The 72,089-nt window shown below is 42.7% G+C and overlaps 1 long non-coding RNA gene across 1 annotated transcript; it reads right to left on the minus strand.

Annotated features, from left to right (window-relative positions):
- Positions 1–11,198: 11,198 nt before the first annotated feature.
- LOC144584138 (uncharacterized) lies at positions 11,199–21,030 on the minus strand. The gene is made up of 3 exons (XR_013538214.1): positions 15,643–21,030; positions 12,067–13,934; positions 11,199–11,970 (listed from the first exon to the last, which is right to left on the minus strand). It is a non-coding gene; the product is annotated as an uncharacterized LOC144584138 (long non-coding RNA).
- Between the last annotated feature and the right edge of the window lie 51,059 nt (positions 21,031–72,089).

Raw genomic sequence — 72,089 nt, forward strand, 5'->3', positions numbered from 1 at the left:
CACTTATAGAATAATGCTCACAGACCTGATTTCGCCACCTTCTACATGCCTCTTCTCTTCCCTTTCTCTTAATCTATTAGCCAGTGGTAGGAGACATTCATTTCTGTGTTCCTAACTTCAAGTTCATCCTAGCAACCTGTTCTCCTCATTACATAGGGCCTGTTGTTGATGACCCTAAACATCAGCTTACACATAAGCTAATGCAACACATCTCTGCTTGAATAGATAAGACTTTCAAATAGATGGGTTCAAGACCAGCCACAAAGCATATGCAAATCTTGGGCCACAAAGAGTAGAATGAAACAAGTGTCAGGAAATGAAACAAAGGAAGAACTAATTACAACAAGGAGTACTTGAAAGGTAATCATACAAAGGAGTAACAGAATCTGCTCTCGATTATCCCAGAGTACAGGACATGCAACAATGGGCTCAAGATGAATATCAGGAAAAACGTCTTAACTGTTAGAGCAGTACAAAAATGGAACCAATTACCTTGGGAGGTGGTGAACCCTGCTCCAACACTGCAGGTATTCAAGAGAAAACTGGACAACCCTCTGTCAGATCTGCTTTGATTTGGATTACTGCCTTGAGCAGAGGGTTGAACTCAGTGGCTTTATAGGCCCCTTCCAACTCAATAATTCTATGATTCTATAGAGGCTGTATTTATGCTCCACCTTCTCTGAGCACTAAAGAGCTCATGTATGTCACAGTAGCTTAATCGCTTAATAACCGCTCTTCAGAGTCTATCATGTCTCCATAGCACAGGGGCATGTGAGCAAAAGCAAAAAGGTGATAGCTTCTAAACTACCAGCAGTGAATTACATAAGTGGCATATGTTAGTGGAGTTGGTGGGATAGGTTGTCGGTTTAGGTACCTGGCTATAGAGTCAGAGGATGGGAGTTTGATTCTCCACTGTGTCTCCTGGGAGAAGAGCCAGCCTGTGGAGACGTGGACAAGCTTCAGAGTCCCAGGATTTGTCCAGCTGTTTAATTTATTTTCCAGTTGTTTTTTTCTTATATTAAGACTTTGTTTCTGTTGTTTTTCAAAATATTCTCCATTTCACCACCTTAAGTAGTTTTTCTCTACTTGTACTGATATAATCATTTGGGCTTCTTTTTTTCCTCTTCTACTACCTGCTGTATTTGCAGTAATCCACGGCCTCTGATTTTTCATTGTAAATATAATCTGTCCACATTGCTTTTTGGCTGTTGTGTGTGATGCATGTTCATTAGTTTCCACGTTTTGATCCAATTCTTTTAATTTGTTTTGAGTCCAATCTTTTATTCCATCTGGTTATTTAATTACTGGAACTGCCCATTATTTATTTATTTATTTATTTATTTATTTATTTATTTATTTATTTATTTATTTATTTATTTATTTATTTATTTATTTATTTATTTATTTATTTATTTATTTATGCATTCATTCATGCATTCATGCATTCATTTATTTACTACTACTACTACTACTACTACTACTACTACTACTACTACTACTACTACTACTACTACTACTACTATTACATGGACAATGTTTTTCTCCCTCCATTTCCCTCCCATGCTGTGTTTCTTCTGTTCTGCATAATACAAGGTGTAAGCCAACACAAATTTTATATACGAGTTGCCATCAGTGTGTTTTTATTTATAACAGATATGATAATCAGTTAAGCAATTTCACGTATTCCATCCGTTTTGTGATTTAACCTTCGAAAAGAAAAGATGATATAGTTTACCATATTTCTGGGCTGCTTGTTATGTGTGGCTGCCTCTGAAGTGTTTTGTATGGCATGGGCAAAATGTGTTTTATGAGATAAGATTCTGGTTGTAGTTGCCCTTGACCCTTCCGAATAAATGAATGTAAATGGACAATTAAATGGGATGTGCCGTGTATCACAAAAGGAATGGCTGAGCATTTGAGATGGGCATACGCCTTAGAGAAACATCAGCAGTAGTAGTGTCAATATGTAAATTCTGATTGGAACAAGCATTCAATGGAAGCAGTGTAGATGCTCAAGTGCACCTCTGCAAAATTTAACCAAAAATCTGCACGTGTACAAACTCAGAAATCTGTCCAACATTGTAGGGATAGCTCAGTGACTTAGGTTGGAAGTTCAATTCCACACTGTGCCTCCTTTCCAGGGGTTGGACTAGATGGTCTACAACAGTGATGGAGAACCTATGGCACACATGCCACAGCTGGCACGCAGAGTCAGGATCACTACCCTACGGCAGCCAAACCTGAGGAGGCAGCTGCCGCCGAGGTGCTAGTGCCCTGACAGGCAGCAGGTCAGGATCCGGAACAGCTGGTGCTGGCACTGGTGGGCTGGCCAAGCTATAGGCAGTGGCAGGGTTGGGCACAATTGGAGGTGGATCCGGAGTGGGTCTGGAGGCATCTCCATGCCCAGGATTCCCCCTTCTGCCTCCACTTCCACTTCCGCTGCCGCCACTTCTGCCCGCCACCTGCTGGGTGGTTGTTGTTGTTGTTGTTGTTGTTGTTGTTGTTGTTGTTGTTGTTGTTGTTGTTGTTGTTGTTGTTGTTGTTGTTGTTGTTGTTGTTGTTGTTTTCAGTTTGGGCACCCAGAATCAAAAAGGTTCACCATCGCTGGTCTACAGAGTCCATTCCACCTCTGTAGCATCAAGATCATTATTACTATTATTGGACTCAAGCTCCCAGTGTATTCAGTATATGGTCACGCTGGTTCTGTGCTTCTAGAAGCTCTAGTATTAAATTTATTTTTTTTGAATGTTTCCCTTCTTCAGTCCAAAGGAGGAGCTGTGGTCAGTGTGGGCTCACAGTATGTTTCAATAAAAGATCTTAGAGGGGAATTAAAAGATTTAGACCATCATCTGGGAATAGCGATCGAATTTCTTCTAAGCAAGAGTAAATACCGATAAACCACAACAAATGACAACATTTTTTTCTCTCCTTCCCGTGTTGTCCTTTAAAATAAATAGCTGCAAGCGATCACGTCGATTCTGACTTACAGTATCTCTTTCCAGGGTTTTCTAGGTATAGAGTGTTCAGAAGTGGCCTACCGTTCCTGTCTTCTGGTCACCTTGGGACTGTGCAGCTTGCCCAAGATTATAGTTTGGCTGTTCTCCCAGGTCGCTCTCAAGAAATTGAACTCCCAGCCTTGAGTCCCTAGTTGTAGAAGAACCCACCCTTCTCCTCCCACTGTTCTAGGATCAGAGAGGGGGGGGAAAAAAGGAATAATGTTTGGAATGCTGAAGAAAATCCTAGACGTTCTGAATTCTTTGTTCAATCTACTGCACGTCTGAACTGCTAACAATGTCATTCTGGTCTCCCAAACTTTGTTGCCACGCAAGGGTTGCGTAGCGCAAACTTTTCCCACATTCAGACCTGATGCTTCTATGTCATTTTTCATTATTTTCCTAACTCCATTTTCCTGTTTTGACACTTTCTTGGCACTTTCCGAAGTGCTTAAATAGCACATCAGCATGAAGGATGTGCCTTAAGCTGCCACCAGTTTAAATAAACCCTTATTTACCATTTGATGTCTGGCTGTGCCAGCTTTTAGTCCCTAAATGATTCCTGCAGATGCATTGTTTTTCAGCCAGATGGAGATAGCTCGTCCACTTAGTGTTTTTTTTTTTTTTTTTTACCTCCAACTCATTTACATCCCTACCCTTTCTTCAGACAGTGGTAGATTGGGTTCCTCTGCCCAGGGAAGTGGCAGATGAGATTGCTTGCTTCATCCTTCTCCAAAATGGTGGACCTCTCCTTCTGTTTCTGGATATCAGCTCCTTCAGGTCTGGTCAGCATGGACCAATGTTCACAGATAATGGAGATTGTAGTGCAGAATGTTGGAATTCCTGCGTATTGTGCCTTTAATTGGTTTGGATGGGAAGGATTTGGGGGGTTAATGTCAACCACATAGTAGCAGCCAATTGTTCTTTCTCTATTTCAGATTGCTTATCTCACCTTTTTACTCATAGTTCTGAGTTAAAGTCAGGCCTTGATCCCATAGACAATATGAAATGCTGTTGCACCACGTTCTTTTTTTTTAAAAAAAGCTTTATTTTAAGGTATCTCCATGACGTAAATGCAAGCCTGGATTACTTTGCTAGGGAATTATATTTTTTTTATGGTTGGAAAGCAACCTAAAATATTGTTCTGCTAGAGGGTTGTTTAAAATAGCACACATGAAACTTGATTTATTTTGCTCATTTCTGCATATTTACACCTCTCTGTCACTGCAAATTGAGCCTTTGGGTAGCCAATGGAGGTGGTGAAAGAAGCAGAAGAAAGGAAGGAGGGAGGGATGGGTACAGGAGAGGGAAGGTCTGCTGGTCAAGCTGTTTATTTTAGCTCCATGAGTCATGTTGAATCCGCTCGTTGAGAGAAAGGTGGCCTATAAATGAGACAAATAAAAAATAAAAAATAGTTGACTGGAAACAGTAGGCATCGCTGCTGACATCACAGTCAAATATAAAATGAAGGATGCAGTTTCAGCTGAGGAATCCACTGTATCTATTGCACAGATCACATTCACTCATTCACTGCCCCAATAATGTTGTGTATGGGCTACATCCTAGACTCTAGGAATTAAACAGCTGTTACTTTAAGACTCTTATGTATTAAACTATTCCAGGAACGAAACTCCTACTGCTGACCTATACTTTTGCATCTCATAGACTAGCCTGCCAAGTGTGAGATCAAGCATTGAAACCAGGATTTGATGCAATTAACATTCTTACACTTAATAACTTGTGTCAATAATGCCCTTGTCACCTTGCAGATTCATTTCCTGTGCCTATCCTGTATATAACCTGTGGCTTCACTTCCCTCTAAAATGTCTGAAGAAGTAGATGTATCCATGAAAGCTCACAACAAAATATTACAGTCTTTGAGGCATCACAACATTTTGTGGGGTGTTGGGATATTCACTAAAAAAATGCAGCCAGGTGCAGTCACACTCAATAAGCTGGGATTTCTTTTCTGACCAAGAGATTGAGATCAAGATAATTTTGAAAAAACAAAGTAAGTGATGCCTGTAGCTTTTAAGCCTGCATTATAGCCATCTCTAGCTGGTCTTATCATCTCTCACTTTCCTGAACACACAATTATTTTTTGTTAAAGCCTAAAGCATTTAATAAGATAACAAGCATGACTAAATTGATGTGTTAGCCCAGGGATTTCCTGTTCGTGAACCAAGGCTGTTGAATGGAACATTAGTAAAGAATTGTTAAGGGCCTTTAGAGAACACATAGATTATGTCTATAGACTGAACAAATTCAACAGCACATACTTATTGATGCAGATCTGTGCAGGTGGTTGGGTTTTTGGGGGTTTTTTTTAAAAAAGAAAATTGAAGAATTTGCTGTGAGCTATAAACAGCATCAACTGAAGTATCAAATACCACTGCTTTTTGTTTCAAATATCATAACAACTGTTAGGCAAAGTGCAGCTAATAAAATGAGCCTTGGTTTGTGCATGCATCGATGTCTTGTCCATGTGAAAGAGTCACTCACTTAAAGGTTTAGCATCATGGACAGAACTTTCCTATCCCTGCATCTCCTAACGAGATGTACTGGTCTGAAAGCAGTCCTCCTGTTTAGATTATTATAACTGTGTGGTCAAGTCAATTCTGACTGATGATGACCCTTTTCAGGTTTCCTAGGTAAAGAGTACTCAAAAATAGTTTATCATTCTTTGCTGAATGGAAAGTGGAGTACCACAGGACATGAAGAATGCAAACATCATCACATTGTATACAAACAAAGGCAAAAGGGGCGACTGCAATAATTACCGTGGCATCTCTCTTCTCAGCGTTGTAGGGAAGCTGCTTGCTTGTGTTGTGCTGAAGAGGCTCCAGGTGCTTGCAGACAGAGTCTATCCAGAATCACGGTGTGGATTTTGAGTGAACAGATCCACCACTGACATGGTATTCTCCCTCAGACAGTTGCAGGAGAAATGAAGGGAACAACGATAGCCACTCTTTGTGGCCTTCATAGATCTCGCAAAGGCCTTTGAGTTGGTTAGCAGGGATGGCCTTTTTAAAATACTTCCCAAGATTGGATGTCCACCTCAACTCCTTAACATCATCAGGTCCTTTCACGAAGAAATGAAGGGCACTGTAGTATTTGATAACTCAACATCAGATCCTTTCACATCCAAAGTGGAGTGAAACAGGGCTGTGTCCTCATGCTGACCCTGTTTGGGATCTTTTTTGCTGTCATGCTGAAGCACGCCTTTGGAACTGCAACAGAAGGTGTCTATTTCCGGACTAGATCAGATGGAAAGCTCTTCAATCTCTCTAGATTGAGAGCGAAGACCAAAGTCTAGCTGAAATGCATGTGGAACTTCTTCACCAATGATGCAGCTGTTTTTGCCCATTCTGCGAAAGACCTCCAACAACACATGAATTGTTTTAACAAGGCCTGCCAAGATTTTGGATTAACAATCAGCCTGAAGAAAACACAAGTCATGGGCCAGGGCATGGACTCACCTCCCTCTATTGCCATCTCTGCACAAGAATTGGAGGTTGTTCATGATTTTGTGTACCTTGGCTCAACTATCTCTGACACTCTCTCTCTCTCTAGATGTCAAACTGGATAATGCATTGGCAAAGCAGCTACCATGTTCTCTAGACTTACAAAGAGAGTATGGCTCAATAAGAAGCTGATGGCATACACCAAGATCCAGGTCTATAGAGCTTGTGTCCTGAGCACACTCCTGTACTGCACTGAGCCCTGGACCCTTTGTGCATGGCAGGAGAGGAAGCTGAACATGTTCCATATGCTTGTCTCTGACACATTTTGGTATCATCTGGCAGGATAAAGTTCCAAATAGAGTAGTCCTGGAATGAGCTGGAATTCTTAGCATGTATACATTACTGAAACAGCGGCGTTTATATTGGCTTGGGCATATCGAGAGAATGGATGATGGCCAGATTCCAAAAGATCTCCTGTATGGAGAATTAGTGTAGGGAAAACACCTTGGAGGGAGACCACAGCTGCGATACAAGGACATCTGAAAGCAGGATCTGAAGGCCTTAGGAATGGACCTCAACAGATGGGAAACCTTGACATCTGAGTGTTCAGCCTAAAGGTAGGCAGTGCATCATGGCCTCTCCCAATTTGAAGACACCCTTGTCCACCAGGCCAAGGCAAAGAGATATTCCCGAAACCAGCAAAACCAGGGAGCTGGACAGGGGACAGATTGTATTTGTCTTCAGGGTGGAAGGGATGGCCAATCTCGAATTGGCCTTCTCAGCCACACTAGATGCTGTTCCAAGACCTCTATTCAGAGCACATTACCATAGTCTCTTGAGACTGAAGGATGCCTAACCTAGGCAAAGAGTACTCAGAAGTAGTTTACCATTCTGTTAATGTTTGTAACCCATAAAAGCGAAAGGAAGATTTATACAGAGGGATGTGGTCTGAGGGGCCATTTTAAGAACCACCTACCTTAATTTTGTGGTGCTTTGCCTGGAAGGGCATTAATGGATTGATCTGGAGTGGAAGTTTTTCCTGGATTACCCAAAATAGCATCATCTACAGGCTGCATCCTTCGTTCATATGTTGTATCTGCATGATTTAAATAAGCTGAATAAACTCTCTTATTCCTTGTGGTTCCAAATTTGAAAACAGCTGCCAAATTGAGCTTGGTCCTTTCACAGCTGCTGCATTGGGCAAAATCGTGCCAAACCCAAAACATCCAATTTTTATAGGTGTTTCTTAGGGTCACATACTGTATATACACACATCCATGCACCCACATGTCTACAAAGTCCTAGCTATCAAATATGGGCAATGGCTAGTATTCACTTCACTCGTGGTATGCGGCATGCATCACATAATAATATAATGTCAAACCAGCTTCACTATCAAATTCCACACACACACACAACTGAAATGAAATAAATGACAGTGCGATTCATTTCATGTTTCAGCGCTGAGTGTTGTAATTCTTCCTGGGACTTTTATGAACTCTACCCTCAACAGGATATTAATGGAAGGCATAATGCTACATTACAGCAACACTACACTGTATTATTTATCTAACAAGAAATATGTCTCAAATATTCATAAATTTAACTTGTCCTAATTAAGAGGGTAACAATTATTTTAATGGGGCATCATTAAAGAGTCGTACATAAACATCATCTTGTGTGTATTTCTAAACAGTGAAGCAATTCTGGTGTCTCACATCTGGGGAAGGTGGAGGGTGAGCAGTCAGTGATAACTTCGTAAATCAGATGGACAATGTGAACCGTCATAGGTTGGACTCTAGATCCTTGTTCATTTACACAGACATTTTCATCAATATTGGGACGTGGTGGCGCTGTGGGCTAAACCGCAGAAGCCTGTGCTGCAGGGTAAGAAGACCAAGCAGTCGTAAGATTGAATCCACGCGATGGAGTGAGCGCCCGTCGCTTGTCCCAGCTCCCGCCAACCTAGCGGTTCGAAAGCATGCAAATGCGAGTAGATAAATAGGGACCACCTCAGTGGGAAGTTAACAGCGTTCCGTGTCTAAGTCGCGCTGGCCATGTGACCACGGAAGATTGTCTTGGGACAAAACGCTGGCTCTATGGCTTGGAAACAGGGATGAGCACCGCCCTCTAGAGTCGAACACGACTGGAGAAAAATTGTCAAGGGGAACCTTTACCTTTACCTTTTCATCAATAACACACACTCGAAATGTTTCTGTTAGTCAGGGATGGACGAGTTTTCTAAGGCACAGCAAAAATCTTGTCTACCCCTTCTTTCAATGGCTCAGCCCACCCGTTCACCCTCTGTGTCCAGTGCAAGTCTTGCTGGCCAATTTGGGACCAAATAGAAATTATGGCCTTGTGTTATGGAAGTGCATTTTGAACAAAAGGCAGGCAGGAAATCTTTGTATGTCCTACTGTCAGGATCTGGCCCACACTGATCTGACAGCTGCAGTATTGGGGCCAGCCTGACCCAGAAATGTCCTGGTGTTTGCAGGGTCAGGCCCTGGCCTGTGTAGCAGCTGCTGGACCACTGATGAGGCTCAGCTGGAAAACTGGAGGGAAGGTCTACTGAAGGAGTGGTTCTCCCTCCCAGAACTGGCCTTAGCAACAAAGGTTTTTGGCTGTACTGTAGTGTGCTTGCTTCTTTGCTGCCCTGAACTCCAGAGTCCCTAGTTAAAACCCATCACCACTTGCCTCTTTATTCATGGTTGGGAGGGCGAAGAGCTTTTCCCCCACCCCAAGCCTCTGTATTTTGCACAAAATGCCTCTACTGTGCCTGCCCATCCAAAAGCAAAGCACACATGCACAAGAGGCACAGAAAGACGGGGTGATAACGCAAAAGAGATGGGAGCAACCCATCCAGTGTGTCAGATCCTTAAACAATGTGGTAATCACCGGAGCTTCCAGTAATTTACCCATATGTTTGCACACACACAGACAAATAACAATTTTGAGCAAAATACTAATTAGACCTAGGATATTTATAGTTGAATTCCTTGAGATACAAAAATGAATATAGGCGCCACAGTTGCCTGGGAGGTCCAGTTCCTCCCTGCAATCCAGGTGGTCCAATTACTGGTTGCCATGTGGTGCACATGTCCGGTATGGTTCCCGTCATGACACGCATGGAAGTAGCCTGTCCAGCGCTTCCCTGCCTCCCTGAACAGCCAATTGCTCAACAGCTGAGCAGGGAGACTCAGCATCCCACCACCTTGCCAGAGTGGTTGGCTGTGTGAGGAGGCAGGGAAACGCTGGACGGGCTGCTTCTGCAATGGGAACCCTATTGGCCATGTGCACTGTGCAGCAACCAATAATTGGACCTACGAATTCAGCATGGAGGGACTGGGCATTCCAGGCACCGATGGTGCCAATGTTCATACTCGTATCCCAAAGGATACAAATCTCCCATGTTTAGTATCAGTATTCTACACCTTCATTGCAAGTGAGAAGCGTGTCACAGCCCCTTATCTTCGTGCGCAAGGACAAGATAAGCAAAGATGGCATCTCAAGGCTAGATGGAGAATTGCCAGAAGGCAATGTTTTTTTGGGGAGGGGTCACACTGGCAACAGAAAATTTGCCAGGAGCTTCCTTCTCACATACATGCAAACAGCCTCACGGCTCCATACAACAAGAAAGGAAGACTTAATTTTCCCCTCAGCAGAAAATAATGAGACCTCGCCTTGCTTGCTGCTCTACCGAACTGCAGGGACCTGTTTCTCCCTTTCAGGAGAAAGCTTTGTGCATCTAAAGAGGGCAGGGGGGGGTTCTAAAAGCAAACAAAATGCTACAATTTCAGGGCCTGTGTTGACAGCTGAACACAGATGAGTCTCCAATAATAACACATCGTTATGCCCTTTTTGCTTGGGTTTTCCTGACCGTCCTCCCCAACCTTGGCCATGGAGGGATATGTTATGCCCTCCCTACTCTTTTAGCTGCCCTTTCTTCCATTTCATTACCTATGATGGGATTATTAATGCCTTTTTCCCCCCTTTCAGGCTTCCATAGAGGTGGCTTCTGAGGTGAGAGATGAATTGCAAAGAGGTTTGATGGGGGGACCTGCATTTCATGTGATCAAAGAAGTACAATTTAAGTACTTTTAAATTAGGGGGTGGGATGAGAAAGCCAAGGTTTCATTAGCCTTTCACAAATTCATTTCTCTACAGCCTTGTAATCTATGTGTGTGAGAGAGAGAAACAACTGTAGCAGGCAATTACAAAGTGTGTTGCCAAGCTGGGCTACAAATGGCCCACCTTTTCCACTTCTTTTGAGCTTGAAGAGTGGATGGCTACTCCGTCTTCTTCATCCATAGCTTCTTGTCCACAGGAACCATCTTTTCAGCTGAGCAGGTGCCATAAAGCCAACACTGGCTCAGTCCATTCAACCATTCCTTGGAGCAGTGTTCCTCAACCTTGGGCCTCCAGATGTTCTTGGACAACAACTCCCAGAAGCCTTCATGACCACCTTTGCTGGACAGGATTTCTGGGAGTTGAAGCCCAAGAACATCTGGAGGCCCAAGGTTGGAGAACACTGCCTTGGAGGACTGAGGCACATGCAAAGGGCTCTTGAACCCTCTCCACTCTGGCGTTGCACAGCTGAGGTTTGGACAGCTCTCTTCTTGTGCATAGCTTGACAGGAGAGCCTCCTCAAGAGATATTGTCAAAGGACATGTGATTCCTCCCATGTTCCAAAGCATGGATGCCACACTGGCTGTGGGATTCTGTAAACAACAATCTAAAACTTGGCACCTTTTCCATTTTCTGACTCCACTGTGCAGGGGTCTTTTACCCATTGAGGGTTGTGGGGCATTTTAGGGGATAAAGGGCCAGCCATGTGCTATATTCCACTCTGGAAACTGGCTGAAGAGGTCAAGTGGACCGTGGCAGGCATACATCTTACTATAGGAGAGGAATTATTAAGAATATCAAGGCAAAAGTCGCTTTCAAGGATTCTGACAATCAAAGGCGAAAGAATGCTGTGCATTCAGATCAAGTGGATAAAGGTTGTTTTCTTTTAAATCAAAGAAAAGGGGGGAAGCACTCTGAACAAGCTCGAAAACAGGATAGCTGACCTTCTTAGCTTATTTATTTCAAAAATGTCTCCAGTGCAGAATGTGTTTGTCATCCTAAAAAGCTCCTTGACCCTCTGCCTGATGAAAGCTAATAGCAGGTATACTTTGGAGCGAAATGTAGAGAGAATCCTGCAGCATGGTGTAAGTCTATCTGGCCACCTGAGGTCACAGAGTCATTGACCGTGGTTGGGTTTTAAGCAGTGCCTGCTTGCTTGTTATGAACGCTAATGATGGTGGAAGCTGCCTGTGATGAGCTGAGGGTCACCGTAGGGCATAGGTGCGTCATTCCACAGCAGTTGTTCTGGCTGGGGTCATGTGCCGCTTTGCTTAAAGATGCACACAAGGTCACCCGAGGCAGAAATTCATCCCCACTCCAGAGGCTCCTTAGCATGAAAACGGATCAGGTCTACCAATGGAAAACATAACACGGCGCTTGGTAGTCTAGAAGAGGGATAGACAACAGTGTAAAAGAAAATTCAGACAAGTGCAGAGACTTTTGCTCAGGAGAAGAATATCAGAGATTTTTAAAAATCATACCTTTTTTGATAGCCAGAGAATGCTGGCTTGGGGGAAGCTGGAATTTGGAGACTTCAAAATGTAACTTTTCCAAGCTCTGGATTCCCTGTGGCCACTACCTACTCAATTTCATTGAACAAGCTTGACAGCTTCTCTGGCTTCCTTGACCTCAAGATGGTATTTCAATGAGCTTAGCAACACTTGATGTTTAATTCCCTTCTCTTGCAGTCCATCATTCGTTTAACACCAACAGAGTCCTGGATGTAGAGCAGTGGTTCCCAACCTTGGGTAGCCCAGATGTTCTTGGAGTGCAATTCCTAGAAGTGTTCGCCACCAACTGTGCATCCCGGGGATTCTGGGAATTGCAGTCCTAGAACACATAGGTTACCCAAAGTTGGGAACCATTGAATTAGAGGTCTTCCAGATGCATAATAACTATGCGAGAAAGAAAGTCGTCTCAGTGATTCCTTCACCCGACAGCTGCAAAAATCTCACTAACAATGACTGCTGTCTGTTGATGTGCAGCCCCGTACCAGATGAAACCATGGCTGGAAACAGCCAGACTCCCCCTTATCTTTTAAAATGTCAGCATCACTTTAACTCTGTCCTCAGCCTGACTGAGGAAAAGCTGCTTTTCTCTCCGGTAATGTGAAGCAAAAAGTTTGCATCCAGCAGAGAGTGATTAAGGATGAGAGATGGATCGCTCTCCTCCGCCCGCTTGTCCACAGCTCTGTCAGGTCCTCTCAACGTCTGGAAACCCCAGGCAGCCAAAAGGTCCCAGCACAAAAGGGAGAGAGGAAAGAGGAGCCAGGATTATTGACAGATCAAATCAGGCCCTGGGCTGAAATGAAGTCTTGTTTCAGGCTTGATCAAGTGCAAATTGCTCCAAGGGTGAGCTTTCCTCTTCACTCTGAGAAGATACGGATGAGTTGATGCGGCTGACAGGAAGGTAGAGGATTCCAAACTGGCTGTTTCTCAAATGTCCCTATGAGCATGAAAGTTCTCCTCTGTGTGGGGATCCCAATATCCAAGAGAAGCTTTTCCTCCATGGAAGCCATGGGCTTCTTCAGTAGACCCTGGACAGAAGGTGAAGCCCAGGTAGCTCTGTTTGTCAAGATAGAGGAATGGCGAGAGGCTTGAGGGAATGATGAGCGTAAGGAATATTCAATAAGTTCATCCTTCTCGTGGGTTTGGACTCTCTCAGCTCAACTAATTTTGAAGATGAATTATCTCCAGGCAGCACCAAGACAAAGGCAGTGGTCTCCCCCCACCCCCTTTCTTCATGGACTAGATGACAGCCAATAAACCAAAACTGAATACAGAGATCCTACTGCTAGGGGGATCATCAGACCAGGCAGAGGGAAACCTACCTGACCTTGATGGAGTTACACTCCCCCTGAAGGATGAGGTCTGCAGCCTGAGGTACTCCTGAACCCAGCATTTTCTGTGGAGGCTCAGATATCATCCATGGCCAGGAATGCTTTTTATCAGCACTCTTTGGTTGTCCAGTTGCACCCCTACAAGAAATGCCTAGTAAAAATTGTCCATGCATTGATAATCTCAAAAAATAGATTACTGTGGTGCTCTCTATGTAGGGCTGCCCTTGGAATCAGTACAGAAACGTCAGCAGGTCCACAATGTGGCAGCTAGGCAGATTTCTAAGATTCTGATTTCTGTCATTCAAGGACGAGATCAGCTCAGATTTCCTTCCCTTGTGGGAACAGTAAGTGACTTGCCTTTAACGTTCCACCAGCATCATCCATCTGAGTCAGTCATTCTGTCGCTGCTGTTGCTGCTGCATGGCTACTGCTGTTCCTTTCTCCTTAAAGAATTGTTGCTCGAATTGCCACAATGTGCTGTTGAGTTGGCAGCATTTTCATCTAAGGATCCTGCTGGGCATAAGAAGCAGGATGTGGAATTATTAAAAATCTAAGCCCAAATGCTTAAGAAACAGAAGCCAATAAAATAAGATAAATGTTGGTCCATTAAGTCCAATATACTCTGTTCTGACAGGCAGCATCTCATGGGGGTTTCAACCAGGAGGACTCGTTTCTACTTGGAACTCCTTGGTGGAACCCCAAAGATGTACAAGCCAGGCCTGGCCCGGCTTTGCTTCCACAATCCAATGTGGTTTCTCTGCTCAGAGTGATAGGATCACTATACTCTTCACCTTCCAGGAACTCCTCTTCGAGGCTTTGCTCCTGGTTAGCAAGGCTTCCATCCTGGTGTATCTTCTTCAGCCATCTGGCTGGTTCTGCCGTTGCTCTGCTCACCCTCCCTCTGTGACCACAGGCTCAGAAAAAGCCCCTGGGAGAAGAGAGCAGTGAGCCTTCCTCTCCCCTCCTCTCTCTTTTTCAACCAAAAAACAAATTGCATTGAAATGTGGGAATGATTCAAGCCTTTTCGGCTGACATTTAGTATCTGAAGCCCAGCTGTTTGTCTGATAACTGTCAGCCAGGGAGATATCCGGGGTGCCCGCCTGCTGTTGGTTTTTGCTGATAATGGAACAAAGCAACCACAGATCTGAAATGCTGGCTGGTCTCCCCTTGAGATGAGACAGATATTTCACCATGCTTTTTATAGTGCATATATTCAACTGGTTAAGCCTCTGGCTGGCACGAATTTGTAACAAGAGGAATAAGAGTCCTGAACGTCCATGCCACCAATATGCCCCCATCTCTGAAGACCTTTTGTAACAACAACAACAACAACATGAACAACAACTACAAAAACAAAAACAACAAGAACAAGAACAAGAACAAGAACAAGAACAACAAGAACAAGAACAAGAACAAGAACAAGAACAAGAACAACAACAACAACAACAACAACAACAACAACAACAACAACAATGGAAGGAAGGAAGGAAGGAAGGAATGGAATGGAATGGAATGGAATGGAATGGAAGGAAGGAAGGAAGGAAGGAAGGAAGGAAGGAAGGAAGGAAGGAAGGAATGGAATGGAATGGAATGGAATGGAATGGAATGGAATGGAATGGAAGGAAGGAAGGAAGGAAGAATGGAATGGAATGGAATGGAATGGAATGGAATGGAATGGAATGGAAGGAAGGAAGGAAGGAAGGAAGGAAGGAAGGGAGGGAGGGAGGGAGGGAGGGCCCCATCAGATCCCTAAACCACTGAGCTATCCAACAAAGCTCTCTCAAAGATTTTTCTTTGTTTATATGTTACAAAGGTATTCCTCCTTTTCCCCAAAGCATTCAAGGCTGTCTCACTCCCCCACCTTCTCTACACAAGAACCCTGTGTGGTAGGGCAGACAGTCAAAGAGTAATTGGCCCCAGGACACAAATTGAGTTTCATGGCCCCCTGAGGATTTGAAGCCAGGTCTTCTGAGCCCCTAGCCCAAGACTTTAACTGAGATGCCAGACTATCTTGATATTTTTTACAATGTCAAGGTTCCTATCACAAAACATGAATCAATGTTGAAATAATTCCATGGAGGTTCACATCATAGAAAACCATAACTGCCGACAGAAAGAAACAGGAGCAAGCAGGAGGAAATACCTCTCGTCACTAACCACAAGCATTTACAAAAGTTACTCTTCTTTTTCTTTGACTGCAACTCCTGGGCTTATTTACCCAGCTCTCTCCCATCCAAACTGAATACAGGATAGGATGCAGTTTACATCTGTATATTCCTTTGCTTTTGATGTGCCTTGTGGGGGAAAAAAAAGAAAAATGTGATCTATGGCCTACATGGATACGAACAATGAGAGAACACAACTTTTACTTCTAGCACGGGCACAAGCAGGCTTTAGTCAATGAGTACATTCATCTGCTAAGGGTTCCATTAGGAAAATGCAGAAAAATGCACATATTTTCTTCCTGCAAAAATGAACAGAAAAATAAATCCATAGAGAAATGGGTTGGAATGGAAGTGCAAAAAGAAGAATGTTCATGGAAACAAAGTGGACAGATCTGTCCATACATGACTAAGCCATTCTTGAGAGAGGTTCTATCTTGGCAAATATGGCCAAGGAATCAAGATCAGTAGAATTCCTCTTGAACCTTGCTTTAATCTCCTTCCCCTAAAGCTCCAGAACTGTAATTTAAGCACCCCATTCTCCTAGCCCTCAGTGATCCTCCAATCAAGTTAAATTTCCCAGGCTGATGAATCCGTCATAACTAGAGAAGCTTCCATTTTGCACTAGAGGACAAGATAGCCTTCTCAGGAGCCTCAGCCTCTGATCGATGAATCTGATCCATGCTTGATCTTCCAGATTTCTTTGTTACTATAGTTCTCAGCATTTAGCAAACCATTATCAGGCTCAGAAAGTATCCAGAGATAAGAGTGTCTGCCGGGATAACCTGGGTTAGAACAGGATCACATCTCTCTGTCAGGATAAAAGAAACCCTGGCGTAGGAAGAACAGACTCATTATTCCCTGGAGGGATATTATTCTCTAGCAATGGCCATTCTTTAGAATTGCCATTAGGAAACATTCTTTTTACTATTATTTTTCCTTTTATTTTTCTACCAAAAAAGGGGGGGGGGGGTTGATGCTGTTGCCTAGCAACACTCCTTCACAGGAACATTGCTGAGATCCTAGTGCAATATGATCTGAAAAGTTATGGAGGTTTCTTTTCTCTTCCTATCTTCTTTTTGCTCCGGAGGTTGTTTCAACGTAAGCATCTTAGGTATCCAGATAAGAGAGACAGTTTCCTTGTACTTGTAGACTCCCTCGATTTCAAGTTTTTTTTTTTTCAGATCTCTTTCTGAGGCAATGTACCCTCATCATAGCTGGTTGAGTAGCTCGGTGGCTTAGATATCAGGCTGCAGAGCCAGACGTTGGGAGTTTGATTCTCCGTTGGGTGTCCTGGAAAAAGACCCATCCTATGTGGCCTTGGGACAGCCATTCTCCGTCTCATGATCTGCCCAAAGTTTCATCATTTTTGCTTCCAGAGAAAGTTCAGGCTTAAAAACATGTCGGTTTAATTCAATCAACTTGAAAGCTACGTTAAAACATCCTTTAAAAGAAGTAGAGCACCCACCCATTACCAGCCTAAGCTTTTCTTGAAAGGGAGTTCCAAAATGCAGGAGAACCACCATAAAGAAGACAGACCTCTCCCAGTGGTCACATCTCCACCAAAACTCAGTTGCTCCTCAGAAGACATTTTTCCTGCTACTGTTGTGTGCAACAGTGGTGTTGTCATAGTTCCCACTGTATGACATCACTGGTGGTGAGTGACACCATTCCTACTCTCTATACATCTGATTAAGGAAATCAGCCCCAAGTGCTCGCTGGAAGGACAGATCCTGAAGCTGAGGCTCCAAGACTTTGGCCATCTCATGAGAAGAGAAGACTCCCTGGAAAAGACCCTGATGTTGGGAAAGGGTGAAGGCAAGAGGAGAAGGGGAAAACTGAGGATGAGATGATTGGACAGTGTCATTGAAGCAAACAACATGAATCTGACCATACTCCTGGAGGCAGTGGAAGACAGGAGGGCCTGGCGTGCTCTGGTCCATGGGGTCACAAAGAGAAAGAAAATAAGGTATTTGCTTCTTCTCTATGTCTTGGGATGGGGAGAGAGAGCTTCCCGTTCCTTGTCCCTTCTGTCACCATGATTGAGTGCTGACGCCACCCTTGTCTACATTGGTTGAAAGCCAGAGGATCAATCTTCCTTCCACTGAGGGGAACTGCTGAATCTTGAAGAAGGGGCGGACAGTTTTGTGATTGCAGCCTGCCAGGTTGATTTGGAAGAGCCACCTTCCATCATCTCCTGAAACAGAAACAATCTGCTTTGTATGCAAAGAAGCAACAGGTTTCTCCGTTCTTCATCCCTACAATTAAAGGTTTCTAGTTAATGCAATCCTTGGTAACAGTGGCTTTTTTCTTCTTCTTTTTTCCTTTTTTTCTCCATTACTAGCACTTATTAGTAGTTACAACTCTGAACACACTCCACCTTTTCTGATAACAGAAGCTAAGCAGGGTCAGGCTTGGATGGGTGATCAGAGGGGAATACCAAGGATCTCCTGATAGGGCTAGGAAAGGATACTGCCTGAAACTATGAAGAGCTACTGAATAAGTGTTGACAATACTGAACTAGATGGATCTTGAGTCTGAATCAAACAGCTTCCTAACCTCATAGTTTTCTATTTTATACAGATAGATAATGACTGGAACTCTGTGTGTCAACAGAAAACAAATGGCATGGGGCACTGAATTTACTTTCTGGGGAATCTCAGCTTCCTTTTGCAGAGAAAGTAAGTTTCTAGTCCTTAACAGCGACAGAAATACGCTTGAAAATCATGATAAAACAAACAAATAGAATCTCCCAATGGAAATAACAATCGAGAATTGTAATCTCACATGTACAAATGAGGTCCAAGCTGCATCATTTATACAAAATCTTAGTGTAGGTTTTGGACTATCCAAATACAGTAGCTAGCAGATGTGTTACGCACAGCCCTAAAAGCTGTGACTTTTTAGGGATTTTTTGTGAATATACTGGCTGGGATTTGTAGCCCCCCAAAGTACCTTTTTGAGACATACATGGATTCTCCCAGTTTTTACAGTACTATGATGATTATTCTTCCTGCACTCCATCTGCAAACAAACCACAAATATTCAAATGGGATATTTTCTGAGCTAGGAAAACTGTGATCCCTTCATTAAATGGACCTTTGCCTCTGAATACTCTACAACAAGCAGCCTAAACAATTCCAGTTTCAGTTCAAAGAAATTAATTGGTGATACTTAGGTGAAATTAAGAATGAATGTTCAAGTGATGGCTGCATTTTAACCTTGGAATAATATTGAGACAAAGTAAACACCAGAGAAATTACAGTAGAGCAGGCACATACAATGCTGTTTGGGGAGAGGGGGAAGGATTATATATTGAAATGGGAGCAAACGCTGCATAAATCTACATGCCATTAATGGGGAATGTTTCCTGAAAGTACCACCCAGGCTGAATATTAAGTGCAATAAACATTAAACACAACAAAAGGGCTACTTGATTGGGAAGAAATATATCACAGGAAAGACAAAGGGGAAATGCATCAGCTATTTCTCAAAAATAGGCTTTTCTGTATTCTTTTGCCGGATAACATAAATACGCATTTTCAGATGTACATTAGAAAGGAAGATACAGGACTAGCCTGGCTGGCTCAAAATGAGGACCAAGGGATGGTGTTGTAAATAAGAGAAGATCAGGCTGCAGTTGATGCGAGATGAGACTTTAATGATGCCAAGGACCGCCAACATTTTCAGATCACAGCCCAGAGCTTGAGGATGGAGTGGGGAAATGCCTTTTGGACTACAGTTCCCAGAATCTTCCATCCAAGTGAGTCTGGACATTGTAGTCCAAAAAGAGTTAATTTGGTGTCCCCAATAGGCTTTTGCATAAACAAGAATAGAACTTCCCCCCTCCACTGTTGAATCCTTTTAATGCAAGGCATCTGTCTGTGTGTGTGTGTGTGTGTGTGTGCGCGCACACACACACACACACAGAGAGAGAGAGAGAGAGAGAGAGAGAGAGAGAGAGATTTCTCTTCCCCCTTTCCCTGTGTGGAAAACCCACACAGTGGCCTAGGGGGCCAAGAGCAAGCTTTGAATGTCGGGAGTTCCCCTTCTAGGGCCAAACTTCATCTCACCTCTTAATTAAAATTATACAATTTCTGAGCTGTGTCCTCCTTATTTAATGACATAGGTCTGTGCAAATATTTCAGAGGAGGAGTTGCAGCTCCATGCATGCCTGTGGATTCTGCCAACCAGAGCACAGGGGGAAAAATATTTTCGTCTATAAATCCCAAAATCTAGGGATGCTGTCTTTGGAAATGTGTTGCAATCCTATATATGACTTTAGCCCTTCTCTGTTTACTAAACTTTGCTTCCAGGGAATTGTGGGCTAAGTGACGTCCCTAGAAATCCTTCTGCCTGTCCTTCTGTGCCGTTTAAGCCCTGTAGAGAAGTATTCTAATAACAGGAGCAAGATTTGGGGGGAAATTGTACATTGCATGGGAAAATGGTTCAAACACAACACACACTCATGCTGAGTTTGGAGAGGTTACTTTAGGGCAGCTGCAACTTGAAATCCTCCAGCAACATGGCCAGTGGTCATGTAGACCGGAGGGACTCTGGATATTGCCATTTTTGGGGGGAAAAAATGGAACTTTTCCAAGCTTGGCACACAACCATGAGCAGCCCCTCTGCACCTGCACGAGGACCAACTGCTCAGATCGGTAGCAGATTGTTATGTCATGCTTTGGACATCAAAAGAAACGGCTTCAAATCAGAGTGGGATTGATATGCGAGATGGCTTGACACTGTACCAAAAGCCAGGCTCAAAGTCAAACGGCCGCGAGACACCAGCAGTGGCTTGTAGAGGTGGAAGAGTCTCTGTGCTATGAATTCTTGTGGTTTTTTTCTCATGACTGCCTAACTATTTAAGAACAATTACTCCTTACACAGTGGCTCTCCTCTGTGATGAGCCAAAGCATTCTGAACGCAAGTGTTACCCATTTTGGAGCACCTCATCAGGTTCATCTAGATTATCATCTTCATATATAAGCATTTGATCTTTATTAAATTCATTGAACACATGTCCTGTCTGCTTCATCAGGGCTCCAAAGTCAGATATCCTAATGCAAATATAAAAATCATCCATACTAATAGCAGTCTTAATTCTCCTGAGTCCTGATTGTGATGTAGCCATCTATGCACATAAAAGAAGTAGACAGACACTTGGACAAAACTTGAGGTTGGCTGAGATAAATCATCCCACCCTGCCCCCACCAAAAAAAAAACCTGACCCAGTGAGAAGAATCAGCATCCTCCTTAGAAATGGAAGGCTAACTGACAACTGAAGGGTTGGAGAATCTTGGGGGAAAGGGTGGTTCCATTGTGTTGCAGCATTTTGCATTAAATGAAAGTGTGTATTAAAATGAACAGTGGATGAAAGTGGAGATAATCACCTGGCAGCTCTACTTTGATGGTCTTCCTGCCTTGAGCAGGGGGTTGGACTGGATGGCCTTGTAGGCCCTTTCCAAATTCACTCTTCTATGAGATGTAAATCAGTGCCCTCCTGATTGACATATACAGTGGTGCCCTGCATAGTGAGGTTAATCCATTCTGGATTAACCTTCGCTATGGGGAAACATCGCTATATGGAACGGAAAAGCCCATTCCAAATGGGCTCAAACTCACCGTTCTCTGATGTTTCCCCCATCCGGCCGCCATTTTGCGCCCTCGGTAAGCGAGGGCAGGGCGCGAAAACACTGTGCTCGGCCATTTCGGGCGTCCAGCGGCCATTTTGGAACTGCCGAACAGCTGATTTTTAAAAATCACTATGCGAAGATCGGTAAGCGAAACGCTTACTGATCGTCGCAACGTGATTTTTGCCCATTGGAACCGTCGGTATGCCTTCGCATAAGCTATCCAAAAAAACGGATCGCTATGAGTAATCTCATACCCTAACAGCACCCTCAAGATATTCCAGTTGATGAACCAGTGCTGCATGGTCTTGATGTCCCTTCACACAGACTGAGCCAGACTCAGGTTACAAATGTACCCAAATTATCCACATTAAACCAACGGGCTGGGTTTTATCGTACTGGCATTTGTCCTCGCTGTTCTTCTTTGCCTGATTGCTACCTTCTAAACAAGCTTTCCCCGCTCTGTTTTATATTTTTGGTCTGTTTTCCACACCTTTTGTCTGGTCGCTGTATGAATGTGAATGGCTCTGGGATGAATCATGGCAGCATCTTTTAAATGTCACTGCCAACCATATACAGGGCTATGAGGATGGGAGGTAATGAAGTTTTGCCTTCCTCTTGGGTGAACCTCTGGAGTTCGTCCTCATTTCAGGTGTACAAGGCTTTTTACTCCTGCTAGAAATCTGTAGTTTTGCAACTGAGGGGCAAAAAAGCCAAAATTAAAAGATTGAAGATCCAGCTGACTAGCAAGATCAACTGCATGGTGGATACTCCAACAGTTTCCAGTGTGCAGCTGGCCTGCATATAGCTTGGCTAGGAGTAATAGGATGGTAAGAGTGGGTTAAGTGTGGCCAGTTCTCCCTTCCTAGAATGGGCACAGTTCTCTGTTTAAAGGACTGTCAGAGAATATTCCACCTTTTGAAGATCTTGTCCTGATAAATCCAAGTTTGATTGAAAGAGCAGAAGAACCAGAAGAAGGGAGATCAGCAACCTCAGTGTTACCCATAATCCACAGTGACGGGCCCCTGGGCAGCAGACTTAGCAAGTATACAAGTCACCTGCTCACAAGCTTACCTGTTGGGGTGGGATGCTCTGCACTTCCTGTTCAAATTATGCAAATCATGCCCAATTTGCAAATAGGTGACCTCTTTTGTCCTCTTTTCAAGGGGTGTGTGTCCCTCTTTTGGGTGAAGTGTAAGTGGCCACCCTATACCCTGCAGGGACTTGCCACCAGTTCCAGGTTCCTCTCTTCAAAGAAAGAACTGACTTCAAAATCGGGAGCCAGTGGGGAAGAGAGGATGCTGCTGATGGACCAAGAGGTAGAGGATGCCCATTCAGTGTCACCATTGTAGCATCTTTAGGAGACCTGTTAAGATGACTAGGGAGCTGGAAAATGATTTTGCTGGGTGCAATTCGCTCAATGAAAGCAGGATTTGCAAAGGAATGTTCCACAAGACCAAACGCCCCTCACCAGAATATGCAAAATCTGCAAAGCTTAACCAGTCTACTCAAGAGTGCATCATTTAAAATGTAAATGGCTAAAGTGTGTATAACTGAAAAAAAAAATGTGCACATGCACTTCCACCAACAGGGAAAAGTTGTATAAATTAGGCAAATACATAACCTTTGCGGGGGAACCCACAAAATCCTGCCATTTAACACAAAAGAAGGACAGAAAGAAAAGGCAGGGGGAATTAGCAGAAACCCGGCAAAATGGAAGTTGAGGTTTTGAGTTCCCTTGCTGTAGTGGATAGAGTGATGGACTAGGACTCTGGAGAGCAGGGTTCAAATCCCCACTTGGTCATGGAAGTGGAACTGGTAAACTGGTAAATCCCACTTAACTTGAAAACCCAAAGGTTGCTAAAAGTTGGTTCCAACTTGACAGCACAGAACACACACACAAGAAGATTGGAAAGAAGTACTTTATTCTTAGAGGCCAAGAAACAAAGCCCTGGAATATTTTTGTTTAAAATTATTTATTTTTTCCTGTGAGGCGGTTCTTAGACAGCATGCAGTGTCCCATTTGTAATCAAAGCTGTTCTGCAGATTTTATTGCATTTGATCCCTGACCCCTTCTGAGCCTCCCAAATGCTCACAGCCCCCCCACCCCAGGCTACAGATTTATGTTTTCATCTTTGCTCTGTATTTCTCCTGCCTGCCTCTCGGAGGGGAAAGACAGGATTTGCCACAGCATCCAAGGACTTTAGCATCTGGTTTTATTTCACAGCCACCTTCCTCCTGCACAGTTGCATTATTCATCAGCAAGCATGTTTTGTTCGTCATGTGCAAGTGATGGGCCTGCAGTGTGAGGTATCCGATAATGAAACTATCACACTTATGATTGCTTCCAGCAACAGAAGCGATGGGGTCAGGCCAAACTCTAACACAAGTTAGCGACAAACTCCTCAACAGGAAGGAGATCTCTCTCTCTCTCTCTCTCTCTCTCTCTCTCTCTCTCTCTCTCTCTCTCTCTCTCTCTCTCTCTCTCTCTCTCTCTCTCTCTCTCTGCTTAGAAAGGGGGTTTAGCAAACATGGATAGTGGAGAGAAAGGGAACCTTGTTCTTCCTTTGGATGTGTGAAAAGACATGTTGGAAGGCTGGTTAGGCTGCTCCATCCAGTCACTCAAATTTCTGAGCTTGGTCCTGCCCTGTTGCTGTACCCTCCCAGCATCCCAATTTAGAAGGCACTGTATTGACAACAGTGATTTTGCTTTGAAGCCGTTGCCCTTTATTTATTCAGGACTGGATCCAATCGTCAATACCAGCTAGAGATCTGCAGATCTGTGGTTTTGTGGGATTCTGGACATTGTGGCTCGAAACCACAGATCTCAGGTAGTGTGCACCCTTGGAAAGCATGGAACCTCTTAAGTCAACACTTGTGTAAGTCCTACTGATTTGGGGAGGTTTCCTTTGCTCCACCTGACAGGTCCAACATCTTGGAGAATACCAGAGCTGGTAGCCACCACTGTTCTTCAAGGTGCCGGACCTGTTTTGGGAAGAGGTTTCAAGTGCCTTGCAGAGCTCCTGTAAAGTTCTGACTTCATTCCAGAGAGGACTCATTGCCCTGCTGGCACTGATCCTCTAGATGGGATGGAAAATGGGATCTACTGTACCTCTCCTTTTTCATGGAGTATTCCCTCCACAAAACAACATTGGCATATACCATGGCATCCCAATGTTTTCTATATTGCTATTCAATATATATATTTTTGCAGACATAGGTTGAGATGATTCCCGCCCTCCTACAAAGACAACTGCAACATGAGCTTGGCCACCACAGTAGATGGGAGGTGAAGTTCATGAGGTTTATGCAGGAGGTGATGGAGAGGACCTCCAACAAATAGCTCTTCCTGAACTGGCAGTACCAGGATGGATAGACCAATTTCTCAATATAAAGCCACTTCACATGATAGATCGCGCTGTCTTCCGCCTTTGCGTTATGCACAGGGCTAGAGCCACCTGCCTGTCCCACATTTTATAACCTTCGCTTTTGTTCATTCTGTCCCGTTTCTGCATCAGTTGATGTGCTGGTTTTTTTTTTCAAAGTTCGCTGAAAATTCCTATCTCTCTTCCTATGGTGTTCCTCCTAATATTTGTTGATTTTAATGCAATTTCTTGAGTTTTAGGCATTTTTTTAATCTGTTCTCAGTTTTGTGAATTTTTGTGATTTTTTAAAAATAAAGTCTCATCATGCAAAGTTCAGAAACATTTGAAAACTGAAGGGCAAGTGCCTTTTAGTTTACGTATTAATATGAGAAATCTCCATTAGGTTCCTTTTCAGAGAAAGGTAAACCAAGCCAATTCTATCCCATCTTTAGTATATGCATTTCTGGATCACCCTGGATTTGTCATCCTGAAGGTGAATATTTGTCCCTACTGTCTTTCAAGCATGCTTTAATCAGATAGAATACAGAGCAAATGAACAGGCTATGTGGGGTATCTGGAATAGCAATTATAATTTACTTAACATACAATTACTCTATCAAATTATTTTCCTTTTAAATATATGTGTATCTGCACTACATATTAAAAATGAAACATTGCTAAATAAAGAGTTGGCAGCTATTTGGAAAATCTTTTTTTTTTCAGATCTTGCATTTCTTTTCTTTAAAAAAAGAAGAAAGGAAAAAAATCATTTTGAGACATAGTTATAATTGATTAAACAGGAAATTAATCCATGAGTATATTGTATTAAGTATGAATGGATTTAATTTCTCCTGTCACAGGTTTTATGAGTTTGAAATATGACAGCATTAAAGATGTCAAGGAAAGTAACCTAGACAATGGGATAGTTTTTTTTAAAAAAAAAGATATAAAGGAAGATAGAAACCATAGTAATGATATTAGCAGTCTTCTTATAGATGAAGAAAGGTGAGACGGAGGATACAGTGTCCCATGTCACCTTCAAAATACAATGCAACATCAGGAAGCCCAAATTAAAAAAGGCTACTGAGCACTAATTGGTTTCCTCTCACCTTGATACTTTTTTTAAAAAAACAACAACACAAAAACACAAAACAGTGTTTCCTTACTGAAGTCATTCAGCCTTCATTTGCCCTCCTGGTAAATTAAATCCACTGACCACACTCTCTTCCAGCAATGGTCCCATCAAGGCAAGGCAGAGACAGAGAAGCAAAGAATTTAGGAAGTGTGGAAAGGTTGTGCATTGCAAAGCCACAGATTATTTTGAGAGGGGAAGATTGGATTGGTGTGTATCAGAATATAGGGTTGGAGAATCTCAGATATTGTGGTGGGATTTTGGTAATTTCCTTTTTTTAAAGTTAGGTAAAAATAAAGCAGCAGCAGCATCAATGGCAGCAGAAGAATTTGTGTGTAAGAGAGAAGTAGCCCAGTTTCTCAGCATCCATCCCCTTCACAGTAACTAACACTTTGCATGTTTAAAAAATCACTCTAAAAGCATCCAAGTACAAAAAAAAATCTTTACATACAGACAATCTTCAGTTATACTCAGGAGTATAAAAGAGAGGGAAAAGAAATAAACCGCAGTCTCGAATGTATGGGAGACTTATTCTACCATGCAGCCATGTGGTTGGAGGTCAGAAAAGAAGAGAGCAAACAAGTAACAGAAGTGAGGCAAACAAACAGGTGGAGAGCAAGGGAAAGCCAGTGGCAGGGAAAAGATCTTGGCTAATTGGTTAGTGGCAAAAGACAGTCAACTTACAATGTGAAAGCTTCCTTCTCCCACTAAGCCCCTATGTTAGGCTGCATGCAAGATTGTTTTCTCGAATATATATCTTCAGAGTGGAATAGCATATTGTGATGCCAGAGGTTTTTTCCTAAAGTCAGTTGCCATTTTGAATAGCATAGCATGACACAGATAACTCACTTATATATTTATAAGGCTCTACTTACCATAAAGTGAATGTACAGAAGCCAGATTCCATTCTGGGAGAGCAAGCATGCATATCTGTTATGTAAAAATAAGAATAATAAAAAAAAAGAAATGCAAAGAGTCTTTGGACGTATTGAAGACTAATATGTCTTCTTTGGAGTGACCTCCGATAGATTGTAGCCAACCACTTCAGATATAGATGAGACATGGGCTGCAGATCATGAAAACTTATGCCAAATTAAATTTGTTCAGGTGTCCCAAAGATCTTTTTTTGTGCAGAGTCCAGGCATACACAGTTCCCTCCTCTACCCTCTCTCATAGGGTTTGATGTTTTCTTGTTCTTGAGATGAATTCAAACATATAATCCCCTTCCCATTGATGTTCTAAGATGGTATTTTCCTTGGAACTCTGGACTACATGATTTGTCTGCATCTGCACATCACTTCTGAGTGGCTCACACTACTCAGCAATAGGTAATGGATGCAGGGTTGCTGTTTTTTAATTGAATAGCCATCCTGAGATGTTGACGCAGCAGGAGACAGGCCGGTTGGCATTCCCGGTCAGTTTATCTCCATCGAGGGCCATCAGCTTGACAGCGTTTCGCTCTTATCTCAAGAGGCAGATCTCTCGTTTCTTTGCAGTGGTGCTGATGCCCCATCTCTCAGCAACTTGGCCTGTGGAACTGTGACAGGAGGTAATAAAAGGCCTCATGCTACCTGTACAAGATGAGCTATGGGATTCAGAAGCAGAGGAGACAGGCCACATCCTGTAGTGATTCATTCCTCTCTTTGGAATCTAGACATTAAAAATAATGGTTGGGTGTCTCAGATTGAGTAGAGCTATCATTGCATCTGTAGGAATGAAATACCCACCCCAAAAAAAGAGGAGAAAAAGATGCTTCTCCCCAAGTGAGGTTATGTAAACTTGAGAAATAGACTGGTCTATGAAGAAGCAATGGGCAAGGGGACAAAACGTAACTTCCTGTTCAGCTCTCAGAGTAGATTGAAAACTCTGGTGTAATTCAGAAAAGTTCCAGATTAGTTCTGTATCTAAAATAAAAAACATGTATCAATACTTGTTTTGGCATGTATTTTCCAGAATACATATAGAATCATTGGATGGAAGGATTGGAAGGGACACCAAGAGTTCTCTCTCGTCCATTCCCTGAGAGTTTAGATTCATGATTTACAAACGCTTGAACCTTTCTCTCTGCCTGGGTAGGGAACAATTTTTTAATGGTGTGGCTTTCTAGAAACACTGCTGGTTCCTCATCTCAGTTTACCAGTCCTGATGCTCCTGTATGGAAAGACAGCACCCTTAGGGCATCCATGTGTCTGAGTAGGAAAACAGGATGATGTGTCAGAGATGGATCCATCTTTTTTCATATGATCTGTACAAACCAGGAACAAATCTCCAGGATCTGAGACAAGAATATTTCCTCTTAGTGATAACTGTGTGCCATCAAGTCCTTTCTGACCTATGGTGACCTTTTACAGGGTTTCCTAGGTAGAGAGTACACAGAAGTGGTTTCCCATTCACTTATTCTGGAGGAACCCAGGAACTGTGCAGCTTGCCCAACGCCACACAGGTTGGCTCTACTCCCAGGAGGCACAGTGGGGAATCGAACACCCAACTTCTGGCTCTGGTGGCAGATACCTATCTCATTGACCTCTCCAGTCATTGAATGTATCTTCTGTGCTGTCACATCAGAACTGATCTATAGTGACCCCAAGAGGGCTTTCAAGGTAAGTGAGATATTTCAGGAGTGGTTTCACCAGCAACTCCCCCAAGTGAGTTTCCGTGGCCAAGCAAGTAGTATAAGGAACTAGCATTCATCAAACTCATTTTTGACAGGTATTTGATTTGAACCTTGTTCTCCGGAGTCCTAATCCATCACTCTGTCCACTAAACCACACTGGGACTAATTCAACCATGAGTTGTACCCAAACATCTTGATAACAGAACCTGCAATATTTTTCCTGCAAAGCAAGTACTGTGTCACATAAGTAGAGAGAGAGAGAGAGAGAGAGAGAGAGAAATGTACACTAGCCATTTTGGAGAAATATAGCTTACATCTTTCTATGTCTAGGGCAGTAATGCAATGTCTCTTATATCCCAATTAAAAATTCACTTCTGGCTTAGGGCCAAAGGGAATGCATTTCAAGGATGTTAGAGACAGGCTGCCTATGATATCAACCCCACATCAGAAAAAGAAGAATTCAAAACAAAAACAAAACAACTTGAAAATGCTACTTCTGTCTTTTTAATATTGGTGCCCCACTCCCCATCCCCATCACCTCACAGGAGCACCAAATGTATTCACAAACACAGGCCAGACTTGGGGCTTGTTAATTAGCATCCTTACTTGATCGGAATGGCTGGCCTCCTGCTTGTCAGGTCAGCCTGATTGTAAAACCCGACAGAAGGAGCAGCCTTCCTAATGAACTGTTTAGAATAAGTACCAATTAAAGCATTAAACAAGTTCTGCTCCTGAGCCAGACAGACATTTCACATTGTTAGTTATTAAATTAGGAACTGCATCATCGGAACCATGTACCAAAAAATAATAAATAAAATCAAAAGCTGCTGCTACGTATATTATCTTCTAGCCTCAGAAGCTGAAAATCTGTCAAGAAAAAAGGGGACAAGAGAAAGACACTCGTAGTGATGGTGGTGGAATAGACTTTGGAAAGCAGAACTTGATTCCTGCTGGATCACTCCGGCTGTTGGGAGTTCAACATCCCCTTGTGCCTCTTTAACCAAAGCTGGACTTGTTCATCCGTAGGTTCCCTTCCAGCTTACCTATTCTAAGATTACTATGATTATAATTAAGATTATTATTCCAGGTGGCAAGAGAAGCGACGTGCTTCTTAAGCATATAATGAATATTTACACATTTTCTTACCCTCAGTGGAAAAGGAGATCTGAAGATATTATTAAGATAGCCAGTGGGGGGGGGGGGGCGGGAACAGAAGCATTGCAAGGCGATGAGGGTTTTTTTCTCCTTCACAAGAGCAAAAATGCCACCACTTTTTTCCTTCATCCATAGCAATTTTAGCAAAACAATGTGGGCTCTGAGCAAAAAGTTTTCTCTTACATATTTTTTTTAAAAAATGCACAATTTTTTTTAAAAAATGCACAAAACTCTCCTGATTTTGACAACTGATTATATCCATTCAAACATTTGGTGCTCTTTTCTGAGAGATGGGATTCCCATTCCACTGGAAAACCACCCTTTCCTGTTGTTTAATTGATCTGGAAGCCTGCGGCCAATTGGAAAATCTTATTGTTAATAGCTGTTCTTGCTTTGGTGCATAATTTGGGTCCTTCAGCTGGTTGGTTAGTTGGTTGGTTGGTGGGTCGGTCAGTCAGTTGGTTGGTTGGTCGGTCGATCGATAGATTGATTGATTGATCGATCTACTGCCCCATTAGTGCCGAAGCACTATTCTGGGAGGTTTACGAGCAGTTAAAACCAAACTCAACAAAACAATAACACTAAATTACAACACAAACAGCAATAACATAGCATAAAAACATGAAAACCAGTGGCACCGAAACAGATTTTCACAATAAAGCAAAACAGGAGGCAAACCATTCAACCAGGTTGAAGTGAAAGGTCTCCTGGAAAAGTAATGTTTTCAACTGCCTCCTGAATGAGTAGAGGGAGGGGGCCAGGCATAGCTCCTCCTGGAGGTGAATCCATAATCTCCGTGCCACCACAGAGAAGGGCTTCTCTAGGGGGTTACTACATTGAGGAGCCTGGTCTGAGGAGATCAGATGGGTTTGGCAGATGACATAGGGAAAATATAGCTTACATCTTGACATATTAATCTCTTTGCTATTGTTCTATGCCATCCACTCAGATCTTGCTTATAGCAACCCTAGTTGGATTTTCAAGGTAAATTATATATTTAAAGAGTGGTTTGACCAGTTCTACCACCATGCAGTGACTTCCCATCGCAAAGCTGGTCTTCTGAGGCCTTGTCTATTCACTGGTTTCCTAAAACCCCTCTAGGAACTCCAGATTTACATACTGCATTGTTAGGGGCGCCAAGGGGTGCATTTTTGGAATTCAGGTCGGATTGTGGTTAATTCACATAGCACATTTGTGTTTTAAAAATGCATCGCTTGCACAAAACTCGTAGCTTTTGTGCAACTCTGCCCGAATCTCTCTCTCTGACAAGCCGAACGGTAGCAATGAAGAATACCACCTGAGCCAGAAGAAGCTCCACTGGCCACACTTAAAAATTGGTAAGTGCAACAGCTCATCCGGATGCTTATCACTGGAAATCTCCATTCTTTCATCCTCGCTGGCTCTTGCCAATGTCGCCCTTCTCTGTCCTTCACCGAATCTACATTTTGCCGAGACTCTGTCCTCAACTGTTATAATTCAATTTACTAGGCCAATTAATTTTCTTCTTCCCTTTTCTGCAGCAAAGTGGTGTAATTGGCAAAAAGGAGGGTGGTTATGGGAAGAGGGGGCTCACACAGCTGTTAAGAGGTTACCCTGCATTCTATTGTCCTTTCTTTTCAGCTTTACCATCTCAAAATCCATTATTAGGTTTATATACAAGATGGGGTTTCTGTCGCTCCTGGGGTTTTCCCCCCTCTCCTAATGCGTATTTGCATAAAATCTAATAAATATGTATTCACATAGGGGAGAAAGTAATTGCAGATAAATAACCAAGCAACACTTTTCTTCTCCTTTGCTGACACAATATCTCTGAAATTATGGCCTGCGTGAATGTTACTGAAGCAGAATGCTTAGCTGGGTCCTTTTATCATGGCAGGAATTGATTATTGTAATTCTTTGTTTTCCGAACGGCTCAATAATTTGCTAATGCCATTCTAAAACACTGTTGCATAGCTGGTGGCAATAAAGAAATTTGAATGTTTTCTTTCTCATTCTCTCTCTCCTGGCTAGTTACCCTTTGCAATTGATTTCAATAGTTTTGTTGTTGTTTTTAAATCCTGTTTGGATGTTCACATCCGCCTATTTATCTCAGCTGGCTTTACCTTAGTGGCATCAGTGTGAAACCTACCATTTATCAGAAAATGACTCTACCTCTGAAGTGGCTTTCTTAACAACAGGGATATGCAAATCCCTAGCAATGAAACATGGAGTCAGGTAATAGGCTATATGTGTAATAGCACTATAGATCATTCTCTCCTTTAACTGGGGTAAATAGCTTAAGGGCATACAGAAATTAAGCAATGGGGTTGCAGCCTGATACCCTGGTTTCTGACATAGATCTATCTGCACACATTATAAATATAGTTTGTAGCTGACTGAGGGGCCAAATGAATCCATGTTGAAAAGGAAGTATATCACCATATGTCAATGATGGAGGTGTGGTAAGTGCAGGGGAGGAATCTATGACCTTTCTGCTCTGTCTGTGAGCTTCTTGGACATATGAAGGGCCATAACAGTTGAGATCAAAGGTCTATTTTACCCAGCGACCAGTTCCTAGAAGGACGACTGGATGACCGCAGGATGTGGGTAGAACAGAACTCTCCTGCTCATGCTGTCTACCACCAGGCCTTCGCAGGCAAATTGCCTGTGACAGCCGTGATGACTAGTAAACATTGATAGGTTTATTATCCTCCAAAGATCTTCTTGGCCCCGGATTTGATCTTTGAGGTTTTCATGCTGAGCTGAAAAGGACTTCTGTCTAAAAGCACATGCCCACGTGAGCTGAGCTAACTCGGTCAATGCCCTGTCTTGATATAAGGCCATTTTCACTTGCTTTTGGATGATAGCTGCCCTCCTATGGTGAAGATGTGATCCAAAGAAGCTCAATCAGGACAACACCAAAAAGAAAAAAAAAAGGTAGTTGCTGGAACAGAAGCAAGATGGAAAACACTGGATGTTTTTAGGGACTAGTAAAGAACACATTAATCAAAACTACTGATCAGTCTATTTCCCCTCTGTGCTGGCTTCACATCTGTTCCTGCATAAGTCTCCTTCATTTCTTTTCTTCCTCATCATGGAATTTTTTAAAAAGAAAATTGCATAATCATTCATATTATTTAACATCATTTCCCCCCACAAAATGCCATTTTGGAGGTGTTTTACCCTAAAACATGCCTTTTGTAAATATATTATCCTGAAATATTCAATTTTATTTATTTTTTTACATTTAAACATACATTCAGGTGTATGTTTTGAAGCAAGAACTCTACTGAAAAATTCAGAGCAACGGCAAGAAAACGGAAGGAATAACAGAATCTTTTTCTTGGTCGAAGAAGTGAGATTTACAACTGTTTGCCCAAGAGTGTGGATTGGACAACAATCTCAGGCAATCCTATTTGTATTGTTACCCCTGAAAATGGGTTCTTTATGGACCAAGATGCAAAGACCGGCTGTCTATTATGCCAATTTATTAAAATACACAGCCAGGGCCCAACCTCTTAAAGGCAGAGATGGACCCTGAACAATAGGAGCATAAACATTATATAGGTTTTGAGATACAGCGTTGGGGATATAGGGGTTTTGACCTGATTGGTTCTTTGGGTCTTTGACATAGGATCTTCCTGATTATTGGCCAAAGAAGTTCCAGAGGTTATTCTAATTGGTCGGACTACAATGTCCATGTTATGCCCTCGTGTCCAGTTGACCTAGGATTGAGATGTTCTCTTGAGGAGTCAGGATGTCTGCAAGGAGTGCATCTGAATTACTTTTATCTCCCTTCCCCATGTTGATGTTACTTTCTTTGTATATGTAAAATAACCCAAGTTGCTAGATCTAGTGGTGTTTTGTTTTCTTCTCCTCGCACATTAGGGTCAACTATCTAGGGTATTTGTCTTCATAAATGTCCTTGATGACTCTGCCTGTTCGAGTCAGATGGCCCCCTTTGTTGTTCTTTTGGGGAGGAAGATAGCTGAGGATATCTCCTTATATTACTCTTATATTGTTTCCTCTTGTAGTCTGGCTTATCTCACAAGTGAAGCATGTTGTAGCTTTTGAAGTGTAAACTATTGGTTCCCCCTTCTCCTTCTACTCTGTTCGGGGGTTTCTCTGGCCATTCCTCAGGATATGCATTTCAAGAATAAAATGTTACATTTCTGTTGCAATGATCAAAAGTAAAGTATTACATTGCTTACAAGGTACATGCATCAAAAAGTTAGCATTACATACATATTAGTAAAAGGCAATACAGAGGATTCTGAGATGTTCATGATGTGCAGGAATGCATTTAGATATATTTGTAGCTTCTGAGCATGTTAAATATATTATGTCTGTCGGTCTACTAACACTCCCCCCTTTTTAAATTCTGACAGCAATAAGATGGCGGAATTTAAACTCTAACCCACAAATTGCAAAAACAACAATTAAAGACATAACACATTTTGAAAGGATGAAATTGGAAAAGTCAGGAAGCCAGGACTGGTAAAAAGCAGTTGCAAAAACATATGTCACAGAGAGTAAACTTAGAAATAATACAAGCAATTAAACCTTAAAATAAAAGCAGAATTCCGATCAGGATGATACATATGTAAGGAAAAGAAATCCTATCATTTTTATTATAGCACTAAATTTCTTTGCTCTATGGTGTAACAGTGAAGATCTTCCAACTGCTGTCTGTTTTTCCATCCACTGTGGGGGGGGGGCAGTGATCCCTTCAACCTTTTTTTTCCTGCAAATGAGAAACTCCAAGCAAATAGTTAAGCTAATCCTATCCACCCGCCTTTTTAAATCTCCTTTGTCAGTCTTGAAAGTAGTGTAGTTCCTTTTCATAAACATTTCAGTGTGTGAGTAAGTATTTTCAACAAATTTTCATGCAGACAGTACAGTTTCAATTGTCCAGATGTCCAAGAACACAGATTATCAAGTAATGCAGTAATTTTCACATGTGTGTCTAAGGAATTCCCACAGAAAGTGCCTATGTAACAATCCTGGTAAAACAAGCAGGCCATTCCTGGTATGAAATCAACCCCCCTTGTCTCTCCAGCTCCCACTTTGTGCATCTGGAGAAGCAAGGAGGTCTGAACATTCCCGGCAATTCTGCTTGCTATCTCTTATCTACTAACCTATTTCTTTCTCCTGTCTTCAAATTCTCTTCCTTTGCATTTTTCTAGACATGCATCACCGCCAACATAGCTCTCTTTCTTCTCCTTCTACTGTCCTGAAGTCCTTATTTCTCCAAAGTTCCCCAAAAACAGGCAACATCCTAAAAGCATAATGGGAGTCTGTAAAAATTTATTTTCCCGGCCCTGGGCCAATATGAGGGCACGGGTAAGGTCTCAAGTCTGTAGTGGAAGGGCTTGTACTTCAACGAGTTCAAACATAATGAGTTAGTGGCTCCAGGCTAACCAGAAGTAAAGTCAGAGGGCCCCCCTTTTTGCTCCAGCACCGGACTGTTACCAGCACTCCCATAGATAATCAGCATGCCTCCTTTATGAGAAAGACAGCAGCTGCCACAGCTTGTAACCATGAGCGCCAGCCCTTGGTCACTATGTCCAACTTTTGAGAGATAAGCTACAGGCCTTCGCCAGTTGCCAATCATCTGCATGGGGACTCCCAGTGCCATGCCGTCTCACTCATGAACAAATAAGTGGCTGTTCTGTGTCAGGCAGCCCGTTCTGGGGCAGAGAGTAGCCTCTGCTTCAGGAGCTGGAAAGCCTTCATCATGCATGGAGTCTTTTCCCACTCTGCCCTTAGCCCTTTAAGTGCCTCATAGAGAGAGAAGGCCCAAACAGGAAAATTTGAAATCCAGATATATATTTATTTCAGAATCCCACTACACCTAGAAATGTACACCAGCCCCATTTAGTATCTGGGAGGGGGACTTGGGAAATAGAAGGAAAAAAATTCCAGATAACTCACCTCTGTGGTTTCAACTTGCGCTTCCCAACTCTGAAGCCTTCCTTTCCCAAAAAGCTGAGGTCAATAAAGGCTCTCAAACACGTACTCTGCCAACAATCCACATACTGCATCTTCCATTGTCCTGCATGTTTTCTGTGGGATTCCATAGTCAGCAATTCCCCTAGTGTCTTTTTTTTTTTTTGTGATTCTGTTTTTTTTTTTCCCTGATTACTGGAGGTGAAGTCAAGAAACCTGCATCCTCCGGCCTGTACTGTTGGTGTGGCTCCCCCCCCCCTTCTGAGGCTGCTGAGGAGGAGGGAGGGGAAGTTCCCATGTCTCTCCTGTTACTGAGTCTGGCAAGTTTTTTTTTCTCTGTCTCACTTGCTTTGTATTTCTCTGTTTCCTTATCTTTGTTAGGACCTGCCACTAAAACTTTATACTTGCAGGTCGGTGGGGGGGCGGCTACATAATCCATAGAACCATACAGGATGTTGTTGGTCTCAGAGGGACTAACTTTAAGTTTCCCTTGTATCTTTTCAGGCTGGGCTGATACTGAAGCAAAACAGCCTACTATCTCAGATGATTTTCCTTCCCCCCTTTGTTGCATCCTCTGCCAGAAACTGCAATAAGTAAAATTTGAGTGCATAATTTGATCTTGTGTCTCTTGCAGCCCCAACATATAATGTAGGGTCTTTGGCGATGCTTAGGAAGCATGAAGCATAGCGGGCATTGGATTGCTCCCCCTTCTTGAGCTCCTCTTCAGCCCATTGTGCCAGCGCCTTAAGGGCATCTGGCGAAAAACTTCCCGCCTCCAGCCAAGGGGGGTTGACTGGAAGCACGGAAGGCCAAACTTTGGTGCATAATTTAATAATGCATCTCTTTTTAAGCCCCGATCTTTTGCCTACAAGCCCTCTCCAATTGTTTAACACGCAAGCCAAGAGCGTCCCCTTATCGCTTGGTGCCTTACTGGCGCAACGGCCCATAACTGGTCCTTGCCCAGCAAGTTTTACTCTGCCCGGCCGGGTCTTACTTCTAAGAGCGTCTAGGACACAAGCACTCCCAAACCCTGATGAGTTTGGCCCAGATGAGCACACTCACAACCCGCCAATCGTATCACACTCAGGTCCTGTTCACTACACACTTGCGTTCACCTCAAAGCGTCACAGGCACAGCCTCAGCAATGAAGTGGGGCGTCTTTGTAGTGAAGGGTCTCCTTCAAGCACTTCCCCAGACCTCTTGGGATTACCGTCTTTCAGGAATCTCCCTTATCCTATAGTTCACGAAGAGCACCTACTCCTGGTACTCACCGTGGAGAGCGGGTGGCAGGCCAAAGGCCGGGGCTAGGTAGTCTGCGTCTTCCTTTGAGGAAGCCTCAGCTTCACCGGAAGGCCTTCCCGGCCAACGCACCAGAAATGTTACCCCTGAAAATGGGTTCTTTATCTCCGGCGAAGAACACAGACCAAGATGCAAAGACCGGCTGTCTATTATGCCAATTTATTAAAATACACAGCCAGGGCCCAACCTCTTAAAGGCAGAGATGGACCCTGAACAATAGGAGCATAAACATTATATAGGTTTTGAGATACAGCGTTGGGGATATAGGGGTTTTGACCTGATTGGTTCTTTGGGTCTTTGACATAGGATCTTCCTGATTATTGGCCAAAGAAGTTCCAGAGGTTATTCTAATTGGTCGGACTACAATGTCCATGTTATGCCCTCGTGTCCAGTTGACCTAGGATTGAGATGTTCTCTTGAGGAGTCAGGATGTCTGCAAGGAGTGCATCTGAATTACTTTTATCTCCCTTCCCCATGTTGATGTTACTTTCTTTGTATATGTAAAATAACCCAAGTTGCTAGATCTAGTGGTGTTTTGTTTTCTTCTCCTCGCACATTAGGGTCAACTATCTAGGGTATTTGTCTTCATAAATGTCCTTGATGACTCTGCCTGTTCGAGTCAGATGGCCCCCTTTGTTGTTCTTTTGGGGAGGAAGATAGCTGAGGATATCTCCTTATATTACTCTTATATTGTTTCCTCTTGTAGTCTGGCTTATCTCACAAGTGAAGCATGTTGTAGCTTTTGAAGTGTAAACTATTGGTTCCCCCTTCTCCTTCTACTCTGTTCGGGGGTTTCTCTGGCCATTCCTCAGGATATGCATTTCAAGAATAAAATGTTACATTTCTGTTGCAATGATCAAAAGTAAAGTATTACATTGCTTACAAGGTACATGCATCAAAAAGTTAGCATTACATACATATTAGTAAAAGGCAATACAGAGGATTCTGAGATGTTCATGATGTGCAGGAATGCATTTAGATATATTTGTAGCTTCTGAGCATGTTAAATATATTATGTCTGTCGGTCTACTAACAGTATGAGTATGAGGACATGAGTATCGGTTTCTCTCCAAGTATCAAATCACACACTATGTCAGGATCTGGCCCATACCACCCTGGCAGCTGCAGGATCGGGGCCATCCTGACCCAGGAATGGCCTGGTGTTTGCAGGGTCAGGCCCTGGCCTGTGTAGCAGCTTCTGGGCCACTCATGAGGCTCAGCTGGAAAGCTGGAGGGAAGTGCTATTTAAGGAGTGGCTCTCCCTTCCAGAATGGGTCTCAGCAACAAAGGTCCTTGGTTGTGCTTAGTGGTCTTAGTGCTGTGCTTTGGAGTCCCTCCGTTCCACCATCTCTTCCTGCCTTGGTCCCTGTGCTTGCCTCTAGCATCTCTCCATCTGGATCCAAGTGTTCCTGCTCCTGTTCTTGCCCCTGACTTGCTCTCTGCTTACAGCTGCTGGCCTCCTGCATCTTGGCACCTTGTTCTGGCTCCGTCCTCCCATCCTGCCTCTGCTTGATCATAATCAACTGTGTGGTGAGTGTCTTTGGACTCCATACCTGTGTGGTGTAGTAGGTCCTGGTGCCCTTGCTCCTGGTGAGAGGCTGCCTGGCATATCTTGGACTGTGACACACTAAGTGCAATGTATATTTCTTAATATCACAGTGTTTTCCCTTCATAAATGTAGCTCTTTCAAAGTTCTGTGCTTGAAGAATCAGACTTGCACAAATGACACCCGTCATGATTTGCAGAACAAAGGCAAGCAAATTTGCTCCAAGCAGAGTTGAGGGAAATGGTTGAAACGATGAAGAGACAACTTTTGATCTCTCCAGGTGGTTCCTCTTCCAACTGTGTTGTCTCGCTCACCATAAGATTTGGTAGAAAGCCTCAATCTTTGTATTCTTCTGGAGTGGCTAGCGGTGTCTCTTGAACTAACTTTAAAGCCATCATCCACTCTGGCTCCCCAAAACTATCATTATAGATGCTAGATCCCTGCCTCTCAAACCAGACAATCAGAAGTCTTGTTATGCTTTTTATTCAGGGCCACTCCCACCATTAGGTAAAGGCAGGTGAACACCCCAAGTATCAGATTTGAGAGAGCAATGAAAAGAAAAAAAAAGATGTTGATGGCTGAGGAGAGATAAGATAGGACTTTTCAAATGACTGAAAGGCTATCACAAAGAGGTACACTCTGTTATTCCAGATTGTGTGATGTGTAATAATGGCCCCAAATTACAGGAAGCCAGATTTCAGTTGAGTATCAGAAAAAAACTTCCTAACTGCTAGAGCAGTACAATGATGGAACCAATTATCTCAGGAGGTGGTTAACTCCCCAACACTGGAGGCATTCAATAAAAAGCTAGATAGCCATATATCAGATATACTCTATCTTGGATTCCTGCACTGAGCAAGAGATTGGATTCCATGGCTTTATAGGCCCCCTTCCAACTCCATTATCCTATGAATCAATGATAACATCTTCTCAACCTATTCTGATTTATGGGAAGGCAGAGCTACTAGCAGCCTATGCTATAAGTGTGAGAAGGAGCACGTCATGTTGACACTTCAGAAAGATGACCACCCAGAATGGGGTCATGAGCATACTCCATTGTTCAATCATTGGGAAACAAGACATCTTGGGCCATAGCTGTTTCTGTTTTCTCTCACCCACTCATCACTTAATCACAATCTTCCCCATTCAAATGAGATGTGAGCTAATACACCGGGGGTAGCAAAACCCATTGATCTCACTCTTCCGATTAACCTCACCATATTCAAAATTTAATTGTTTTGCTTCTAGTGGCTTTCAGAAAACTCTGTCACAGGCTCTCCTCTTTTTCCCCAAATGTCTTAATTTGGGTGGAAGCCACTGTGATCCTGCTTCTTTAACAGAGTCTGGACCCCCCTCCCCCCCCCGCTTAAAAAGGATGTTTAGATAGCAAACTCCTTCTTGGGTTCAAAAATGAGAAGCTTGGGTAGAAAACAAAGCAAAGCCCTCCTGCCTTGAAAATGGCTCTCGTGTACCTGCTTGATGAATATAATTCGTCCTTGCCGAGTTCCAGCAGTGCAGAGATATCTTGGGCCCAGCTGGAAAGCTCACATTTTCAGTGTTGCATTCCGTTTTTCCCTCAACATAAAGCTCTCAGAGCTAACAATTAAGCCACAATTCAATTTCACGGAGGGGCCTCAGATCGTGACCTTCTGATGATTGCAGTGTGCGAAACATGGTGGAATATGAAAAACGGCTGTCACAAGTGGCGATTGCCATAGCAGGATGGCTATCCTGAACGGAAACTTTAATGCAAACTTCCAGTGGTCGTGGAAGGAACAGGGATTCCATTTATTCCAACATTGCTCTCCTAACAGGGCACCACAGTATTATAAAAGTGCACATGGAATGGAGATTATGGAATGTACTGTCAGAGGCAATGGGATCATCACAAAAGCAGCAAATACATTGTTAGATTCCTGTTATGGTAGATAGAGCTCTCTCTTTCCCCCTCTTCCCCCTGTCTACAGTTTAAAGCCCTAAATGATTTAGGACTAGATTGTTCACCAGACTGCCCACAAATGCGTGGATATGCTCTTACCAACCACAAATTCCCGGCACTGTGATCTGCCATTGACAGAACTTGACTACAGAACTTGACTACATTGTATGGAGAATTAGTGCAGGGAAATCGCCCCAGAGGGAGACCCCAGCTGTGATACAAGGATATCTGCAAGTGGGATCTGAAGGCCTTAGGAATGGACCTCAACAGATGGGAAACCTTGATATCTGAGCGTTCAGCCTGGAGGCAGGCAGTGCATCGTGGCCTCTCCCAATTTGAAGAGGCCCTTGTCCAGCAGGCCCAGGCCAAGAGGTGGTCCCGGAAGCAGCAAAATCAGGAAGCCGTACAGGGGACAGATTGTATTTGTCTTCAGTGTGGAAGGGACGGTCACTCTCGTATTGGCCTTCTCAGCCACACTAGACGCTGTTCCAAGTCCTCCATACAGAGCATGTTAGCATAGTCTCTTTCGAGACTGAAGGATGCCTAATGAATGAATGAATGAACCTCAAAGAATCTCCCGGCATGCCATCTGATGGTTTTTGCTCTCATCCAAAAAAAGGAGCAGATCCAAGCTGTGTTGATTATGAGTGTGATTGTTGATTATGAGTGTGATCTCTTCACTCTCACGCCACAGTGGAAAATCTCACAACAGCAGCTACAATGAGCAGTCAGTGTGTGGCCCACCAGCCCACTCAGTGCCTGGAGAAAAGGGCAATCATTTGGATGTTCTATAGATTTTCCTTGCCCATTTTTGATGGCAACCCACGTTTGCTGGGTATAACGTGGAGGTGCTGATCTCCATGTGAATGACTCATGGTTCTGGTTTCCAACTATGGTTGCCCCAGAAATGCACACACAGCCTTGATTTGCTCTCTTACTCCGGAGACATTGCACATCCCAGCTGGCAATTCCTTTCAACAGGGTATTTCAGTGGGTCAAAGCTCTCTTTTTCATCAAAGAAGAGAAAAATCAGAAGTATTTGTTGCATGCTTAACACAGAGACACACACACATCTCCTTTGATACGTTATCATCTCTGGTTGCTCAAAAAAGTAATCTACTAACATCCAGAATATAAAATACATTGTGAAATTTTTAAAAAGTGCACATTTATACTCCTCGGGAAAACTTGATTGCCCACCCACCCCCTGTCACCCACTGTTTGGTTTATATTGTATCTCCAAAGCTGTTTTCAAAGTCATTCAAAAGCTACATTCCTGTCATGTGACCTATTCTGAGATAAAAGTGGGATTATTATCATCTCCATCATCAAATTGTAGAGCTGAAGGAGACGTAGGGACCGTTGAGTCTAGCCCCTGTCAAGGAGGCACAGTGGGGAATCGAACTCTCAACTTGTGGCTCCTCAGCCATGGACTTAAACCACCGAGCCATCCAGCAGTTATGGAGATATCAGAACAGGCTTGTCCAGCCGTTTTGCCAAGCAGCTCTCGTTGACAGTAAAATTAATTCACAAGCCATTTTCGGCTGCTCCCCTCCCTCTCTCCTTTCTGTCCCTCTAGCAAGAGCCAAACAGATTCTGAATATAAAACCAAATGGCAGCATTTCTATGGCAACTGCCTCTTCAGCTGTGAAGCAGAGTGAGGTGGTGGCAGGGCTGCAGAGGGGAGGGATGGTATTCCTGACTCAGCAGAGAGGCCAAGCTGCTTCTCTCTTTCTCCTTTCTCTTCTTTGCATTCACACAGCCTCCTCAACCCAGGATGCAAGGCAGAGCTCGGTTGTCTCCTTGCTCAGAAACCCATCACGTGGGCCTCATCCTTGAGTAGTAGTCGTGGTTCCTCACACAGCTTGGCTGCAATTCGGGCCCATTCCTTGTCCCATAAGTTTGTAAAATGAGGAGTGGCATGGATGTGGGTGCTCAAAGCAAGACTGTTTGAAGGACCCTCTAAGGACCTCCTCTTTTAATACATTATTTTGCTATATTTTACCAGAGTCGTGTCCTTGTCTGGGTGTGCTTAGTATTACACTCTGATTTGTTTATTTTCATTTTGATCAATCTGGTTGTTTGTTTTTATCTTGACAATTTGTTTTGTTTTCTTGTGATACTACATTATTTTGTTTGTATTCTTCTGATACAAGCCACCCAGAGTAGTAATTGTTGTTTAGTCATTAAGTCGTGTCTGACTCTGCGTGACCCCATGGACCAGAGCATGCCAGGCCCTCCTGTCTTTCACTGCCTCCCGGAATTGGGTCAAATTCATGTTGGTTGCTTCGGTGACACTTTCCAGCCATCTCGTCCTCTATCATCCCCTTCTCCTCTTGCCTTCACACTTTGCCAACATCAGGGTCTTTTCCAGGGAGTCTTCTCTTCTCATGAGATGGCCAAAGTATTGGAGCCTCAGCTTCAGGATCTGTCCTTCCAGTGAGCACTCAGGGGTGATTTCCTTCAGAATGGATAGGTTTTATCTCCTTGCAGTCCAGGGGACTCTCAAGAGTCTCCTCCAGCACCACAATTCAAAAGCATCAATTTTTCGGCGGTCAGCCTTCTTTATGGTCCAGCTCTCACTTCCATACATCGCTACTGGAAAAACCATAGCTTTGACTATTGTGGTAGCACTAATTGGGTGGTATACAAGCTTGCTAAATATATAAAAATAAGCAAATAAGTAAACAAGCAAGCCAGACTGCCATTATTTGTGTAGGAAGAACACCTTAAATGCTTGGGTTGAGTTTGCTAATGAGAGAGATGGAGGGAGGGGAGAGATAGAGACAGATCACACCAATTTCACAGGCTTTTTAGGGCCTTGGCCAAGGGTTTTGAGGTTTTTTGGACTACCTCTCCCATACTTCCTCTCCGTTGTCCAAGCCAAAAACACCAGGAGAGCCTCATTTGAAGTGCCAAAGGGTAGGGTTTTCCTAGCATGTAGACTCCTTCTGTCCCTGTTGTTATTTTCCCCATACACACACAAAAAGGAGAGAATGATGCAGAAATGTGACAGAACAGACCTAAAAACGGAATGCATAGAAAACTGACATGGACCAGCAAGTACTAATCCATGTAATGCACTGTCATGTCATTTCTTGTTTAGGGTGACCATAGCAGGGTTCAGAAGAAGCCTTTGACAATTGCCACCTTCCTTCTCTGCAATTTTCAGAGCATCACTCAGAGGTGAGATGCTTAACCAAAGAGCTATGAGACCCTCAGATCAAAGGAATTTTGATCAAAGCTAGGGAAAAAAATGGCTAAGCACTCCAGAGATGTAGCGGATGTGAGCATTCAGGTACCTACCATCTCTAAACTGTTGCTTTTAGCGAGACCATCATCTTCCTGTCAGCTTACTGGGGAACATTAGAACAAAAGCTCCTTTTATAAATCATTCATTTTCCTTTCTCATTATCTGGACAGGTTAAGATCCAGCCATTAAAATGCCGCTCACTCTTTCTCTGCTTATTTTAAAATTTACACTCTGCTGTGGTTTCCCTCTCCCCCCCCCCCCCACTTTTCAGGATGAAAAAGAAACAAATTGGATGGGTCAGGAATTAAAACCACAGTATGAATTCTGCAACTCAAAATTCTTGCAAGCTATTGCAGGAGCATGCACTATAGGACCCAGAAACTGGCATTTCAACAGGAGGTCCTCTTCTGTTGATCATGCAAAGGACCTAATGACAGGGAGTTAGTTTATGTTCCTGACCTAGCCAATCCAGAAGATTTGCACTGCTTTCACCATCAAAAGGGCCAAAATGGGAAGGCTTCTGTTCATGGAGAAAATTATGATTGTTCTCCTTTTCTGAGACTAGACTGATGAACAGAATAAATGGAGCATTTTGCGTGGTGGAACCAAAGATTGGAATGCCTTCTCTTGAGTGACACCCCCACCCCGTAAGACCATCTTAATTTGTCTTTAGATGTACGTTGAAGACTCTGTTTTTACAAAATCAACAAATCTTTAATATCTACTGCATTTAGGGCATTGTTTGCTTAATTGATGTGTCATTGAATTGCTTCCATTTCCTTATCTCGTCAGATATATTGTGTTGCCTTGTCTTGAGTACTGTGTCCAGTTGAGGATGTGACTCTTTAAAAACTACACAGACAAACTGGAGCAAGTTCAGAGGAGAACAATAAGGATGATCAGGGACCTTGAAATCAAGTTCTATGAGGAAAGAATGAAAGAACTAGGCACACTTAGCTTTGAGAAAAGAAGACTGAGGACACATGTTATAACACTTTTCAACTATTTAAAGATCATCACGTAGAGGAGGGTCAGGATGTGTTGTCAGTCATCTCAGAGCAGATCCCATCATAATGGGCCCAAGTTACAAGAAGCCAGATTTATGCTGAATATCAGGAAAAAATACTTCCTGGCTGTTAGAGTAGTATGACAATAGAACCAATTATCTCAAGAGTTGGGGATAGCTCCAATGCTGGAGGCATTCAAGAGAAAATTAGACAATCCTCTGTCAGATATACTTTGACTTGGAATCCTGCATCGAGCAGGAGGGTGGGGGGTTGGATTCAGTAGCCTTATGGGCCCATTCCACCTCCATTATGTTATGGTTCTATGATTTTAAAAGCTGGGGTTCTTACAAAACCATCACGTCTGTGTGACAAGAGTTTTCTGGAAGGGAAACCATGCAAAACTTTAGAATCTCCATTTTCTCTCTGACATGGTATGGTGCCATAACGGATACATGGTAGAAGTCTGCTGATGGAGCAGCTTGGCTATGAAAGTCACTGATGGATGATGTGGGAATGCATAAGAGCATCTGTGTAATAGATGCAGGGAGCTGATTAAACCATATTTGGTTTGTCATGTTAAATAATTGGCCAGTTCTCTGGGCCCAGAATATGAGCAGGCTTGTGTGGTCTATAAATCAAGGAGAAGGAAATAAATAAAACTTATGAGAGGTAGTGGTAATAATAACAGGCACAATTTACAGCATTCCCATCCTGTATCTTTTTGTAAAATGTTCTTGGCTGACTCAGCTATGGTTGGATTGAAATAACACAAAATGTTGCCAATTCATCTGCCCAGCTGTGTAATCTTCCATAAGACTGTGCATAGGTCCCCTGGACTGATGGGTAGGGTTGTCCAGAGCATCTGCAGGTACCAATGATTTGTACATTCGAGATGCCTCGCATTGTGAAATCAAGCCAGTTATTTTTTTTTTGTTTTATTTCACTTTTGCACCCATGTGCATGGAAGCTAGAGCCTTTGTATGTCTTCCAGAGGAAATAAACCTGCCAAATTCCAGACAGCTAATTTAAGGAATTACATACTAGATGATGATGGTGGTGAATTTGCACTTCTTATTTCTCAGCATTGTTGGTACATGCAAGCAAGCTTAAAGAATTGGGGTTGTGAAAAAAAATATGGGTGAGAAGACATGTTTGCAAAATCACTGATTTTCAAATCTGTGGAAGCAAATTATCTGCTATTAACAATTGTTTTAAATTGGTGACCAAACATTTAGGAATGACTCCAGTTATTGAAATTAGTATTTGAAGGTCCTGATCTTTGCTTCATCATCATCATCATCATCATTAAACAACTGGGCTTGAAGTTTAGGTTTCTAAAGTCACAGGGTATTTCAGTGGCATGGAGTGTTTATTCTAATTCAGACCTTACCGTGATGAAGGTAACCTCTCTACAATCATAGACATCCAGGTACCTCCGCATTTTGATTGCTACAATATATTACACAAGTGGTCTCCAACCTCGGGCCTCCAGATGTTCTTGGACTACAACTCCCATAAGCCCTCACCACCATCTCTGCTGGCCAGGATTTCTGGGAGCTGAAGTCCAAGAACATCTGGGGGCCCAAGGTTAGGGACCACTGCACTACATGATTTGGCTTTGAATTTTCGTGTATTTTATTCATCCAGTGCTACTACTATTACTAATTCATGCAAGAAGATTGCAGCTGTCATCATCTGAAATCTAACATATGTGCACACATAGACAAAAATCAGTTTTATATAAATGTGACCCCAAAAAGAGAAATCATGGTGTTTTGCAGAAGGAAATTTTGTTTTATATTTTATCATTTAGTGTGTAAGAATTAACCATACTATGAGGCATCATCTTTTCCTTTGTTTCAAGCGTAAGGATGCAATCATACTCATGTAATTCTTTGTTCTCCTAAACTTAGGTTATCTCACTGTAACAACACCTCCATGAGGAATTATCCAGCTGCACAAAATTCTGTCCCTCCAGTTGAGAGCAATATAGGTAGTCCTTTTTTTATCCACAATTTGTGCAAACTGGCCTCTGCGCAAAATTACCACCCTTTTGAGAAACAAAGCAAAGGGGGGGGGGAGGAACTACCAAATGATTTGTTTAAAAGGACAAACACTGTGATCTAAAGCCTATAAACGTCAATGCAACAAAGCAGAAGCCACTGCTCTTTCGTGCAAATCCCATTATTTGCATTAGAACATCATTTGTGCAATTTTGCTTTTTGTTGAGGAGAAAAGGGCTTGCTCTGTTGTCAAGAGTGCCACAAAATATCTCCCCTGCCCATCCAGCCCCACAGGATGAGGAGAATAATGTGGCAGCTTCTTCTCCTCCCATGGAAGATCAAGGCAAAGGGAGATGTACATCATCTTGGTGCCCAGAAATTGCATGCACTCAATCTACCTGCCCGTCTTTAGCCCTATGGTGATGGACACATTCTGTTTTGACCCGCCGTTCGGTGTTGCAACAGAAGTAAAGCCCTTGGCTGTGAAAATACATGCACTGATCATTTTTAAAAAATTTCTCCTCATGACAGGAGGCAAATTGAAAGTTGCTGAGACTAAGATGCCAAGAACAGGAGCGCCTGATTGATGGATAAGAAATGTATATTAATGTGAACATGCGTGAAGAATGCAAATTATCTTCGGGAGGGACGACAAGAAGGGGTGTGTGGGCAGACCTCTTGGAATTGGGAGTGATTGAAAACCTTTGCATCCCCACCCCATCCATGCAGGAGGTTGTGGAGAGGGTGTCTCTTCTGCTCCAGCCGCTAATTACTCATTAAGCACTACAAAAGGAACACTCATGACACCTTCATCTACATACAAATTAAATTGTCCCCATTCATTATTCTTCCCCTGCCTCTAAGGGGGAGGCTGTATTTTGTGGAAGGCTGTTTCAGAGCAGGTTATCTCCTCTATAGGCTGTACATTTCCTCTCTCATATGTCCATGCTGCTCCCTTCCGGTTAAAGGGATGGCACCTCCTTTTGCTCTACTGGATCTGAGAAAAAACAAATCATGTTTAGGCCAAGCTGGTTGGATAGCTCAGCAAGTTAAGTAACCTGGCTGCAGAACTGTAGGTTGGGAGTTCAATTCCCCCCACTGTGTCTCCCAGGAGAAAAGAGCCAGCCTGGGTAGCCTTGGGCCAGCTGCACAGTCCTAGAGAACCCCCAGAAGAAGGGAAGGACAAAGCACCTCTGAGAACCCTCTGCCTTGAAAACATCAGAAAGAGCTTCCTTAAGTCAGAATTGCTCTAAGGTTCAGGGGACATGCTTGCAGCCACCCTCAGAAAAGCAGTAACTAGAACGAGGTATTTGGAAGATCCATGAAAGCGAAGTTATGTTGTGGTCTTTACAAGACATTTCAGACAAATACTGCTTGTTTCTAAAAGTGCAAACAGCCAAAATGTTGTGGAAATACATGCAAACACACTTTAATAAGTGAGTGAATGCATACATTAGAGAAGTGCTTCTATGAATGCATATCAAAATATGCACTTTAGGAAAAATGTGCAGAAGTGTATATGAATTTCAGTACAGGAAATAAAAAAAGGCCTGGTGACCCAACATGAAACTAAGGTGGGAAGAAAGCAGAGGCAGGATTTAGTGGAAAAACAGCAAAATTCAGAGATTTTCAGATCCCTCATGTATGAACCTATAATGTCTCCTTAAAAATCTGCTGTTCTTGGTCTTGTCTTTTAAAATGGAGACAGTCCAAGGGAGAATGTGAAGCAGAGTCTGAACAGCGTGATTATTATGCAGATGAATGTGTCTTGTGCTTTCTGTTTGCAACTCTTAATGCATAATTAGCATTTTTAACAGCGGAGGCTCCCTCTACAAGGCCTTGAACAGCTGAGGTGAGCCTGTGGCACCTCTGAGCCACTCTCGGTTCTCGGTGTAAAGAGATTTACTTAATGTTCACAATCTGTCCTGATTTTAGAAGCTTAAAAAATGTAACTCAATTTTCTCTATTCGTATTGACCAGTGCCAAATATGAAGTCCTAGAGATGTTAGACTAGGTATTTTATTAGTCTTAGGTAGCATACTCAACGTTGAGGATCATGGGAGACACAGTCAAACAGTATCTTGAGGTCTACATGGACATCTTTACTGTTAAAAAAAGAAGGAATTTGGAAACTCTTGCTTGTCAAATTTACTTTGAGATGATTTGGTCTTAGAAAAATCTGAAGTTATCCACTGAAGGAACTTTCAAAAGTGGCCAAGGGGCACATTTAGCCACAGAAGTAGGAGTTGCCCACCCCTGTCCTATCACATAAGGGGGGGGTGAATAGACTTGTGTTCTAGATTCAGGGGGCATCCCATTCAATTCTGCTTATTTTCTGACCTTCTACTATAGTATACGTTCCCAAAATATGTGAAGACATAAAATATGGCAATTTTAGGAAATAAAATTGGATACAGTGGCAAAAGAAAAGCGCAGTTGTGACTCTTGTCCAAAAGCCAATTGGTAGTCTTAACAAGAGAAGACTCATTGAATGAATGGGATTTACATAAGCATTAATTCATCATCCAGTAGCTGCTTTAATGGGACTACTCTATTTATGATTAGGATTTACCTTTACCTGTCCACCATGTGGGTTAAACCACTGAAGCCTCTGTGCTGCAAGGTCAGAAAACCAGCAGTCGTGAGATTGAATCCATGCAACGGAGTGCGTGTAACCAGGAGGGGAAAAGACCTGGACTCTGAAGTTGGTTGTTGGCATCCAGGCAGTGCTGAGAACTAGCCCAGGGCTTACCCAGTGACAGTTCTGTTGTTCATCCCCACCCTGGTCCAATAAACCCTGCTTTAGTTCAACCACCAGGTCATTATCCATGGATCAAGGAATGGAGGGAGAAGCCCCTGTCCGGCCTGACCAGGGTTGGCGGGGCTCACAATCTCCTTCATTTTGAGTTTGTTTTACAAAGCAGTTGAAAGAAAAGAGATGCCTGCCTTCAGAGAAAATTGTTTGGCTGGATTTTCATATGCCCGGCACATCTGATTTTATCTCCTCTGGGAATCTAGCGCGCATCCTTTCATGCCACAGTAAAAGAAGGAAAAAGCATAGCAGATGAGGTAGCAGAGGTTAAAGGGCATAAGCCTTCCCTTGGTTCGTAGGCATTCATCTTATTTCCGCACACTTAAATGAGACTATGTAGCACCAAACAGCAGTCATTCCACCAATCAGCTGAACTGCAAACATATGCTTCCTTATTATAATTATTGCAGACTTAAATCAATTTCCTTTGTTTTAGAGGAAGGGAACCATTTTATGGTCTCTAAGCAGCTTCCTCCTTTCACTTTCTGGGCCTGTTAATTCCAAGTTTCTGCCGTCATTCTCTGTTGCTAATGTTTCCACTAATTTAGCGGGGCTTCTGAAGAAAATTCCATGAGCTCAGCCCTATTCGAGCACACACGTGTGTAGGGCTATATGGATGGCAGGAATGTAGACATAACAATAAAGACAGTCCCCCACTGCCCCCATGAACACAATGGTGTCAAAGATGTTCGCATGTTCAATGGTGACAGGTTGTATAGAGTCTGGAAATCAATCAATCAATTGCTTATTAAGGATGGAACTTTTTTATTTTCAGAATGCCCACTGCCATAATTTGGTGAGAACCCCTCAGGATGATTTATGAGTGTGAAACCTCTCAAGCTGGCAGGAGGTAGAGCAGGTTTTTCACTTCCTTGCAGTTTCTGCTCTGCTTTTTCTTGAGCGGGGGGAAAAAAGCACACGCACTGTGTGGAGGCACCCTCTCAAATGCAAAATACAAAGTACAAAATGTGGATTAAAAAAGAAGACAGGGCTGTTGCCTCTTTGCCTGCCCTAGCCAAAATCAAGGAGACAAGACACAAGTGATGGGTTTAACTAGGGCCACACTTTATTACCTCATTAACTATCAACAGCCCCAAATCCTGCTGTGCCTACCAAGAGGCCCAATGGAGGGTGGTATTACATGGCCTTGCCATGTCTGTCACTCCATCTAGGCAAAGATGGGCCTCTTGCACAGCTGTTAGGTGCCCTCCCCCCCCCAGGCCAAGGCCTTGGTAGTTGGGTGGATGAAGGAATATCATCCTCTACCCAGTTATTACAGGTACACGACATGTGAGCTCTCACATCCACTAAGCATTTACCCTCCCTCTCCTTCCACATTTCAAAATCCATGCTCAACACATCCATGCAGATCAAATTCAGGACACCGAGATTGTGTTGATGTTTTTCTCCACAGCAGTTAATTTAGGTGGGAGAAAATGATGGAATGGATGTGCCAGTTTTGATCAAATTACAGTGTTTTTTCAATATATAGAGTGTAATGCAGTGGGGTAGGGTGGGGGACAATCTTTTTTTCTCCATGACTTGGTAATTTCATACACATCAACGCAATAAAAAAACAAATCCACCAAGGCAGCCTATTCTATTCTATTCATTTAGCAGGCATTACAGGACTGTCGATTCTCTCCCTGCAAAGAGCGAACAAGACAATTGGACAATTCGTCCCTACAATACGCTTTTAATCTTCGCACAGATTTCCCAGAGGGTCAAACCTCCTTTCCCATGACACTTGTCATAGGGTGATTTCCAGCTTTTGTTCTTTTTTCAAAATTTAAAAGGTTGAAACGGTTCTCCTGAGACTTCGCTACTGACAGAAAGATAGAGAGTTTACCTACCTGTAACCATTGTTCTTCTAGGGGTCCTCTGTGAATCCACACAGTTGGGTTGTTCTGCGCCTGCTCGGTGGCCAGACCTGCAATAATCCCACCTTTTTGTGGCTGGTAAACTGCTCAGGAAACCAGCCTTGGCTAAAAGTGGAGTATGCTTACATAAACACTCACGACCAATATTTGTTTGTTTAAGAAACATGCCCTGAAAATGTGCACATTGGTGAAAAAAGAGCCCGCCTTTGGGCCTGTGCCATAACAAAGGGCGATGAGACACTTATTAACAGGATTGTCAATCGGGTGGCCTTTGGTACCCAACTGATTTGAAGCTCCATCAGAGGGATTTATTTGTCTGGGCAGCAGGGACTGTGCGGCAGCTCCATATACTTTTTTTCCGCTTAAGTGCCAGGAGGCTTTTGACTAGATAATAGGATGCGCTCGTCCTTCCAGCCGTCATTGGATTATAGAAGGTTCTGCCAGAGAACGCTGTTTCGACAAACACAGGCTATAAATGATTGTGAAGCCAGGGTGGACGTTTATTTAACTTTGAACAGAGCCAGACAGTGTGTTTGCCAAAAGAAGAAGCAATATCAAGGCTGAGGGAGAAGTCAAGGTACCTTGGGTCCCCCCCCGAAAAAAAAACTCTTATTGAAACTGTGTAGTGGCAGGATCTTCATTGGCTGCTGTGCCTTCACCAGCTGGAAGTGTGTTAGCAGGGATAAATCGCACAATCTGCCAATTATAGGTTTGGAGGAAATGATAAAGTGAGGTAGGAGGCAAATTTAGAAGTTGGTGGAGGTTAGTGATAGCCCTGTTTATTCTATAATAGGGCCTAAAGGGAGCTAAGGGGAGACAATTTATATACTCTGCAGATGGGGGAGATGGGGGGAAAACAAACTAATTTAATGTCAGCTTTCTGCCTCTTGTTCTGCACATTCTTCATAAAGCTATCATTACTAAATATGAAGGAATCATTACAAATACTGTAAGTCTGAGTGAAGTAAGGAGAAGTTTAGCTGGAAAGATTTACCCGTTGAAGAGATTAAGGGATTGTGCAGAGTCTCAAGCTAGAGAGGTACAAAAATAATATTTTATTTATTTCTTTGATTGCAATCGACAATTCTGTCTTTGTGCATGTTGATGTCACCTCTGTGGGACAGGGATCTGCAAAAACAGAATAACATGTTTTGTTTCTTTTCTTTTTTTTTTTTTTTTAACAAAGCTTACACAAGTATATTCTTATCTGCAGACAGTGATATCATCTAATTCCCACCAGCGGTTCAATGGCTGTATTTTCTGGGAGGCAAACTTGGGGTGTTTAACTGCTATAGAAAAAAATGCATTGTTTTTTGCATCTGGAAGACAACACAATAGATATTCTGGGGGTTCATTATTTGTGCAGAATCACTGATCGTAACAATAATGGACAGCCTCTTAAGGCATTAGATGTAGTCTGATGTAGTATTTTCCAAGCGAACCTTTGAATAAGCTCATCAGTGCAACTTCTAGCGTTGTCTAGAAAATAATTTTCACACTGTTGGTTGTATGTAAAGCTGAAACCATCCACTGCAAGTATCCTAGACTTATTGTCAAAACGTACACTCTTGAACTCCGGAACAGCATTAGTGAAAGCTTTGTCATCACTGTCAGTGAAAAACAGCAGAAGAGGGTCTTAGTTTCTCATGCTCACTCCCTCACAGAATGCACAAATGGGAAAAGCTACTTTTTTGTATATTCTAGCTCTCAAAACACCCCAACCAGCATGGAGACTACCCCTGCTTCCTGGAGACATTGTGGAAATCATAGTCCTAAATAGTAACTTTCTTACCTTTAATAGAATGATGGAGCCATCTGAAGCACTAGGACCAAAAGACCTGGCATGGGCAGAGGGTAAGGGGGCTTCGTGTTTTCCTTTAGTGATGATGGTCCTTCCAGGAGAGAACTGCCCAGTAGTCCCTGTTTGATCTCAAGATCAAGAAGATTCACTCTTAAGAGAGGTCACCTAGCCACAGTCTTCCTTGCTCAGGTGAGATGGATTCTAATTCCATTTAAATGAAAAGAAATAATGTCTAGTTATGCATGCATCCACATACTAGCAGATGCGGTTGTGGGCAAATAGCTCTCGCCACCTTTTTGGGGATGGCCACCCTAGAGCAGGGAGAAGATGAGCCTCAGTAGACAAGAAAGATCTGGCATTGTTTGAGAATGCTATGCTCTAGCTTTGGGGTTGGAATATCACCTAGTACAGGGATTAGAGTTGGACCTTGGGATTGTTTGGATTGCACATCCCATTACTCTCCATTGTGGGAGTTGTATCTTCACACTTTACAGAATCTAAATACAGTTCATCTGAGAGATGCCTTCCAGTTTAGCCCCTCCACCCCAGGAAAGCCACATTTAGGTCTCTGTAAGGTGGTGCCGCTGTGGGCTAAACTGCAGAAGCCTTTGTGTGCTGCAGGGTCAGAAGACCAGCAGCCATAAGATCGAATCCACGTGACGGAGTGAGCTCCCGTTGCTTTTTCCCAGCTCCTCGCCAACCTAGCAGTTTGAAAGCATGTAAGAATGCGAGTAGATAAATAGGTACCACCTTGGTGGGAAGGTAAAACGGCACTCCCTAGTCACGCTGGCCACGTGACAACGGAAAACTGTCTATGGACAAACGCTGGCTCTATGGCTTGAAAAAAGGGATGAGCACCGCCCCCTAGAGTCAGACACGACTGGACTAAAAATGTCAAGGGGAACCTTTTACCTTTAAGGTGTGTATGAGCTGGTGGTTTAGATATATGGCTGTGGAGCCAGAGGTTGGGAGTTTGATTCCTCACTGTGCCTCTTGCAGGTAGAGCCAGCCTGTGTAGCCTTGGGTGAAAGTTGCACAGTCCCAGAGCATGCCCCCCTCCCAGAAATACCCCAGGGTTGTCCTAAGTCAGAAGGCTCATCATCATAATCAAAATCTGAAAATGCCATCTCTACCAGAGAGATCCACTCAAAACAAGTACCCATGTGGCACTGAATCCTCTTACTTCCCTGCAATGCAGTGCCATTTCCCTCCCTCCCAGACTGTTTCTCTTTCTGTCATGAATGTGAGGGGCTGATCATGGAAGAGGGGGGTGTCTCGCTGCTCTGTACTCACAAACCCCCCCAAAGCCAATTACCTCTAGCGCCTCTAATGATAACCATAATTTAGTGGTAATGATAGGAGCAGCACGACGAACAATAATAATAATGACAAATTTTCACCCATTAGCCAGCTGCGCATCTCTGGCAGGAGATAATGGTCGCAAGGCCGGCTCCCGGGTGGCTAGAAAAGGATGCGTTGGCTTGGCATGAGGCAGAAGTGTAGCAGCTGCCTTCAAAGGGAAGGTGGGGCTTGGCGGTGGTGGTGGGGGGGGGCGTTGTTGCTTTTGATTCTTTTCATGGGCGACCTATTTGGAGGCTTACGGAATGGGCGATAGTCCAGGAAACCCGCCGAGTAACTGATGTGTTGGCTCTGGGTGGGGAAGGGGTTAATGGCGACACCTGCCAATTCATCGGGAAAGCAGCTTGCTTCCTTGCATGCTCTTCTAATGAGACCTTGTGGGATTTAAGAACTGAGAGGCACAGTGTGTTTGTGTTTGTGTTTTCTGCGCTGAATGCAACCCAGCCTTACTCCCCTCTCCCTAGTAATTCCACAGTTCTGTCAAACACATTCCAAAATGCCGGAGCCAAAAGGGTGCGGAGGGAAATATAAGGCATAAATGAACAGTGCCTGGGAAGCTACTTTCTGAAAGTAATTTGTTCCTGATACTCCTGTTGGAATTTACAAAGTAATACATTGCTATTGTTCATTACAATATTTTAAAAAGTAATGGAGTGTGTTTCTCGATCCATTGCAAGGTATATCGTTTCCCCCCCCCCCCGTTACTTTTGAAATAACATAGGGTTGATAAAAGAATGGGCGAAAGCTTGAAGGCTATGTGTCAAAAAATACCTTTAAAATGTCCAAAGGGCATCCTTCTAAAGTAACTTAACTAATTAAAATACCAACACAGTAATCTTGCTCCCACTCATTACCAAAAGGTGATGCCACTGTGGCTGGATGTTGCAACTCATCATTTTCAGACTTTGTGAACAGATAATGAGTAGAGCTTAGAGCTCAAAAAAAAGCAGGCTTAACAGTTAACAGGATTGCAGACAAACGGAGGAGGGGATGCCAAGGAATGCAGAAAAGGGAAGAGCTGTACGCTATGGGTAGAGGCTACATCATGCCACCAGAATTATTTCCAGCAGAATTATTTGCCCGCCTCCAGCCTAGAGAGCAAAAGGAAAAAGAGCAAGAAGCAGCTGTAATGGACTTTGAAAAGGACACCATAATTTCAGACTGGTTCGTAAACTTGGGTCCCCAGATGTTCTTGGATTCCAGAAGTCTTCACCACTAGCTATGCTGGCCAGGATTTCTGGGAGTTGTAGCCCAAGAACATCTGGGGACCCAAGGTTGGGAGCACTGGGTTTAACCTTATGTCTCATATTTTTCCCCAAATTCTAAGCCTTCTGTGACACCAACCCTCATCTCTTTTGGATGATACACCATGTGGCCATTCTCTCTCTCTCTCTCTCTGGTCATGCCTAGTCAGTGTTAATGGACCATTTCAAAAGTGTCTAAGATGGGAACTGAAGTTACCAATTTTCCCAAGAAGCTTGACAACCGGATTTCTGTTTTGTCTCCCTTCCTTCCAGCTCCTCTTCTGCCACCACCCCCCCGCAATGCTCCAGTTGCTAATTGCTTGGAGATCATCTTTTCAGAGACAAAGAATTCCTCTTCTTGAAGAGGCAAATCAAAGGCAACTTTAAAAGGAAGAAAAACTCCATCAAGGCAGTTTTGAAAATACAAACACATGAATATGTATCAGCGTGTTTGTTTGGCTGCGTTCACCTAGTTCAGCTGGGGAAAAGCTGGGAAATCGCAAAGTGTCTTGCCATTGCAACCACTCGTAGAAGCCGAGGGGCACACACAGCTGCTCTCCTGTGCTTTCTCCTTCTCTTCCTTCCTGTGCTGAGCTATATTGCCAATTAGTGGTGCTTTCCCCAACATCAAACAATAGCAAAAGGCTCTGATGAGTCAAGGAAAGCTTGCACCTTGGTGAATTAAGCATCCTTGTGAACCCTTGGTGTTCTGATCACATCAGCTAGAGCTGAGATTACGGAAGGAGAAGATGTGAAGATCAGGTTTTTTTCCTACCTGCTAGGGATTCACTTGTCTTAAGGGGAGAATGTGCCCCAAGGCAATATGGATGCATTGCATCCGATAAAAATATTGTTCTCTGCCTTATACCTGGACCTGGAGTTTTTACATTACCTCTTGGCCCAGAAAGTCCGGGAATCTGAAAGTTCCCAGCAGAACAAGTAGAATCACTGGGGAGAAGTCCGGTCTTTTCCAGGAAGACCCTAGCTTAGCTCAGCTCAACAACTTCTTTATTCTGCAAAGGCAGATATTTCCATGGGAGACAGACATTTCAAAATAGTGGCACACAGAATTGGATGGTAGCTTTGCCAAGCCCTTAAAAAAGTGATTTTGCAGGTCCTTTATTCACTGGAGTTGAAAAATTGGGGTGGGAAGGAGCAGAAAATTTCAGTATTCATCCTAGCCAGATGTTATAACCATGGGCACTGTAGTTATTTAAGCTCCTAAATGGTGGATTCAAGCTTGAAGAGCCATTTGAGTGTTGGTGTCTTTGGGCTGCATCTCAAGATATGTACAATCAACTGCCCATCTTCAGCTCTGTAGACAAAGGGCTTACGTCATGATTCTTTGCTATTTTGCTTCGACAGGTTAACATGGCCAGCCTTCTGAAAATGTCCCATTGGAGACACTGTTCCGAAAATGAGGATTGTCCAGAAAGCTGGACTGCATGGCTGTTGATCTGATTCCCACCAGGGAAGACTCTAGCCACAATGTCTGGAAATCACTTAATAGACTTTGAAATGAAATAGAAAGATCAAAGATTAATCAAGAAAATGGGGCTACTTGGATTCAGGACAGATTTTCTGTGACTGTGGAGAAGTTCAATCAATGCACATTTACTTGCAAGCAATTTACGCCCCCAACATGTATACAGAAGAAGATCTAGCCAATGGCCAAGATAATGCTATTCAAGGAGGCCACTTCTGGTCAAATTCAGTCTAATTATTTTTTTATTTTTAATATGTTTAATTTTTACATATATCTCATATGCATCCATAATTTTAAATTGTGCAACACTCTGATATGAATAAAGAAAAGGATCAGGAAGCAGGAGGCTGCCTTTTGGCACCGAATCCGTTATCTCTCACTCTTCCTCCACTTAGTTCAAGCTGTGCACCCAACCTTAGTTTTGCAAAAATCTGCAAAGGTCAAAATAACAAATTGCTTAGAGATTATAAAAATCCCATTTCCCATTTGCTGGAATCTATTCCCAGGAAACGTCCTATAATTTGTTGTTTTCACCTTTCTCATACATTTTCACTCTCAGCTTTGCCAAGTCCTACAAAAATATGCAGTTTTAGAAGGTCGGTGTCTGCAAAACATGATGATTTGTCTGGGGGTTGCAAATAAAATCTTTAGTAGCTTTATGAATTCATTTGAAAAGACTGGAACGAGCGAGTGATGACTCATGCCATTGCTTCCGAATGGGACAGGGCCAAGCTGGAAAGGCCATTAAAAACACAGAAATCTTTCACTGTCATTGGGTTTGTGTGGGACACAGTGAGTTTAAAGAAAGACTTTCTAACATCCTAGTTTGAGTTGGGTCCATACCAGGGTAAAAGGAAATTAATTCTTCCCTGTAGGGATTTACCAATGTGATCAAACCCAACCCTTCCCCAGAGCGCACTATTGTTTGAAGCTCAAGAAATTTAGAGATTTTTTGAAATGTTCTTCTTCCAATAGATAACAAAGTGAAAATGCTGAGTGCTTTGGTTTATAATGTTCCTCACAAGGCTCTTAGCAGAATCACCCTGGGACCCAAACAAATAAATTATACTTTGACAAAGTGCATATTTTCTGGCTCTTAAAATCCTGGACTAGGGATAAGGAGAATTTGCTCCACATTTTGTAAGCAAGCTGCCTTAATGCACATTTTGTGTTTTAATCCATGCACACAGACATTTTCCAGTCTGTGGACTTCTCTGGATTACATGATGCAGTTCTCAGTTCGAAACCTGTGTACACACATGCATCTGCTAGAGAAAATTACGTTTAAATGTGTGGAGGGCTATGAAAATAAAGGTGAGTGTTCATGTTTCTGTTTTTATTCCAGCTGTAGAGCACGGGATTTCAGCAGAACAGAGGTTTTGGTGTGTAACCAAAAAAACCTACATGTGTTGTTTTTTATCAGGAACCACTATGCTGTCTTAAGAATTGTTTCTGTTCATGTGAATCTGCTCAGGCCATAAAGTCAACTAGTGAATTCTCTACTCCACTGCCACTAATGCATTTACTTCAGTGTTTTTTCAGTGTTAGCTCTGCCACAGCAGAACAGTGAGAGAGAAAGGACACATAACCAATTAATATTTGTCTTCCAAACTTCCTTCACCACAAAGCTTTTCCAGACACTGGACTAGATGCCACTTTGGCCATACTTAGAGCAGAGTTATTAGAATCAATGGGATTTAAACATGACTGACCGAGACCCTGCTGAAATCCAGGTATCTAATTTAATTAGCCAGGCTAATTGGAGAGAAGAGAGTAAAACCATTCCTTGAACATCTCACATACCTCAAACATCACATTTAACTGGCTGAAAGTTATGAGTGAGTTAACCTACATAACAGACATACACTTCCATAAGGCAAAGACCAGGCTTGTATTGATTTATGGAATCACACAAGCATTTCCCAGGCCCCCTCCCTTCCTGGAAAATCAGACATGCTGATGATTGCATGAAGGACAGCTGATCAGAGAAGCAAAACTGCTACTCAGTTGTCCTAGTCTGTGAGTCATTTTTATCAAGACTCAGCCTGCAGTTTGGGTTCCTCTTGACATTTAGTCCAGTCGTGTCCAACTCTAGGGTGCGGTGCTCATCCCCGTCTCCAAGCCGTAGAGCCAGCGTTTTGTCTGTAGACAGTTTCCGTGGTCACGTGGCCAGTGCAACTAGACACGGAACGCCGTGACCTTCCCACTGTGGTGGTACCCATTTATCTAAGTACTCACATTTTTACATGCTTTCAAACTGCTAGATTGGCAGGAGCTGGGACAAGCGATGGGAGCTCCCTCCGTCGCGTGGATTCGATCTTACGACGGCTGGTCTTCTGACCTTGCCACACAGAGGCTTCTGCGGTTTAACCCGCAGCGCCACCACGTCCCACTTGCATCTTGACTACTTGTGGTTTAAATTTCACTAACTGGTGTTTTCAATGTAGCATTTATGTGATTTATGCCCCAACGTGTACAAAAGAAAATCTAATACATGGCCAAGATAACACTCTTGAAGTAGCCTGCTTCTGGGCAAAATGTGTCCAATCCTTTTAATATTTTAATTTGTTTTTAATTTTTACCTCTATTTAAAATATACCCACAATTTGTAACTTGTACGATGTTCTGAGAGAAATGAAATAGAGATTTTTTTGTTCTTCATCTGATGCTTCGAATACCTTGCTACCTTGAGGTAAAGTGATGAAAAACAACCAGTGTTCCTCAGAAATTATTAGACGGGTGACCCAGAGCAAGCACTGAATGATTTCCTTGACCCTCGGGGTGTTCAGAGAGAAGGAAGGGCAGCAGACAGCAAAGTTAGTAAGTTGGACGGTGGATCATTAGACTCTCAGCTCCATGGTGTTCTCTCCAGCGATGGTGTCTCGTGTGATCTCTCTCTCAACGTGTGTGAATTCCATAGTTCTATCAATTGTTACCTGAAGGGTGGAAGGATCCAGCAATGTGTGTGCAGCCTTCAGGATTCATGGTTGAGGCTCTCTGGTGCCCAATGGTAGGCTTGCTCTTAGATGAGAAAGTGTAGATCGGGGGAGAAATGATGGAAGTTCTGTATTTCTGCACTGCAGAAGAGTTTAGAAGAAGTTTTTTTTATATATTAATGTTTCCATCAGCTCTTGATGAATGCTTTATTTGGGAAGCAGATGTGCTTTCTTTTCTTGGAAGCTCAAGATGTCAGAAAGGTTAGATGAGGTCCACTCATAAGCATTCCCTCTTTGCCCTTGATTCCCTCTGCTAACTCCAAGAAATCAACCAAGTGAAGCTTGAATGACAGTGTACTATTTGTAATCCCAATGTCTAGAGCGGGCAGCATGAGCAAGCAAGAAGCATTGCCCTCCCTTTGAAACCGCAATGGAAAAAGTTGCATTCCTGCCTTTACAGAGGTCAGTCGCTGACAGGAGCAGCTTTTGAGCATAAACAGGCAGTGAAAATGGACCGAAAGTTCCTTCTGGAACCAAAACATTGGGGAACAGCTACAGTATCACTCTCTGACAGAACATGTGCTTTGCATACAGAAGGTCAAGGATTAGTTCCTAGCATATCAGCTAGGAATGGAATTTTGGGATTTTTTTCGACTACAAGTACCACCATTCTCCATCCCAAGAATTCCACCTACCTTGCAGACATCTTACAAACATTTCAGTGCAACGAGCCTGAGAGAAAGCCCTGAATTATTAAGATTTGAGGCTTAGTTAGGCCAAGGTTCACATCTCAGGTGGATCACACTGAGGTGTTTGTAAGGTGTCTGCAAGATAGGTAGAATGGAGGATTATGGTGCTGGTAGTCCAGAAGATCCAAAAACTCCCATCTCTAATCTCCGCTTCAAACAAGGGTGGGCAACATCAATAGATCCAGCTTTGCTTTGCACAGTACCCATGATAAACTTCACACCTTCCCCCCCCAAAAAAAACACCTTTTTTAAAATGGCAATAACTAGAGTCTTACTTCCAGTTTTGGGGGGGGGGGAATTAAGGATATTCTCTTTCATTCAAACAATGTTGCATGCTTCAGTTTTTATGAGAATTCCTTCCAGAAGCAGGAGGAGTTCTAGAGAAAGATCCCTGTAGCCAGGACTGGCAGGAGAATCATTGCCAGTTGTGGCACAGTAGTAAATTCGGAAATGCATACTCTATCTACACCCAGAAGCAAAGTCCAGGAAATTCAACGCATTGTGTGGCTCAGTCAATCAACCGGTTCTGGCAGTTCTTATCACCATTGGCAGCAAATACTTTGTAAAGCTAGTGGGAATTCAACTTATAACAAAGTGTTGTTCTTGGGAGAATCTGTGCCCAGCACCAGCAACAGGAGGATTGCAATTAAGTTTAGAAGAAACCTGGAGGAGATCATAGGTAATGCCATCAGTTATGCTCGTAAAAAAGTCCTGCCATTTCAACCATGCAAGCACTGATTGTCAATCAAAGAAGCAATCCCAGGCCAGATGGTATAACTTGGAAAGAAGGTGGTTTCCCATGGAATCTCTAAGCTCACACGCTGGTGGAAACCATCTCTTCCTGGTACATTCCTGGAATTCTCAAACATAATCTCCCAACTGTGTTTCAGATAGGAATCTGTGGATAAATTTCACCACTTTCCTCTGAACGCCTCCTTCCTGCATTAGCTTCTCTTGACATTCTTTAGTTGTGTCTGCTCAACAGCAAATGTCCACTTTGATCTCCACTTTTTGGTGAAATCTGGATGCAAGACACCCCTGAGAAATGTTGTCTCAGTTATCAGCACTCTTCTATTTTTTACCTCCTTCAAAAAGCCCAGAATGTTTCCGCGAGTAAAGATCTCGAAATTTGTGTAAGACATTTCCCTTTAGGCAATATCTAGAGGGAATGTCTCTTTTGAAAGAAATCTCTTTTTTTCCTTGTTGAAGAAGAGCTTCTTCATTTGGGATTCCTGCTTCTACCAATTTGTTAATTTATCTTTGCTTGTGGATGGATGCTTCCGCCATTCTCTTAGAACTGTCTTGCTCGCACGCGGCTCCACTTTCAGAAAAGCTGCTCTTAAAATACATAAATAGTCACTATATTGTTGAATCTAATTGAGTTGACTCCTTTCTTGTGTCTGAATGCCTGCCGCCTGGACTAAGTAACCTTTAAGCCAACAGACCTTCCAGAGCATTAAACCAGCAGGCTCTCTTCCCACTTGCCTGTCAGCAAACCCAAAAGCATTGAGTCCGGTCGTATCATCCATCTTGTTTCAGAGAAGCTTAGGATTTATTTGCAAAGAAAGAAACAAATAAAGTAGATATGAAAACTCATAAGGGACGGGGAAAGTGTTACAACATCCTATCACTCAAGCTGGAATACAACAGAGTTGTAATTGCTATTCTGATAAGGGAGGGAGCTACTATTTAGTAGAGTGTTCTCTTAAATGTTGTGAACGATCTGACAAGGGGAGGAAAGTGAGGGCAGAATTAATTGCTACCTGAAAACAATTTCACACTAGACTAAACAAGGAAAAGATTTATTTTTTTTTAAAAAAAGAAAAGATACCTTATGGGGGCCATTTTGCAACCCATGCTTTAATAATAAAGCAAACAAAATACACCATTAAGTTGAACTGTGACTGAGATGAATTTAACAAGAAAATACAACACAGAGATTAAATGTAATGACATTTGGGGGAAAGAGGGTGATTTTCATTATAAATATGTCGAGATGAACATTTCTGTGCACGCTGAAATTTTCAAAAAAATTTGGATGGAGAATTTGATGTCAAATATTCTCCAGATATTCTCTCAGCATTTTCAACATTTGCTGAATATTCACCAGATGATTATTATTCATCAGGGAATTTTCTTTTTACATTCTAGGACATTTCATCTCAATATTTGATGTTTGATAGTAACATTTAATAGCCAGTGTGCAGCAACATTTCATACTTGTCAGCAAACGATGACAGACATGCAATGGTACTGAATAAATGGCACAGAATAGTATTATTCTGATAGCTCCTGGGGTTTTACCTGTCAGAAGAGTCAAGAAAGGCCAGCTAATTGAAAGACTTCAGATTCTGAAATCTGATTTCAGGATCGAATTCAGAAGGTTATGAAGTCAAATGCAAATTCTATTTCTGAATTTCACATTTTGCGCTAACATGATGCATAACAAAACTGGACACTCACACAGTAAATTGTCCTGTTATGTTCTAATCAAGACAAGTTGGTAGGCTTGCTCTTAGATGAGAAAGTGTAGATTGGGGGGAAATGATGGAGTTCTGTATTTCTGCACTGCAGAAGAGTTCAGAACTTTTTTTATATATATTAATGTTTCCATCATCTCTCTTGAGAATACGGGACAGCCTGCTGAAAATGTTTCAAATCCCCCCCCCCAAAAAATGCACACTATGTGCTTTTATTTCTTCCTGTTTTCTGCAACCTATACAGAAGTGGATCTGTGCAAAACCAATGTTTCAATTTTTATGGTTTATTTTTATCTGGATTAACAGAATCCAGGGGGGTCTTGATATTTTTTTAAAAACACAACATTTTATGAAAAATATGGGGGACAAGAGGTGGGTGTGACCCTTCACGACCTGGTGGTTTTTAGGGAAGCTGCTGATCCTGTTCTAAATGCTTTGAAGAGTTGATTTCATCTCTTGGTTCCTGCCCGAGCATCTAATTACCAATGAGAAATTTGTGGTGGATGCGTTTTGGGAGTTGGTAGACTCTATTAATGTAGGAAATCTTTAGGATAATGGCTTGCACTGCTACTCTGATTTTGTCACTGTGCTTTATTTGACTGTTGGGTTTATTATGGCTGTTAAATATTTTATATGATGTTTCATTGTCTTATTTACTTAAATACATATTTTACTGATTGTTAGCCATTTTGACTGGTGCAGCATAAATAAATGAAGTCGCTTATGAAATCCCAGGGTTTTATTCTTCTTATGTTACAGGCTTCCCCAAACGATCTAAAGTAACTGTGTTAGGTGCTTCCTTATCTTATCCTTTCAGTCTGTCCCATTCTTTTGCTTTTTATAAAATTGAAATATAATCTAATGTAGATTATTCTTTGAAAATGAGTATTCTTCTTTCCCCCGTATGAAACCAAACTCATTCCCTAAACTCATTGAAAAAGTGGGGAAGGGAGAAGAGAGTCTATGCCTCAATCCTGTAAATTGTGCCTGGGATAGATAAAATTTGTAAATGTAAGATAGAAGGATCCAATGTGGAGAAAGGGACCCTACCATGAGTAATGATGAGGCCAAGGGTATCTCTTGCAAATAAATCCTGCTGCTATAGCATCATTTGCACCCGGGCAGCTCTTGGGAAAAGCTGTATTTCATGCCCCACGTATGTATATAAAATATTTGCTGTTGTTCAGTCAAGTGGCTGGCAGCTTCACTGACCAGCCTTAGGTTTTGCTGCCTCACTCAATGGACCCGTCGGCTTCATCCATCCTGCCCTGCCTGCAATGAGGCCATAAATCATTTTAATGGGATCCTGAGATTCAGATATTAGGAGCTTCTAATTTATCGATGCTTTAGGATGGAAGGATGGAGGAATCATTACCAAGCATTATCAGATGTGCGACAGGCAGGCCTTTTAATGTGAGACTATGAGCTTTTGATAAATTATTAGTCTTTTGATATATTTTAAACCTGACTTCCTCCTTCTCTCCCTCCCCTGCACCTCTCCACTCCGTGCGCATTCAAAGGAGGCCCCTTGATTATCCAGTGGGCTTTGATGCTGTAAGGTGACCTTTTCCAGATGTGTTTCTTGCCCATGTTGGTTTGACTTCCAAGAATCCTGAAGAGAGTACGTGTTCTCAGAGGTCGCTTTGCTCAAACTATTGAAACGATTACATGAGAAGATGCGGCATCTTTATGAACTCATGCTGACCAGCAGTACCCCATGTCTTCAGAGGTCTGCAGTACCCAGATCTTAAAAAGGTAAAGGTAAAGGTTCCCCTTGACATTTTTAGTCCACTCGTGTCCAACTCTAGGGGGCGGTGCTCATCCCATTCTCAAGCCGTAGAGCCAGCGTTTGTCCGAAGACAGTTTCTATTGTCACGTGGCCAGCGTAACTAGGGAACGCTGTTTTACTTTACCACCGAGGTGGTCCCTATTTATCTACTTGTATTTGCATGCTTTCGAACTGCTAGATTGGCAAGGAGCTGGGACAAAGCGACGGGAGCTCACTCCATCGTGTGGATTCGATCGTACGACTGCTGGTCTTCTGACCCTGCAGCACAGGCTTCTGCGATTTAGCCTAGAGAGCCACCACGTCCCTTTCCGCCAGATACCTTAATGGCGCTCACCTAGAGAGAAGGCCCAACAGGCAGGCTTTATGCCTTATATAGGCACAACTTCCTATTTGAGAAGGAAGCCTCCCAGTAACCATTGGTGCAGAATCCTTTTCAAACAGAAAATTAGGACTATCCAAGGCATGAAAACTGCCAGCTGGGCCTTCTCTGTAGGTGAGCACAATTTACACGTCGAGAAGATCAGAAACCTGCAAATTTGTAGGTTATTCCAATAGAGACACTCTAGAGTAGATATCTACTGGGAATCTGGCCACCAGAAAAGAAAATAATGATAGGAAAGGTAGAAGGCAATAGGAAAAAAAAAAGAAATAAGGCTAGATGGCTTGGCTAACAAAAGAAGCCATAACTTTTTGGCTGCAAGACCTGAACATGGCTATTAATAATAGGATCTTTTTGAGTGTGATTAACTCATAGGGTCACCTTAAGTTTGAAAAGATGGTGATGATAACAATGAAAATTATGATAAATATCCCTGAAAGGATATATTTGCACCAAAGCACCTCCTTTTTGCTGATTAAAATTGTTTTGTGTAATTGTGCATGCAAACATGAAATTTGGAAAATCAGCATCTGGCATTCCCACTTACTACTATGCCCTATCTATGATGAATCAGAGAGAATAGTGTCTGTTTCAATTGTTGACTTTCTAATAACTGAATCCAGGAGTCTCTGTTCTCCCCAACACAAATGCACTGGGAAAAAGGCATGTTTTCCCCCTTATTCCCTATTCTCTTGCTATTTCCTTTGCTAGGCAACAAAAAGAATCCACATTTTCTACAGTCTCTTTCTTTTTTTGCTTTGTCAACTTTGTGATAGAGGTAGATGTATCCGCTGTGCTTCTTACATCAGTCAAATGTTTTCCTGCTCCAGTTTGCTCCATTCCACTTCTGCATTATTTGTGTTTTTTTAAAGAATATCTGCCCGCAAATTTGTGTACTTTATCATGCACATGAACATTCATGAGCACTTTCTACACATTTCTTGCTAATATAATGCTATTTTGTAGGCAGTTTTCTGTGGAGATGCATTTTGTATGTTGCTCTCTCTCTTTTTTGTAAATTCTACACTGCAGTTTTCAGATTTTTTAAAAAAGTGTGGGCATCTGTAGGCTAACTAAATTCCATTTCACACATTAGTTCACAAAATGTAAATGAAGCTATTTCATGTTAGATAATTGTTTTTCCTCCTGATTTCTGAGAAAGCAAGGATTTCCATAGTTATATCAGGGGAAGGAATTCACCATATGAGTTAAAAACCTACACCAGGCTTCTGCAGGATTTTGCTCACTGCTTAGATTGCATCCTCCATTTCTTCTAGTAATAATTGTTTGCTGTCAAGTCCATTCTGGCTTATGGCAATTCTTTACAAGGTTTTCTTGGTAGAGAGTACTCCAAAGTAGTTTACCCTTCCCTTCTTCTGGGGGTGCCCAGGGACTGTGCAGCTTGCCCAAGGCTACCCAGGCTGGCTCTTCCCCCTAAGAGGCACAATGGGGAATCAAACTTCCACCTAACTCACTCAGCTTTCCAGCAGATAGCTCTTGTTCAAGGAGAGAATTCCAAGCTGCAAGACTCACTTGGCGCTGTCCAAGGTCCTGTTCAAGAGGACTGCTGCCTTGATGCTGCCATTTCTTTCTTTCTTTCTTTCTTTCTTTCTTTCTTTCTTTCTTTCTTTCTTTCTTTCTTTCTTTCTTTCTTTCTTTCTTTCTTTCTTTCTTTCTTTTTTTATTTCTTTATTTCTTTATTTCTTTATTTCTTTATTTCTTTATTTCTTTATTTCTTTACAAGATTATTTTTTCAGCCGCGCCATTATCAGTGGTCTCTTTCTGCCATGGCATATCCATCTGAACAGAGGGTGGCTCAAATGCTGTTGGGCAGCTACAAAGTAGCTTGCATTGTGCCAAGGAGCAAGCGCTATTCACAAAGCACTTCTGGAGGCATGTTGTGCAATGGTGCCAGTGGGAATTGTGTGGCTCATTGTACAACGGAATTGCACAATCCTTGCTCCCCGAATACCACTGCTGGGAGATTTACACAATGCAACTTCATACAAAGGAAACAGGATTCTGGCTTACATCTGCTCACGATGACTGTGCTTACATCTCAGCACTGCTTTCTAGACTGAATTTCATCTACCTTGACCCCTCTCTATTCATGCTGAAAACCTCTTGCATGAACCTCAGGGATACCAAGAATAGGTCACAAAATCTAGAGCCTGGATCTAATTCCAGCAAAATGACCACAGATGCTTAATACTTCATGCTTTAGTGGCTTCCTTTCTTTATTGTTTCATTCCTGCTCCCAGCTTGTCTCTGCTTCTTTTTTGGCTGGGTCTACTCTGTTTCCTCCACTCGATTCTGTTCATGCCTCTTCTGTCGACTGTGATTCTTTCCTGACCACACAAACTGGGTCTTGGAGGGAGCACATGCTTTGATCTAAACAGTATTTCCGGTTTCAAGATGGAAAAGAGAAAAATCTTTGTGTATCTGTACTCACATGCTCCAGGCCTTCTTATATTCCCCTCCCCAATTATTTGCAGGCAGCTCATGCTCCATACATTTCCCTTAGATACTAGAGGAATGTTACCCATTTACAGTGCCAACGGGAGTGGACGTAAAATTTGATCCATGTAATATACTCACCACCTTGCCTACCAAGGTCCCTAGCATTCAAGGAAAACTTATCATCCTCCCAGGCTGGGGAATTCTCTCTCTCTCTCTCTCTCTCTCTCTCTCTCTCTGTGTGTGTGTGTGTGTGTGTGTGTGTGTGTGTGTGAGTAGTCTAACCTTGTTATTAGGAGAGTTCTGTCCATTTAGCTATGAATAATTCAGCCTGAAACAGGGTTTATTGAAGGGCGCTGTCCAGGAAGCACTAGTTAAAGCTCTCACAGCATTTTCCATTATAAATCTCATATACACACAGCAGGTTTTATCATTCTATTACCGAATAGAAATTAAATGGGATTGGGGTGTGGGGAATGCACACTCTGTGCTAGTACAAGTGTTTGCAGATAGGCAGAGCTTTTCCACAACTTCTAAACTATTGTCACATTGTAAGCATCAGCTCTGTTATTTTTTGACAGCTTCAGTCAATGGAGGTGTGCTGACAAGGAAGCCCCAGTCCAATCAAGGTGACTTGCTTCCTGCTAAGTGTGCATGGAATTGCAGGCATGTAGTGCAAGTCTACACATGCTCACTCAGAAACTTGTCACAATGTGTTCACTGAGAATTAACAAGCATGTTAGAATGGCACCCAGTGGTGTAGTAGCACATTTGGGAGCTCAGGTACTCAATGTGAGAATCCCCATACCCTGAGTCTGAACATGCAGAATGGTGGAGCAGTCCCTATGAACAGATGATGAGCAGGTCTTTTGCAAAATTAATGGCTCTTAATTATGCATTCAAAAAAAAGGAACCCTCAAACATCTTGCTTCAGAACAAGGATTGCTTGAAGCAATATACTATCCCTAGAGATTGAAACTGAGCTCTGAAGGGACATGGACCATCTTCCACTAAATTCCTAGGAGATAAACAAGAATTCCTCTTTTTCCCCTTAATGTCACTTCTGCTTGGAACTACCTCCTTCTTTCAAATCCAGCATCAAAACCCTCCTGCCCTCTGAATGGTAGAAAATGCTTGTCTTCAACTTACAGGTGTAAACAGAGATACCTTCTTCCCCTACTGATTTCCACCTTCGTTAACTTCTTTTCCTTTTGTGGTCTGACTGGCTCAGGTTGATTTTTGTATTGGGCATTCCTTAAAGCAGGAGGCTGTACCTGCAGCTGTACCTCTGTGATTTACCATTGCACACACGGACTTAGGCAGAAATCCAGAGGTACAAATTACGCCACGTAAGGCCAATGCCAGGGTGGATTTTGGGAATCAAAAATAAATAAATAAATAAATGGGGGGACCTTTGGAAGGGGAAGGAGAAATCTTTCATTTCTTTTTTTTAAAAAAAATCACCACAATGGATTATGTCCCCAACCTTACACGGCATAATTTACAGCGACAGGATTTCAGCCAAGGTAATTTGCTGGTTTGATTTGACATCAATATATAGGGGGCAGAGGGATGGATATTACAAATAAAAAAAGAATATGGACATATACTAATTTGAACAGGCCATGGGATCAGATCTGAAAAATAGCACTGGTAAATAGTAGGACTCTTAAAGGCCTTTTACTTCAGCCTAAATCAGAAAGAGATGTTTTTGCTTTCCATGGATTCTTAGCCATCAGGTGTTCAGGTATTGCTAAGTCGAGGCTAAAACCATTTCTGTGTTTTGCGAATAACAATCCCCTTCGGTAATAGCGCTGGCTGTTAAATTTATTTATGCCTCACTTGTTCACACACATACACACTTGTATATCCATTAATTCCGAGATTCAGCTCAGTTAAATTAAATCTGATTGGCTACATTTCATTGCGATGTTCTCCCATTGACTACCTGCTTCCTGCCTAAAACAGGTCAGCCTCGTGATCAGTCCAGAGATGAGATAATGAAAACCGTCAGGGTGCACATGTTGAAAAAAATGCATCAGGTGCAGATTGTGGAAGATAGAATGCTTATTCAACCATCAGGAGAGCGGTTGTTGTTGGAATGTAAGAGTGACGAGAGGGAGGTCCAATACCTCCCACCCCCACCACAACTAGAGTTGGATGATCTGCACGCAGAATTTCGGAAAGAGAAAGAGACTGAGTGAGACGGGGGGGGGGGAGAGCTGAGTGTAGCCACTATACACATTTTAGGATGATGGCCGTCTGATGTGTTGTTGGTTGTCCACTGGGAGAATCAAGCCAGGGGGAGAGAATGTGTGCTTTTCCAGCTGCTCTTAGGACCATAGCATCTATCACTCTTCACACTAGCTAGAGTGGCTAGAAATGATGATAGCTGCAGTCCAACAGCATCTGGAGAGTCACCCGTTTACCACCCCCACCAACAAGGCACCAAGCTGTGCCTTGTCCTAACTGGTGGTTTTAACTGTAATATTGCTGTTCTGCCATTAGGTGGCACTTGTTCAAACTTGCATTGTTCTCCCTTCTAAGAGGCATCCATTTTGGCTTCGCTTACTTCTCTCAAGTAACCCAACATGGTGATCTGAAGCCTCCAGACAATCTTCTCTGTTAAACTCAATAAAACTCAGTTTTTAAAATAAAAAACAAACTCAATAAAATGTCAGGTCTCTCTGTTAAAATCAGTTTAAAAAACATTAGGAGAGAGAATCAGCATGGAGAAACTTTTCATACGAAAACTAAGGTGCCCTCTAATTTATAGCAATCAGGGTGAAGGAAGGATGTAAGTTTCATTTTGGTAGAACAGGTGCTGGATATGGCTTGCGTGGGCCAAACCTGACACTCCATGAGCACGTATGTTATCATTCACGTCTCCCGTGCCAGGTGCCTTTGGCTTCCACCTCACTATTCTTGTCACTATCATGAGGCCTGTTCCAACGGAGAACGGGGCTAAAATAGCAGCTGCACTGTTGTGCCTCTCTCCAAAAATGTCGCAGGCATCACTGTCGGGGGGGGGTGTCATTATCCTGTCAGAACTGCCTCCTTCTCAAGGTGTTAACATCTCTTTGGGAGGCTAGAATTACAGGGTACGGCACCAACCACCGCCTGAAATGAAAGATGCAAATTATTTCCATCTTACCGTTGAAAGAGATTGACAGGCACACAGGGTAGCCTCATCTTGTCCCCAGGATGAGGGGCGGAGTGGCGAGAGGAGGAAAGATCTGCCAGAACATCGCCTCCACTACTTCAACGGTAGGGATTTAATTTGGGGTATGTTGTTGATGCCGTTCTTTTAAACCACTCTCTTCCAAATGTCACAATATCATGCAAAACCATTTTTTAAAAGTCTAGTATAGGAGTTCAGGGGCAAAATACCTGTGGCGTTCACCCTTGTGGCATCTGCGTGTTTTGCCCCCACAAAGGTTCAGGTCACATTTTCCTCTCGCTGCCACCAGTGGATGACCTCAATCCACAATATAAATGATGTTTGTCAGAACACTTGTCTTCTGAATGCAAACAGAACTTATTTATTGACGTGAAGCAGATTTAGTAATAACAGAAGTTCTTCAGATAAACATTGTACACAAGCAAATCATGAACAGTTCTCTCAGCACATACTTTTCTCTTGCAATATCATCACCACCTTCTCTACCTATTTTCTTAACCACCTTATCACTCAGTACAGTGGTGCCTCGCATTACGACGTTAATTCATTCCAGCGAAATCGCTGTAGAATTAAACATCATAATGCGAAAATAAAAAACCCATTGAAACGCATTAAAACCTGGTTAATGCATTCCAATAGGCTGGAAACTCACTGTCCAGCAAAGATCCTCCATAGGGCGGCCATTTTCAGTGGCTGTCTTGCGAGGAATTCGTCCAAAATCACAGCGGGGAGCCATTTTATTTATCCGGTGGCCATTTTGAAACTGCCGATCAGCTGTTTTAAAATAATCATTTTGAGAAGAATCAGTTCCCGAAGCAGGGAATTGATCATTGCAAAGAGAAAAAAACCTTATTCAGACCATCGTTTTGTAATTGCAATTGCAATTGCAAAAATATCGTCGTAATGCGGTTTCATTGTAATGCGGGGCAATCGTAAGGCAGGGCATGACTATATCTGTTCCCTCTCTCTCTCTCTCTGACTAACCAGCCCTAACCTCTATCTGGATATCATCCAAATCTCTATCTGACTCCTCCTCCTCCCGCCAAACCTTTATATAACTGCTGACTCCGCCTCTC

This window comes from Pogona vitticeps, chromosome 8 (genome assembly GCF_051106095.1).
Source record: "Pogona vitticeps strain Pit_001003342236 chromosome 8, PviZW2.1, whole genome shotgun sequence".
Taxonomy (NCBI): domain Eukaryota; kingdom Metazoa; phylum Chordata; class Lepidosauria; order Squamata; family Agamidae; genus Pogona; species Pogona vitticeps.